General features: G+C 37.2%; 1 protein-coding gene, 1 long non-coding RNA gene and 1 pseudogene across 3 annotated transcripts; 2 read left to right on the top strand and 1 right to left on the bottom strand.

Annotated features, from left to right (window-relative positions):
• Window positions 1-19,298: 19,298 nt before the first annotated feature.
• Window positions 19,299-20,530, top strand: LOC149235122 (ricin B-like lectin R40G2; annotated as a pseudogene). Its single transcript, XR_016245871.1, has 4 exons — window positions 19,299-19,394; window positions 19,589-19,772; window positions 20,039-20,223; window positions 20,339-20,530. The product of XR_016245871.1 is annotated as a ricin B-like lectin R40G2 (transcript).
• Window positions 20,531-20,647: 117 nt separating this feature from the next.
• Window positions 20,648-21,824, top strand: LOC149235121 (uncharacterized). The gene is made up of 2 exons (XR_016268264.1): window positions 20,648-20,866; window positions 21,481-21,824. It is a non-coding gene; the product is annotated as an uncharacterized LOC149235121 (long non-coding RNA).
• A 3,164-nt stretch (window positions 21,825-24,988) lies between these two features.
• Window positions 24,989-26,961, bottom strand: LOC149235120 (putative disease resistance protein At4g33300). The gene is made up of 4 exons (XM_089368465.1): window positions 26,325-26,961; window positions 25,756-26,168; window positions 25,363-25,534; window positions 24,989-25,059 (listed from the first exon to the last, which is right to left on the bottom strand). Exons 1-4 carry the CDS (start codon window positions 26,959-26,961, stop codon window positions 24,989-24,991), a joined length of 1,293 nt encoding a protein of 430 aa, XP_089224591.1.
• Window positions 26,962-72,089: the final 45,128 nt, after the last annotated feature.

Genomic DNA, 72,089 nt, shown 5'->3' with positions numbered 1-72,089 from the left:
ACGAATGGACTTTTTTGAGTTTTTGTTGAAACGACTTGACCCCTTATTTTATTAGAAAGATATGTTGGATTATTCACGTGTCATATGTTTTAAAATAATCATATGTCCATGCCAATACATCACAGTACTGTCTGAGCAGGCAAACAAAGGCTTGTCACTCCTCTGGTGTGGAACATGTACTAAGATTTACAAACTTCGGATATTTTTCTGTTCCCAAGTTGATTTGTTCATGCATCAGTGTGGAACTATGGGTTTTGGTGTTCCTGGGCCCTTTGAAGTAGTTTTGCAAGTCATAGAGTTTCTCAAGTGAAACCACACCCTTGGGGATGGGGTTTCCTTTGCTATCATCAGGTGTGTCTTGTAGAGACTTCTCGTGCACGTCTTCATTTATGGCTGCGTCTTTGAAAATGTCATCATTGGCCATAAAATGTACTATATATTAATCATCATCAAAAACACACAAATTAGTTATCTTATCAGGAATAGATGGCTTACACAAAATTTCAACAGTAAATCTATCCCTAAGCAATGTCATCCTTGCAATTGTATTTTCTAGAGCATCTGTAGCTATTTTGTGCATTCTTGATACATATATGATATTAAAGGCTTGAAAATTAGAAATAAGAAATCATTCCTCTTTTTTGTAACCTTTAAGACGAGGCGAGACACAATGTATGGTGTTATATACCTTCCGAACCACAATCTCTGAATCACCTACCACTTTAAGTATAGCAACATTGAGGCTGAGGGCTTTCTGCAAACCTAAGATGAGTGCTTCATATTCAGTAGTGTTGTTTGTGCACTCGAACTCCAAGTGGCTTGAGGCTAAATTCTTTCTTTTGCTTGGGTAGATAAAAACACACTCAACTCTAGAGCCATCTTGTGTTTTGGATCCATCAAAATACAAGGTCCACAAGTCATTTGTACAAGGATTGCTTGCTATGCCAGTACTTCTAACACTACTACTACTATTGTTATAAAGTATTGCAAAAATTTCATTTTCACTAGTTGGGAAAGGAAGGAGACCCAACTATGTATTTGGTGGGGTGGGGCTCAGCTGTACAAGATAACACCCCAACTACATTTCCAAAAATAAATTTCCGAACAAAAGTTCTACGAAAGCAAATAGTTCATTCTGACCATCCAAGGGAGTAACGGTGTGCTTCATATACCTCTTGGACAACACTTGAACCTGGTTTTTTTTGCCTTGATACGGAAGCCATAAGTGTGACCACTTTGTAGCAAAATATCCTTGCAACTTGTTGGACCAGTTTCTACTAAGTAGTAAGCCATATGCTTTCAGGATGTCCACTATCACAATGTTGATGCACTAGTGAACTTGTCTATTGGACGATAACCATATGATCACATCCCGGAGTTCACCAACAACTGGTACACATGTTCGATCAAGTTGGATGATCTGTGCAGTTGTATTGCTCCATTATGCATTGATTTGTTTGGAAATGGATAGTGGCATGGTGTTGACTGATGTGCCATAGTCAACCAAATAGTTGTGGACATTGAAGTTCAATATTTCGAAAGATAACAAAAATGGTGGGCAGAGCGAGTTCGCTTCTTCTCTGTGAAGTACATTGAGTATAGATGTGAGTGATCCAGGAGACTTACTTGATCAATTCCTAGAAGAGGCAACATTGTCTGTGGAGGTTTCCCCCATTGCGCGCAACGCAATATCCTGTTGAACCATGAGTTTGGGGAGTTTGTACATAGAGATGTTTGCACGGGTTTTCTTCATGTATTCAACAATATTTTAGTCCAAAGCGGGAAGACTCACTGAGTTTTCCAGGGGAAGACTTGTGTTTGTATTGCCCAGTGGAGTGTTCTGAAGTGAGCTGCTCATGGACGTATCTTTCGTTGGAGCTGTCTTCTTGGACTTTCTTTGTGTTTTATTTGTTGAGCGTACCTTTGTTTCAAATTTTCTAAACAGTTTCTTGAATTTCTCTTTCGATATCTCAATTACAATAGGAGCCCCTTGACTTATTAAGTTGTATTGATCGTTCTGTTTTGGGGTTTCCTTCTCAGTGGTTGTTTTCTTCTGGGAAGTGTTTAGACATTGATACATGTTAATCACGTGCCCAGAACTCGGAGCTTCATTAGATCTACAATCCTCTTCATAATATTTGTCTTCTAGATCAACCTACTCATAGGCATTATAGTGTTCTTTCATCCTTGAAGCCATGGAGTCCATGACTCGATTCCAATCTGCACAGGTCTTCTCTGAGTTCCGTGCTTGGTGGAAATCACAGAAATTATCCTTACCAAGCAGCTTTGTTTGGAACACAACATCTGAACTTTGTGCATATTTAGCCAGGTGACTACTACTTCTACCTGATGTCGCGTTCTTTCTGCATGCAAAACTAGAAGGTCTGCTATGTCATTTGTCTATTGCTTGAGTTCTGCTACTTCAGTTGTCAATGAATTAAGGAGATGAGTAAGGGTATCAATTTCACTTGTTTATTTTTCCCTCACCTTACTCACAATAGCCAGGGACCTCTTCCCCATGGATTTTGTGTCCTACACTGATTCATCATCTACAATGAGTCAAATCATGCGCAGGTTCTTCTCCACATCAATTGCTTCTTAGCAATTTTTTGATAGTGTTGGTTTTGCAGCTCACTTGACTAACTGTGTAATGCTAGTCAGCAGTGCAAATGTGTAGTAGTTGAGTATGATTGAGTCATGAGGTTTAGTATCTCCAGTGAACTTGTTCAAGATATGGTTAAACCTATGATTAAATTCTTTCACTTTCTAATTTGCCTCCATCTTAAGACTACCCAATTCTTTCAACAACATGATGGGGGTTTTGTCATCACAAATTTTTCAAGAAAAATTCTCTTGAACATCCCCTAGTTCTGAATGGGGTTGACAACGAGGATGTGGTACCATACAGCTGCTCTACCATCCAAGGTACATGGAAATAGTCTACATGCAACATCTTCATAACGTGAGTGCGTAATGTAACTCTGTGTTCGAGTTCTCTTAGTGTCAAAAGGGCAAGGTAAAGTGAGCCTCTTGATGAGAGGCAATAGTCCCAAATCGGGAAGAAACACATGCAAACAATAAGAAGCATCTATTAAACGTCTAGTAGAATAGTCCACAATGGATGTGGCAGTCATGAAAACCAAAGTTCAAGGGAAAACACATACACCATCTAGCGGAATAGTCCAAACGGGGGTGACGGTCGTTAGAACCAAGAAAACACAAAGATGGTCTGTCTAATGTCCGGTGGATTAGTCCACACGGACATGACAATGGTGATAAATAATACAACACATATTCAACAATATGAGTACTAAAACAACCAAAGTAGTTCAATTATCTTAGTACAGGTTAAGCAAACATGCATTACAAACATTTAAAGAATAGTCTTACAAATGGATACATAACATGCGTGAAAACGTGCTTGCGACAGACAGGCTTTTGAATTAAGCAAAATATCGAAGACACATCTGTACATCATACATCACTAGTCCTAGTAGCGGGACATTGGAGCCACTGCTCACTCCTCAAAGAACACATTATAAACTCTCAAGGTTATGTGGGAGGAGCCAAGGTGAAAATTCCTTTGCTCATACAATGAGGGGGTATATATAGCCAAGGGGGTATAATTGAACCCTATGACTCTTCAACTTCCCTCATGACTGTTTGAATTCCTATGACTTTTCAACTTTACATGACTCTTCGACTTCCCTCATGACTGTTTGAATTCCTATTACTTTTCAACTTTACATTACTCTTCTACTTCCCTCATAAGTGTTTGACTTCCTATGACTTTTCAACTTTACATGACTCTTCGACTTTCCTCATGATTGTTTGACTTCCTATGACTTTTCAGCTTGACATGACTCTTCGACTTCATTTGTGGGTCGCTTGGACTCCACTTTACATCACATTGATTACAACAAGTATGGTCCATAGTAGTGATTTGGTTGAGACAACTCATGACACGACTTGACATGACATTGTTGACATGTACAAGTTGACTCTGGTGGCTGTGTCGAGCAGTTGTGCTACTGATTGATGATATGCTCTTGGTGTAACATGTCTTCATCTCCGCCTGGCAAGGTATGCGGGGTCTTTGATGGTCTTGGTCTTTGCTTCATGGTGCATGTGAATGTGTCCGTTTCGCTCGTTTGCTCGATGTGCTTCATGTATTCGTTCAACCGCAAGCAAGTCTTTTAACATGCAGCTATTTTCCATCCCCTTCGTCATCGCGCCATGTTTCATGGATGTACTTATTCCTACAATCACTCATGATGAGATACCATCAAATCCAAAAATGTCGTAGTCTATCATGATGCATTGTTTTCCATTTTGTTGCAGGTAACCAGGAGAGGGACAAGGCACTAAAACCGTTGAGAGCACAACACAGGCTCAGAAGTGAGGCTTAGGAGCACTGTCACGAAAAACTGCGTAGATGTCACTAGGAGACATATTTTTGTAATTTGAGATAGCAGTGACAGTTGCAGGGAAAAACCCAGCTGGGAGGTAGAATTGCGCAGTTTCTGGGAGGAAGGCCAGGTAGGATGTCAGAGAGCTACTAGGCCAATCTGCACAATTTTACAGGGGAGCACTGGGCAATGCATCCAAATAGGATCTGCTTAATTTCATTGGGGAATATAGTGTGGGCAGTGGTGGGCACTGGCAGAAAAGTTTAAATAGTCTTCTAGAGGAGCACAAGGTCAGGTTGCGGGAGCTCCTGGTCAAAATTTCACAATCCTAGGTGACAACCGAGACTAAAATAGTTTTGCACAATTTCTGAGCTAGTTGCAGAGCAGGGAAGACGGGTAGGGAATGACAACTCTGCGTAGTTCTTGAGCTAGTTATAGATCAGGGAAGAAGGGATGGTAGGACAGGACAACTCTGCGCAATTCCTGGCCTGGTTGCAGAGTGGGAAAGAAGGGTAGGGTTGGGAATCTCTGTGCAATTCCTGGGCTGGTTGCAGATCGGGAAAAAAAGGCCTGATAGGACAACTATGTGCATTTTTGGTGATCAGTGCAGCCCTAGGTCATAGCTCAAGTCATTTCTCTGATTGACCAGCGGGAGGATTGATGGGAGGTCTTGCGAGAAGCGTAGAATGGATTGGCTTCTGGGACAACTTCTGTGTAGTTCTGGGAGTCAGTTAGCTTGCTCATTTCCATAATTGCATAGAGCAGGCTGCCTGGAAGCTCTGTGCAATTCTAGACAATAGTGCAAGGTCACTGAGATCAGGTTCGGTTGATGAATGGTTGTTCGATAGACATATTTTTAGGAAAATTGACTAAGTGTGAAAGCAATTGTACTCGTGCATACATGAAAATGTGATCACATGCTTAGCATGACTCGACAACAAGACACCTCAAACCAACAAGACCACATGTGCTCCGTGATACTGACTCCAAGGTTAAGATCGACAAGTGTGACACTTGAAATATGTCTTCGAACGACCGTGACGACACTTGTGCGACAATGTTGACAACTTTGCATGTGAGTGTGATTGATGTCGACAAAGCGAAAAAAACTCATACACGTAAAGAAAAACCTTAAAAACTACCATAACAAACTCGTAAGCATGACATAGTAATCAACATGCCAAAAGACGGCTGGTGATCGATCAAGTGAAGAGGGTGTGAAAATTTTACAAAAGATCATGGGATGAGCTCGAGTGTTTGTAACCATCAAGGAAAAAACCAAGGAAGGCTCTGAAATTTGGATGCAGGCAAAAACTTTGGAGGGTGTTGTAGCTGCTACAACATAACCAAAGTGCGCCATGTCTACATAAATATATAGGTTGTATTATAACAATAGTACCAATGAAACTATGCACATGGAATACCATCCATGTATATTACATTAAAATTCATCCATATTCAAATGTACTCTAGTAATGGAATAAGAGGCATAACTAAAAAAATAAATAAATAAATTGATGTGTAAGTGCTTAAGAGTATTTGAGGGATGTGACACATAAGTATTATTCTAGCTAAAAAACAAGGTAGGTGACTCATCGACAATAAATTTCCAAGCCCAAAGATGATACAGAATTATAGATATGAAAAAGATTATCAAAGAAGAACTAATTCCAATTACTGGGAATATGAAAGGCCCATTAATCCATGGCTTTAAAAGGGAATTCTTCTAGCTAAAACAGTAGGGGTCAACTCATCAACTACAAATTTCCAATGCCAAATATTAAACAGATATGAAGAGAATAATTGCCTAAGACCTAATTCAAATTCCTGTCAATATGCAACAACCACCAACCCATTGTTTCAAATGGGCATTTTCCTGGCTTAAAAAACAAGTGGATGGTGCATCAATTGCATATTTCCAAAATATTTATATAGATATGAAGAGAATATTCACCGAAGACCCTATTCAAAATCTTTTGTATATGCAACAACCATCACTCCATGACTTCTTCTAGCTAAAGCAGGTGGGCGAATTATCAACTCTAAATTTCCAAGCCAGAATATTTTACAGATATGAACAGAATAATTAATTAATAACCAAGGACCCAATTCAAAATCCTATGACTGTCAAACAACCACCAATTAGTGACTTCAAAATTCAAATGGGTGTTCTTCTAGCTAAAGCACGTGGGCAGCTCATCAACTGTAAATTCCAATGCCTAAATATTATGGATAGGTTGAGAGATTAATTACCGAAATACACAATTCCAATCCCTATGAATATGCAATTCCCATCAATCCATGCTTCAAACAGGTATTCTTCTATTTATGAAATCAGGTGGTTGATTCATCAAACATCTAGAATTGGCCTCTAAATTCATCAAATATAATGTATACAAAGCTCCCTCCGTAATTTCATACAATAGATATCAAAACATTGATATAACAGAGAGAGCTGAAATGCCTACCCAAACGCATTTATTTGACTCATGATCAAATAGTATTCTAAACAATATTCTTCCAAAGATCTGAATGTCTCTGTACTCTAATTATAATTGAGTCTATGATAAAGGAAACCCCACCATGATCCAAGATGTACAGATCCAACTTCACATAATCCCATAATTTCAGAGACAAAAATATACAAAGTGAACAACTAATTACTCATCAAAGTTTCTTGAGAATCAATCAGATTAAACGAACCTCGATGGGCATCTTTAATGAAAGGCACCCAAATGCTAAACCTTGGGAATGATTATCTAGGAGCTCGAGAAAAGGATAATTGGGCATACTAATTTTAGGTATAAAAATAAAAAATATGGAGTGATTTTTTCATAGATATGGTCAAATCATTGCATAGTGAATCCATAATTGTCATCTACACCTAGCATTGTGAATAATATGGGCCAAAATTGTCGAAGACAATCAAAATGTCATCTTGGAATTCCTCTTTTAACATGTTTTCGACCCACTGATCTGTACAATCCCAAATAAACTCCACAATGAAAGAACACAATGAAAGAGCATCGTATTAATGATAAAATTACTTATTTATACATGTGAAATCTAGGTACAAGATAATTGTGTCTCGGTAACTTATTAACTCTAAAAACGGAATGTAAAACTAATTATATATTGTACAATAACAATCCCGAAGGATTAGTTAACATTCTCCCCCTAATCCGAAGGGGCCTCTGACATGCCTAGTAACATTCTGAACTTTTAAAACTTTTCACGTCCCAGTGGCTTTGTAAATGTGTCTGTAATCTGCTCTGAAGTAGGACAATGTGTCAAATGAGTAACTTTGGCCTCTACATAATGTTGAATCAAGTGATATTTTGTGTTAATATGCTTTCTTTGATCACGAAACTTGGGATTCTTGGCCAACTGAATTGCAGAAGAGTTGTCAATGAGTAGTGGAGTTGAAGCCTTTTGTTTCTCCCGCAAGTCTTGAAGTATGTTACGAAGCCAAATGATTTGTTGTTTAGCTTGAGCTACTATAACATATTCAGCTTCAGTGGTAGAATCAACAAGAACAGATTTCTTGTGTGATCTCCAACTGATGGATGTTGATCCAAGGCTCATCAAATAACCAGAAGTAAAGACTCCAATCTCCTTATCTCCATCAAAATTAGAATTTGAATAGCTGGTGAGATGGAAATCTACAACTTTGGAATATTTTATGCCATCTGTTCGAGTGCCTTTCAAATACTTGAGCACTCGCTTTGCTACATTCCAATGACCTTCACATGGCTTATGCATGAACCTGGAAAGTATCCCCACAACAAAGGCTATGCTAGGTCGAGTAGTAGTTAGAAAATTCAAACTTCCAACAAGTTGTTTGTACTTTGATGGATCTTCAAACATACTTCCTTTAGTGGAAGTAAGCTTCAAATTATGCTCCACGGGAGTAGAGATAGGATTAAAATCCTGCATCCCAAATTTGTCCAATATCTATCCAATATACTTTTTCTAAGGAATGAAAATATATTTGGGTTTTTGATCAACTTCAATCTCTAAATAATAATCTAATATACACAAATCTGTCATGTACAAAGCTTTCAATAATTCTCTTTTAACAAACGCTATATAGTGATCATTGTTTCACGTGATCATCAAATCATCTACATACACAACCAAATATACAACTAACTTTTCAATTTTCTTAACAAAAAGAATTGCATCATCCATATCAAATAACCTATAATTCAACTTAAGAAGGTGTTCAGTTAATTTTTCATACCATGCACGAGATGCTTGTTTCAGTCCATACAAATCCTTAACCAACTTACATACTGTTTTCTCTTTTCCTTTAACAACAAAAACTTTGGGTTAAAACATATAAACATCCTCTTTCAAATCGCCATTCAAAAAAGTTGTTTTAGCATCCATATAGTGTATCTTCCAGCTATTCTAGGTTGCAAGAGAAAACAAAGTTCTAATCGTGCCACATTTTTCTGTAGGAGCAAATGTCTCTGTGTAGTGAACACCTTCCTTCTGAGCATAGCCTTTTGCTACAAGCCTTGTCTTGTATTTATCAGGCAAACCATCTTCCTTGTATTTGATCTTATACACCCATTTGCAACCAATGGATTTGAAACCTGCAGGAGGATCGACTAACCTCCAAGTTCCATTCTTAATAAGTGCATCATATTCATTTTTCACTGCATCCTTCCTCTCATCCGAATTAACAGCGTCATCAAAATAATTAGGTTTGCTAATTATATAGTGATTTAATTCACAGTCATGAGAAACATTACCTCTATCACCTTTAGAATACATTCCTATTTCAAAATCATCATACTTGTTTGGAACTTTTCGAGCACGTGTAGATCTTTGTAAAGGTTGCTGAAGTGGTTGTGATAGTTGTTCATCTTGAAGTACAAGTTCTTCAGGAACTCTTTCTGACTTTGCTGAAACAACACTATCATCCAAATTTTCTTCAACAGTAACATCCTCATCATTCTCATGAGTCAAAGATGGAAAAACCATAGCCTGATCTAGAATGGGAACCCCCCTTTAGTATGTGGAACATCATTATCAGATTCAAAATAGAACATTTTAGATGAAAATTTCTCCAAATGAGCCAGTTGCCTATCAATAGTGGAGTTATTTTTATCTGATTCAAGGATAATAACATCTCTGGAAAGAATGCATCTTTTATTTTCTTCTTCATACAACTTGTATACTTTGGAAGTAGTAGAATATCCCAAGAAAATACATTTGCGACTCCTAGCACCCAACTTGTTACGCTGATGTTTGGGAATTAATGCATAGCGTAGAGAACCAAAGACTCTAAAATTTTGAACAACAGGAAGACAATTATAACACACTTTACAAGGATATTTATTATTGATGGTAGAAGAAGGACAATGATTGTGAATATAAGGTGCACAAAGCACTACTTCTCCCCAAATATCAACTTAACATGCTTAAATAACATCATAGATCTAACCGTATTAAGTAAAGTTCTATTCATAAGTTTTGCAAAGCCATTCTATTGTGGATTATAAGGTATGGTAGTTTGATGTTTGATTCCATTTTCCTTCAAATATTGTTCAAAAGCTTGAGAAGTATACTCGCCACCATTATCAGTTCTGAGAATTCCTATATTCTGTTGAGTTTCATTTTTAATCATCAAATGAAAAGTTTTAAAAACTTCAAACACTTGTGACTTATTCTTCAACAAATACACCCAACACATTCAAAAGTAATCATCAATAAATGCCAGGACATATTTATTTCCATTTACAGTTGCAATAGGAATAGGTCCACATAAATCTGAATGTATAAGACCTAATTTTCATGAAGCTCTAAAAGAAGAACTATGAAAAGGTTGTTTACAATGTTTTCCCAAAATACAAGCATCACAAGGTGTAATCTTTCTTGGAACTGTTGGAAGACCTTTAATACCTTTATTTTTCATAATTTTGATGCTGCCATAATTGATGTGACCAAATTGAGCATGGCACAACAATCTACGACACAGGATACCATTAGTAGATGAAATACCATTTAACCTTAAAAGTGTACCTTCTTCCACACCGTTCATAATAACTGCATGATCAGATGCTCTTCTTATCTCAATGATGTCATCAAATATATGAATATAATGCCCCTACTTCTGAATATGGATAAGAGACATCAAATTTCGTTGAAACTGTGGAATATAAAGTACATCATGTAGAACATAATATGCAAGATTCAGTATCTTCAAACGAATAGACCCAATGCTAGATGGTTTAATTTGAGACTTATCAACAAAGTAAATAAAACCATCAATATCATCATTGAATATTTCAAAAAAATCTTACCTAAATGTCACATGACAAGTGGCTCCTGAACCCAAAATCCAACTATCTCGCCATGATGAAAATGTAGTGTTGAAAACATCATTAATATTAAAATTATAGTGAGCAACAACGTAATGTGCAAACTCTCATGATTTTCCCTTATCTGGTGGTGGTTGATCTTTCTTTTCATTCAACTATTCTCTCCTTTCACTGACTTTCTCCCAAGGGATTTTACAGTTAGAAGTAGTATGACCAGTTTTACCACATCTAAAACATTTGATAGCTAGTCTATCATTGAAACTCCTTGGTAGTCTATCAGTTTGTTGTCTGTCTCCTTAATTATTTTTGCCCCCCCTGCCTCTACAATTTCTCCTACCACGACCTCTATTAATTTTACCAGCTCTAGAAGTTTAAGCATGAGACTTCTGATCCTTTTATGCAAGGCACAAAGTTTCTACATTAGAGTTAGGTGGAGCCTTTTTCTTCCCAAAGGTTTTTTCTCTCTCAACTATTTTTCTTACTAGTTTATCAAATGTAATGTCTTTTAACTATTGACTAGCTTGGAGAGATTCCAAATAGTTGAATAGACAGGGTGAAGGACTTTTACATAAGATGTAAGTTGTAAATCTACTTTAATTCCAGTGGCTTCTATATCATGAAAAATGGATTTTCTTTTAGAGGCACTCTTCAAAGTATCATTATCCTTCATCTCCAAATTAAACAACTTTAACAATAACTGAATAATTTCGAGTTCTAAGTGTGAATCATACAATTCTTTCAACTTCTTTAATGCTTCGAATGTAGTACCACAAGAAACAATATATCATCTTACCTCTTTTGTCACCAATATAGTTATTAATGCATATGCCTTGTGGTCTTCTGTCTCCCAAATTTCACGTTGATTTTCATTATCAGGGGGCTCTGGTGCAATTTCCTTCCCATCACTCTCCTTCTTGCCTTGACAAACTTCCCGCAAATCATTAAAAGCAAGGGCACTTTTAATATTTCTAAACTTCTTTTGATCATTTTCCTTTCCATTAAGAACAACTCCAACTATAGAAACTATTGAAGTCATAATTGTTATGGAACCAAATATTCTTCAAATCCTTTCAAATTCAAGATATACGTAATACCTCTGAAAAGATATAAATGTCTTTTCTCCTCTTGTTTCAAACAAAATTGGCTTTGTGTTTTAATGGTAAGCTTCAAAAATAGCCCAACAAAGAGCTAGATTCAAATCTTATTAGCCTCCAAATATATATCCTTCATTTTAAGTATCACTTTCAAATCTGGTCCTTAAGAAATTTTACTCTGATTAAACTCTGGTCCTTCAGAAAATTTACTATGATTAAACTCGTCCTCCAAAAAATTTACAGTGATTAAACTCTTGTTTGTTGTAGTAAATGAAAATACTATCTTTTATCAATTTCACTATAAGTAAGCTCCCATTTGATGCAGTAAATGCAAATAAAGCCTTCCAAAATTAAAACAACAAGCGGCCCTTGGATGCATGGAACATAGACTTTTAGCAAACAAATAGACTTTTAGCAAACAATCCAACAATTATTGGTATTCGACTTAGCATTGACAATTTTTATTGAGAACAAGAAGCACTCCAAACTCCAACATGTATTCTAATTTCCAAGGATATGTTAAAAAAAACTTTATACGAATTTCTCCAATCGTCTTTGATTATGATGGAAAAGATATAAAACTTACAAAGAGTCAATAGTTTGAGCATTCTAGTCAATAGTAGTTTGAGCGTCCCACTAGGCTAACCTTTTGCTGCACTCAACTATCCTCACATTCTTTATCTTCCGCATCTCCTTTACCCCATAGACTTCAAATACATGGAGTTTAGAAACAATTCAACTCGAGCTTTGGTACCACTCTAGAAGCCCAAATAAACTCCACAATGAAAAAGCATCATATTAATGATAAAATTACTTATTTATACATGTGCAACCTAGATAAGAGAAGGTTGCGTCTTGGTAACTTATTAACTGTAAAAACAGAAAGTAAAACTAATTACATATTATACAATAACAATCCTGAAGGATTAGTTACCATGATCTTCTTTGAAAGGGAAACGGAACAGGGTATCGTAGAAAACTCTTCTAGACTCACAGATTCTTGCTGCGGATTCCCAATTTTGAACACCACTCAGGTGCCATGTAGTTGGGTGTCCAGGTGACTCTCACCTTGATCACCATACGAATTTCCAAATCTCTATTCGAAGACCTCGCCATGCCGAAATCAAAGACTTTCGCCTTGAAATTCTCATCGGACATAATCTTATGAGGTCTTACATTGAGATGTAGAATACAATTCTGGACTCCTCGTGCAAGTACACAAGTCGCCGAGCCTTGCTATGAAAAGCTCAAAGGTTCCATTTCCATTCACTAGATTCCCGATTCTGAAGGCCACTCAGGTGCCATGTATCTGGGTGTCCCTGTCACCAGGCTCACCACACAGTTTTTCAAATCTCTGTTAAGAGACCTCGCAATGCCGAAATCAGAGATTTTCACCTTCAAATTGTCATCCCACAAAATGTTCATCCCACAAAATGTTTAGAGGTTTTACATCCAAATGCAGAATACGAAGTTTAGCCTCCTCGTGCAAGTACACAAGTCCTGAGGCAATTCTCAGAGTAATGGAATATCTGGTTTTCCAATCCATAAGCTTGTATGAGGTAAACAACCATCTATTAGGAGACATGTTGGCCATGAATTTGTACACCGAAATACGATGGTGGCCCTCCACACATATACCATGCAAACTCACGAGATTGGAATGATTAAGGGACGACATGGTGGCAATTTCTCAACAAAACTCCCTTTGTCCCTGCCTGACCCGATTGGCTAGACATTTAATGGCAACGAGAGTGCCATTCTTTAAAATTTCTTTGTATACCTTCCCAAATCCTCCCCTTCGGATCTCCTTTATGAAGCTTCCAGTGGCCATCTCCATTTCCTGATAACTAAATATAATTGGAATCCCTGTGCATCTGCCAAGGCATAGTTTTAAGGAGGAGCATCATGAGAGGACATGTTAACGAGCGCTTGTTCTAGAATGAGCATGAAGACGAAAACCTCGTTCCATGGAAAAAAAGAGCCAGAAAACAAGGTGACGCATACTTGGATTCTAATTATAAGGCCAACATACTAAACCTTCACATGATCGAGCGCTCGTCAGGCCTAAAATCAAAATCTAATTGTTGTGGTGGTAGAAAATCTTTCGACGAAAGAGGATGAAAATAAACTTTTGTGATTGGTTACATCTGCACATCCAAACCTGTTATGGGAACACCTTCAAGGTAATCATATCATGGTGACCCTCCACCAAAAAAAATTCCGAACTCATAGTGCGGCATGAGGGAGAGCATATAAGGGTACTATTTGCCATCGCGGATGATAGGTGCTGGAATTCAAATATAATAAATCTATGGGAATCCATTCCTTTTATCCTACGGGAGAGAGGAGCAATTTCATATTCCAAACTCAATAGTGCGGCTTGAGGGATAGCTTATAACGGTACTATTTGCCATCATGGATGATCGGCGGCGGAATTAAAACATAATAAACACTGAAATCTATTGGAATCCGTTCCTTTTATCGTATTTCGCGAGCTGGTAGACGAAATGGCAAAAGAGGATAGGAGCGGTGCGCTGCTACGAGATAGTGGTATTTTTGTTTTATTCTGTGATGGTTGTTGCTCGGAAGAAAGATTTGATTCTATTTCTTTTTCTTTTATGTTTTATTCTGTGATGATTGTTGCTCGCAAGAAAGATTTGATTCTATTTCTTTTTCTTTTGTTTTCCTCAGATTTAATTAAGCAGGGCATGGTTGATATGTTTGGGCTTTCCACCTTAATTTTTGTTTGATGGTTTGTACATTCTTGTAGTCTTTGGCGTTTTCAACTTGGCAGCCTGTTCTTTCCCGTTTCCCGATACATTTTGAATCCCTAGTTGGTGTCTGCAAAAGGGATGTTGAAGGTTTAATCAAATAAGAAGTTATCCCAAAGGAGTGGACGCCATTGGGACTGTTGGAACAAATAATCACTACAAGGGGAGGGTAAAATCTTCAAAGTTGATCTCTATGCAATTTTTGTATTATGGGGTTTTGAACAGAGCCCTACTCTGTTTCTTTTCATTGTGCAATGGCAGATGCACTTCACGATGACTTCGTGTATTCTTCCTTTTTTTCTAGGTTTTGTTCATGTTCAGTTTTGATTCATCTTGGTGTATTTTTTTCTCTCGACCTTTTTTATGGAGGAAAACTGGGAAAAGAGCTCTTTACCTTGGGTCTACGGTGATTATTTGGGTTCATAATGATTATACTTTCACTTTACACGTTGTGGTTGTTGAAGGGTTTTAGAAAATTACTTTAACGTATAAATACATTCTGTTTTTAATGATATTCTTCTAAATTAGTTTGATGATGTTATTTCCCGCTACAATCTCGTTTAGTTTTTCGTTGCTTGATTTCAGGCCTGCAAATTATTTTTCAAAGACTTTCAGCCGACAAAACCATGTAATGATCCCGTTGCAATTCCGTTGTAGACTCTACTTACTATCAACTTGCAATTGATGTCAATTCGATTTTACGTTGGCTGATTTGAGTCCTATCAATTATTTTTCACCGACAAAGCCATGTAATGATCCCGCTGTAATTCCGCTGTAGACTCTAGTTACTATCCACTTGCAATTGGGGTCAACTCATTTTCTCGTTGTCTGATTTCAGTCCTGGCATTTACTTTTCAAAGACTTTCAACCGAAAATAAAAAGAAACAATATTGTTAAATTAAAAAAATAAAAATAATATGATAATTTAATATAGTTTTTTATCTTGTATTTTTATCGATAATTTTTTTAATAAGAAATTTATAATTTAGATACTATATTATATAAAATATAGATAGTGATAATTAATATTCATAATCAAAATATTTTAAAATTTTATCTTAAATTAAATTAATAAATATATACAAATTTAATTTTTATTTAAAAAAATTCATATATAATTATGCATAACACATCAAAAATTAAATTAAAAAATATATTTATATGTGTAATTATATGTATGGAAAAATTTTAATCAATTGAGAAATAAGAATATTTAGATATATAAAACTATAAAATTTATATATAATATAAATAATATAGATCTATATAAAATTGAAATTTATGTAATTTTTTTATACTTAAACAAAATTTATGTCTTGCCATTTTTGATATTTTTAAAAACTTTATAAAAATAAAATTAAAATAATTTTATATTAATTAATATTTTAAAAAATTGTAAAAAAAATCAAATTAAATAATACAAAAATTAAATTAATGTTAAATTCACATTCAATAAACCAAAAAGTTAATGTTTGGAAATGAAATTTAAATTTATATCTTGTATTCATAGACACCTTACAGCTCAATATGATAACAATATTGTAATATAATGGTAGGTTTTCCAATTTAAATTATTTAAAATAAAATTTAAACAAATGGTTTAAAATAAAAATAAATTTTAAAAATAGTAACTATTGAAACCTATTTGATTTTGTCATTTGATGCTCCGCCAATATAATTTTTTTCGCATTAGAATAAAGTGAAATGTATTTTTGGTAACATAAAAGTAGTGAAGTGTAATGCGCAGCGTTCCTTGATTTCTGGTTGGACAACAGAAGCAAAAGTGGTCCTCGTTGTGGTTCTCCCGATATTTTGAAATCAAAGTTGGGATGTAGGCTTGATTTAACAACAATTTGAACATATGTGTCTCGCTATGTGGTCAAGCTTTTAGGTGGAAAAGAGAACCATTTAGTTAGGTCTACATGATGGTTTACTTTATCATTATTCAAAATAATTTGCGACGAATTAAAATTTAACAAAAAATACATATAATTAAAAAAACATATATGAATATTTAATTAAAAAATATTTTGAAAAATAACATATAAAAGAACATTTAATTAAAATGCCCAACCTATGGAAAAATTCAAAACTCAAAAGGGCGCATCACGGAGCCCATATAACGGTACTATTTGCCATATAACGGTACTATTTGCGCATCACGGAGCCCATATAACGGTACTATTCAAACATAATAAACATGTTGGAAATATATTGGAATTCGTTCTGGTTATTGCGCTTGTTAGATGGGAGATATGAGCGATTTGATTTCGCTGGCCGGGAGACGAAATGAGAAAAAACTAGAGGAGCGGCGACGTGACGCGAGATTGTAGGGTTTTTGTTTCATTCTGAGAGGATAGCACTGTCGATATTTCGTGGTTTGAGGATTTGATTCTAAACTTCTCATATTTTTTTTTTGTTCTTTTACTTAGATTTACCTTAATCAATGCATGGTTGGTCTGTTTGCGCTTCCCATTTTATTTTTTGTTTTTCTGGTTTGTGCATTCTTTTAATCTTTGGCTTTTTGGACTTTGATTTGATTCTTCCCGGTCTGTTCTTTTCCATTTCCTAAACGTTTGGGATTCCAGGTCGATCTCTGCAGAAGGGATGATGAAGGTTTAATCAATATCAAGCGAATTCAAATGAGTGGGCGTGACTGGGACTGATGGATCAAATAACCATTACAAGGAGATGGTAAAATCTAAAGGTTCGACTCTATGGAATTTAGTATTATGGGGTTTTGAACAGAGCCCTACTCTGTTTCTTTTCATTGTGCAATGGCAGATGCACTTCTCTAAAGCGACACCAGGATGACTTCGTGTATTCTTCCTTGCTTTCTAGGTGGATTTTGTTCATGTTTAGTTTTGATGCATCCTAGTTATTAATCATCTTGCTTCAAGCATTCATGTGTTTTTTACCTCAATGAAAAGAAAGCTCTGCAGTTTCCATGGGGTTTTACGCACCGTTCCCTCTTTTTTTAACCACAGCGGGTTCCTCTGGGTATGCAATTTTTTTTAAAATAATTGTACAGTAGTCTTCACGCATGTATGTACAATGGTCTTTGCCCTTGGTTTATTGTGATTATAATGGCTATAGTTTCACTTTACACATTGTGCTTAGTTGAAGGGTTTTAGAAAATTAATTTAAACTTTAAGGTATAATATGTTCTGTTTTTAATACTATTCTTCTAAATTAGTTTGATGATGTTAATTCCCCGCTACAATCTAATTTAGACTTTCGTCGGCTGATTTGAGTCCACGCAATTATTTTTCAAAAACTTTCAGCCGACAAAACAATGTAATGATCCCGTAGCAATTCCGTTACAGACTTTGGTTACTGTCCACTTGCAATGGACGTCAACTCTTTTATAGCTTTTCAGTGGAAGTCAGAATTGTATGTCATTTACGATGGTTAGGCCTACGAATTAATGCTCCATATGTTTGATGTTATTTTTAGAGAAGTCGCTTCACTTTTTATTGGTGACTTATGGTGTTTTTTTAGAGAAGTTTTATTGGTGATTTATAATTGATATTTTTAGATTGTATAATTTTAAATTAAATGGTTGGTAAATAAAAATAAATATTAATTTATAATAAGTTTATTTTAATATAAAAATTTAATAATTTTAATTAAATTATTAATAATTATTAAGTGGATGGTAAATATTTATAATGGAAATTTAATCTCTATAAAATATTGGAGAATATTTTTAGTAATATTTTCAAATTGAACATTAAAAATTATTTTCAAAGTAGACTTTTTTTTGTCTTTTTAATTAAATTAATTAATTAAAAATATAATATGGACAAATTCATTTTCAAAGAAATTATCATTGTTTTAACATGTGATATTGACAAACTATATTATTGTAATAAAATTATTTAAATTTTAAAAATATCAATAATAAAAAAAAAAAATATACACAATTAAACATACTTTTTTTTTTTTAAATTATAATAATAATAAAAAAACTATAATTTAATTAATTTTTATAATTTTTAATATTAACCACCTAACCTGCATGGTGAAGTGCTCTCATGTTTACTGCAAATTAGCTTCACATATCAATATTTCCCAACAATTTAATACATAACCACAGTAATTTAAACCTTTTGTTCAATAATTTTACACATGACCTTCTATCATTGGTTTACTGATTGGTCTCTGCGTCTTTTGGACTAGCATTATCACTAGAAAGTGCTTCCTTGAGCTAGACTCTTCCCTTTCCTTCGAGATTGGCGATGTAGTTTGATTTTTTTTATAATTGTTTTTTAATTCGCTGCTATGATTCTTCTTTGCTTAGAATTTTATGGGGATTTCCATCATTTTGTTACCCCGTATTCACCGATTTAACTACCCATTCCAGTTCATTTGACATATCTGTAAGTTCTCTGGACTTGAGTTTGATAAAAGTGCAATATGGAGGAAGATTGAGAAGGAGTAGTCTACCTAGGCGGAGGAATTGCCCAGTGTCTGCCACCGCCCGGAAAATTGTCTGACTCTGGCCGTCGGCAATCCCTCCACCCTCCGCCACCCTCCCCTAGCTCTGCCACCCTCCGTCCACCGCTCCGCATTCATTTCCTGACATTCCCTGATGGATCGGATCGGAGCTAGGAATCCAAATATTTCCTAACAGATCAGATCAGACCTGGAATTGTCGCAACAGAGAGTTAAAGCCATTTCCAATTCAAAATGGAGGAATTGCGAAACCACGTGCTGCTCACTCACCTTCCTCCTCGACTCGGCACCTCCTGCTCTACAATTCCTCCGCTCTGCAGCTCGGAGAAGGTAAAAAATAAACAGAGAAGAAGAGCATCCATAACGCAAATTTTAAACTAGGATTTCAATTCCCATCCATTGTTAGGTTCTGTAACTGGATTCTTTCAATTGACATTGGCTGACCCAAGTTTTCTGCTTTCAATTTTGCTCCTAAATTCAATCTCCACCTCGGATTATCTGTTTTAAACCGTTAAAATATCCTTTTCACCCAAAGTGCCGATGTGGGTAAGGGTTACCAATGTATCCGACCTGTCCACAACACCCATCTTAATCTAGATGCTAGCGCTGGAGATGATAAGCATCATGTAGCCCTGCGTGAGGGAGCAGAGATTGTTTTGTGTAAGTGGAACAAGAAGGAGAGTCGGAAGTGGAAGATCAGCCCAATATGTAAGTTATATGATCCATACTAATATGCTAACAAAACTATTACTATATTATTTTATCTAATTTGGGAAACTGTCAAGGATTAAAAAGAAATGTTGGGAAGGAGTTCTATTATGGGTGGTGTCTAGAAAGTAGTATGTATGGATTCATGCCTGTTATGTGATGTTGTGTACAATTTGAGACTCTTGATAACTGAAGCCATGACAGTTCTAAAATGGCTTTTGAATTTGTGAGTGCCGATTTTTAATATTTGTTAGTAAATTGAACAGTGGGTACTTCACAAGGAGTCCATCCACCATGACGTGAGCAGAGTTCATTCTATCCACCACAAGCTAATGTCGAGCCACAAGGACATACGGTTAGGATCCATTGTGAATCCAACCCAGAGTTTTTCTTGGCTGCTCATGGTGATGTTGCAGTGCTTGCGCTGGAAAACCCACATGATCCTCATCAGGTATGTTCATCGGTTTGAGCTACTTTATTTGAAGCTCGCTGAAAGCATTTGTTCATCTAATAATTGATGATTGATCACTATCCTTATTCCCCTATTTGATGGAACCTTTTGTCAGCAATGGATCAAAGTAGATTCATGGGGACTTCGAGTCAAGGATGAAGCTAGCTTCCCAGTGTTTGCCTTGGTGAACAAGGCCACCAGACATGCTCTGAAACATGGGGATAAAGAATGGGACCAGGTAAAACTTTCTATTTCCCTTTTCCTTGTAGTTTCATTGTTTAATATAACCTCTCCTCTGGATATGTAGAGAAGTCTTTCGGAATTCCAGGGTCTTGGGCATTATGGGCTGCAACAGAGCTATTTACAATGGTGGTCCCCTAATCCATAGTTTTTGTTGAATGTTGTTGAATAGATATACTTGTAGATTATAATCATGACAAGGCAAAGCAGTCTGTTCTGTGTACCTTAAGTGCAGATGTTGGAAATGGGTATCAATGTCTGAGGCCTGTGAAAAACATTAATTTGAATATGGATGCGAAAGCTGCAGATGGCCATGTTGGAGGAATACGTGATGGAAATGAACTCATCCTCTTTGAGTGGAAGAAACAGAGCAACCAAAAATGGAAGCTCCAGCCCATCCATTGTAAGCAATCTAACAATAACAAGTTGTCTTTCAAGCTCTTTATTGAAAGTAGCATCATTTCTGTAAGTTTATCAATAGAAAGGACAAGAAAATTAGTATTATGAGAACTTGTAGATTAGTATTATGAGAACCGGTTGGTTGTTATGTGCAAGTAGCTAAGCCAGCATAAATCCATCTTAGGCAAGGATATTGAGTAGTGTTGTTTAGTGTGTATGTTTGAATGTTGGAATAATGTATTTTGGAATATTTATTGTGCTTGTGTTACCTTCGAATTTGCAAACTAACCAGTATTAATAATTTCAATGGGATGTACAATGTCACCAATGCCATCGTCTGTATTAGCAAAAGAGGATGTACAATATTAGCTATGTCTTCATCTGTATAGAACATTAGTTATTCCTACGCCTGTATTACCAGAAAAGAATGTACAATGTTAGCAATGCCCTTGTTTGTATTACCAGAAAAAAGGATGTATAATCTTAGTAATGTACTTCGTTTGTTTTACATGCAATTTGCAATGATGGACAGTATTAGTAAAAGTTGCATATCCTCTGAGGATCTTGTTTTTTTACCTTAGCATTACCGATATGAGTTTCCATGATCGATGTATGCAGAGGAAGGTTGATATAAATAAAACAAGCTACAGTAGTGGAGGATCTATATTTTGTTCTGCAGCCTGTTCAGCTTTATAGTATATGGCAAATACGTGTTGTGTTTTTGTCTAAATGTTGATATAGAGAAAGCCTATGCTAAGTAATGCTGCAGGAGGATTCTGTACACAATATGTAGTGACCATGGACGTTGGATGTCGTTAAATTTGCGATATAGCCCTATTAACTTCCATATTTATATGGATTGGATATGACTTATTTCAAGAACTTTAACTCTTTTATGGAAGAAGCTTAATATGTGGTGGTTAAGTTATCTATTTTCAATATAATATGTTGTTATTATTTTAGATTGATCAGTGTACATATGATGATGGTATTTAAGATTTATCATTTACTATGTTATTTTTCGTTAATAGAAATATTGTTCTACCTTGATAAAGAAAACATAATTATATTGGTTAGGGTTTGTTCTATAATAAAAAAAACATGCAAATGAGATCTCAAAGGGTTAGGGTTTGTTCTATCCTATTTGGTTTATTCTTTTATATATATTGAAATTGTTATCCCCTCAAACTGTTTCTAGTTTTTGGATTCTGTGGATTTCCTACCTCAGATTTCCCCTTAATCATAAGTCATTTCAGTGCAATTTTGGAGTGAACTTCACTTGTGTTTGCGGTGTTGGTTTGTTTTTTTGCAAAAGTGAGCTCCTGTAACCCTCTACTTGACAATGTGGGGTCTGAGAGGCCTAGTGCAAAGGATTCAAGTTTTCAAGGGAAGCACAAAATCATTATTTCCCCATCCAACTCTGTAACTACAAAGTTGTTGTATAACTTTAGAATGGAGAATTACAATCCTGGTCACAAGGCAATGTAGGCTGAACTAAGATACATTAGCCATCATGTAATACACATTATTATATTCTATTCATGTTATATCATGTCATGGACATTATCAAACACTAAGACATCATGTAATATGTATTATTTTATTAATGTCATATAGGGTTAGATTCGAAAACTAGAACAATTGTTATAATTCCTAAATATTAACACACTAAAGAAGACAAAGGAAAAGCAGAGATTTTTCGATTTTAATCTGAACTACTCTGGCCTAATAAATTGACAAAAATTCAATGATCTTTCACCATTCACACACCTTTCCCCACGCCATTGAGACCTCAATGACTGAAATCGTAAACCCTGATGCACAAAACCATAGGTATGTCTGTCCACCTAATATGGGGTCCAAAAAAAATTCCTGAGCCGCTGCCTTAGATCCCATATAGGGGGTCGATACCCCAAAGGGGGGCTGCCACACTACCTACTGCACTCCTCGCAACAAAAGGGGGGTGCCAATAACACACACAAGGCAATCCACATGGAGTTGTTTTTGAGTTTGATAGAACCATGAATCCTCAAAAGAAAACTTAGTTACATGGTTAATACAACTTAGAGAAGAAAAAGCATAGCCAAATGGAATTTGCAAATCTTGGACCACTTGAAGCAGTTATGGCTGGAAAAACAGAGTAGTCTTTATTTGGTTATTGATTTCTTTAATAGAGATCCGATGGAACCCACATGGAGTTGTTTGTGAGTTTGATAGAACCATGAACCCTCAAAAGAAAACTTAGTTACATAGTTAACACAACTTAGAGAAGAAAAAGCATACCCAAATGGAATTTGCAGATCTTGGACCACTTGAAGTAGTTACGGTTGAGGCAACAAAGTAGACTTTATTTGATTATCGATTTATTTAATAGAGATCTGATGGAGAGGACTTAAGCTTTTTCTAAGGGATTTTATCACCTCTGATCTATTAATATGTTTTATATAAGTGATCTGTAGCATCTAATAATATGTTTTATATAAGTAATCTGTAGCATCAGTAGAAATTCAATCATAGTTAATAGTGGCCATGACCCTTTGCATTCATAAGATTATATCATCAGCTTTTTCAAATAAAGCATAGTTCTCCAACAAGTTACTGATTTGTTAAGACTAAGTACTTGTTTGCTATTATAAGACACCAAAATATTGAAGTTCAAATCAGTCACTACCAATTTATTCTCAAAAGACTTCATGCACTCAAAATGTATGAATATATACAGTAATGTACAAACAAGTAAATTGAGAAACCAGTAACTACCAATTTATTCTCAAAAGACTTCATGCACTCAAAATGTATGAATATATACAGTAATGTACAAACAAGTTAATTGAGAAAACATGGAACATCCTCAGCTACCTCAACAACACTAAATTCTAAGAACATAATACCTGTACATCAAATACAATCTTAGAAGCAATCCTCTGTTCTATTCAAATTTAGGCAATTCACTAGCATAAGTTACTGAATAAAAGGCGTTGAAGCAACCAAGATGAGGCATCATGAACTTTTTCAATCATCAAGCCAATCCAAATTAAAACGTTCCCTCAACTATGAGATTAGGCATGGTAGAGGCTTTGATAGCCAACCACTATCGTTCAGTGCTCTCATCATAGATTATAGATATGAGAGATCTTAGTTTGGCTAATGCTTTAGGCAGCTTCTTCAGTCCAGAGCACTCCCTCATATCCAGAATTTTTAAGTTTGATAGCTGATCAAATTCCATGGGAAGGTCCTTCAAAGACTTGCATAATGAAATATCAAGAAATTCGAGTTGCTAAAGTGCACAAATGGAAGGAGAAAGCATTGAAAAACTTGGGCATGTAGACAATCTCAGCACCCTAAGTGACCTTAACCTCCCAAAGTCATCGGTAACTTTTGGATAAGATGACAATTAGTGACAGATAATTTTTGGAGGTAAGTTGAATTGCATATGTTTCCAGGCAGTTCCTCCAAATCACTGCAGTCGTCAAAGTTAATTTCTTGAAATTTTGGAGACTTTGGAAAGTCATGTCCCTTATCCAATAAATTCATATTACCCAAACCCTCACATAGGCATACAGACAACTTTTCCAAGCTCTCTGAGGATCTACAATACTCATAAAGAGGAGACACAATCAACCTCCCTAGTAGTACAAACTTTATTTGAGGAAATGCAGGGAAGCTCGGCAGCCCATGAAGTGTTGAACACTTAGAACTGTAATTGTATATTATAGCAACCTTCAGTTTTGGCATGGTACGTAAAAGTGTTGGAAGACAGTAACAACTGGCAGTGAAAAACAAAGTTAATACTTCCACCCCAGGAAAGTTTATTTGACACTAATTTTGCTCTTCCATTGGACCTACAGTTCCCAGAAATGTAAAAGTTAGTATGCTATGCTGATAAAAAATGTTTATCTAACATCTTAATAAATTTGGAACATAAGTAGATTGATAAAAAAATGATTCAATGTGTAGGCAGTTAAAGAAAACAAGTTTCAGTAGTGACCTGTATGAATTGAAAGAAATTGAGCTTTAGATGCCTGATCTTTGAGTGTAAGCCATTTTGTGGGAATATTATCCTCCTTGCTAGGCATAAAAAGCCTCTTACAATGAATGGTACTATCCTGGTTGGCCAAACGGAATGCTAAATCTCGCATCGCATCATGTTGAGAAAAAGAGAGCTCAGAGGCACAACCAAATGAGATGGCCTGACACCTGACACATCAAAAAATTATATTAACTAAGAGGAGTGAACTCGAAAGCCTCTTATCTCCGTTGGTTAACACACTAATCCTACCTTCCTAATTTCTAATAAATCATGTAAAAAAAATTAAGCCTAAAATTGTTGCTATAGTTAATTTTTCTCATATTATGTTTTTGCCTCAAATTTTATGCAAAGTTCATGATATATCAAAGGATGCCACAAGCACAATAAATTAAGTATAGATACAAATATGAACAGAGCAAAACAATCAAACAAGTTTATGAAAGGTAGCAAATCTAAACAAGTTCCTTAACCTGGGTAGCTTGTGAGGTTTAGTAGATTACGACTTGCAAGTTCTAACAAGACCACAAAAGCATCTTGCCATTCCATCCCACGGGTGTAAACCCAAACGGGCCGGGGCTCACCGCACAAAGATCTTGCAATAACCTTGAGGGCAAGTGGTAAGCCCTTACACTCTGCTTCAACCTACAAATATAGTGCAGTTAAACATTGGGTTATTTTTTCTACATAAATCCATAGTATTAAAACTTTTCCTGCACTTCTATCACAGGAATTACAATTTTAAACTTACATAAAACAATTTATTTCCATCAAAAGGGCAAAAAATCAATCTGAATTCAACATGCTATCCTCGGATGCAAAGCGTGAAGAATGAGATAGAGAAACAATCAGGGTCTAATTCATACCATTTTAACAATATCCTCATCTTCTGTCATTAGAATCAAAGGTTGTCGAAAGGCCCAAAAGCATAAAAGTGACAGGGCATCAGCCTTCTGCAACATGGGTATGTTATGCGCACGGGTACTATTTGAAATCGGAATAGTGTAATCATGTCTTGTTGTGATAATTGTCTTGTCTCCCTCTACTTCAAACAACAACTGTTCCACATTTGATCTTGACCAAACATCATCCAAAACTACCAAATTTTTTGGATGGCCTTTTAAACTAAGATTATTCTTCAGTTTGTTGTGTGCATCCTCTATGCTCTGAAAATCAGGCCTTCTGCCACCAATTATCTTATCCCACATAGTCTCCAAGAGGCCCTTTACATTTGGAGAATGCACAACAGTAATGACAATTATATTGTTCTGAAATAAATCTGAAAATTGCAAACAAAAATCGCATTACAAACGAAAGTGAAGCAATAAAATGGAAGTTTGGAGTGAAAATTCAAAAAGGGAATTGCTCTAACATTTGACTTGGGGATCGTTGCAAAGGGCTAGCACAAGAGTGGTTTTGCCACTTCCTCCCATACCTTTTACCCCAACTACATTAACCCCATATTGAAATATTAGGCTTTGTTTGACATCATTCACAAGATTATTTAAACCAACTATGAAATTCGGCATATCCGGGACTTGGGAATTGAAGCTATTGCTAGGTTGTTTAGCCATTGCAGTATCATAGTACTCATCAATGGAGGTCTCAAATAACTGGCCTGTAATAATTTGATGAAGCATGAAGGAATTGAAACCGGAATCCTTAGTCATCTTGGCATTAACGCTATCTATTATATGCCGACCCATTTCTTCCATATGCTTCAATCGTTCCTCACAGGCCTTGGAATCCACGTTTAGCTTGTGGACATTGAGTACAAGGCCTGCCAGGCCTTGGGTGAGCAAAAAATCATTGACATTCTTTTCTACCTTTAGGATTTTCTTTCCATATCGATATCTTCTATATAAATTAAAATTGCTTATTCTCTCTAATTTCTTCACAAGGTGAAGGCCATGTTGCAGTTGGGCTTGCATGTCCTTCAACGACGAGCCTCTGTGAGATGAGGGTTCTGATTCAGAAGAATTCCTAGAGATTTCATCAATAGTAGGCTTGAGGCCTAAAAGCTTTTTCCTGAGTTCCTTGCTCGAAGATTTGCTGGAAATGATGCTATTCATGACGGTTCTAGTTACTATGAACAACTTGCTATTGTAATCCCGATATTCAACTCAGAAATGGAGACGACTACAGCTCCAATCCTATCTTTCAGGAAATGTCAGGATTGCCAGCTCTGATCTGATCTGTCAAGAAATGTTAGGAAGAGTGGTGGACAGAGGGTGGCAGAGCTAGGGGAGGGTGGTGGAGGGTGGAGGGATTGCCGACGTCGGAGCCGGAAAATTTTCTGGGCGACGACGGAAACCGGGTAATTCATCCGCCTAGGTAGACTACTCTGATTGAGAAGCGCACGGGCTATTTGTAACTTCTCCGGACTTGAGTTTGATCACATAAATGAATTTGAAAATCCCTTTAAGCATTTCCTTATATAATTTTAGTTGGTCGGGTTCCCTCCATAGGTATGGCGTCGATATCAATTCTCTTGTTTGAACACTATTTTGAGTATGTCCGAATGACCCCACACAGGCGGGAGTAAAAGTCAAAGCACAGATTTGAACAAATGGTCTACACCTTCAGCAAACAGCAAGGACTGAATGACAACTCACATAGGCTACATGGCAGAATTGAATGAGATCTGGATTCATCTCCCGGAGGCCACCAAATTGGCGTGGTCTTTTGAAATGAACATTAAAGGAGATCTGACATTCATCTGTAAGTTAAATTTATGAATAAAATGTTATCAATGATTCATTTACATGTTAAATAAATTAATTTTCACCAAGAACCTTTTTTTAGAGGGGTGGACCCCTAAGAGAAAGCTTGAATATATCAACATCCATCACATCTTAATTTGCACCAAGAACCTTTTTTTCAGAGAGGTGGACCCCTAAGAGAAAGCTCGAATATATCTGTGTAGTCTAACGAGGCGGAGGAGTTGCCCGAAAAGTTATATAAATTCTAGTTATATTTAGAGAAAATCCGGCAAGGATTTTGTAAATTTAAGGTATAGTTGCTAAACTTCAAAATTTTAAGTGTTCTAGACATTTTTGATAGTGTTGAATCCATTTCCACAGTCAAAAACATGATTCAAACACTGTGTCTACAAGATTTTTTGAAATTTTTTTGCCTGGATTCTGGCCACTTTTGGCAGTCCAAGCAATTCCTCCGCCTTGTTAGACGACTCCGAATATATCAACATCCATCACATCTTAATTTGCACCCAGAATCTTTTTTTTTTCAGAGGGGTGGACCCCTAAGAGAAAGCTCGAATATATCAACGTCCATCACATCTTAATTTGCACCAAGAATCTTCTTTTCAGAGGGGTGTAGCCCTAAGAGAAAGCCCGAATATATCAACATCCATCACATCATGATGCATCATTGTTGTGTCATCAAACAAAATTTTTTATTTTCGTGTCATTGGCTTTTTGAACCCAGATGGGGAGGTTAATAATGCACTCCCAACCACTCGAGCTAAGTCCGCGTACGATTTTTGCACCAAGAATCAGTAAGACTTTTTTTTTTTTTTTTTTCTTAATTTATGTTACTGGTATTGTAAGTTTTATAGCTTGCAATTGTTTTATGAATTATTGTCAAAAAGAGAGAGATAAATATTCATTTGTATTCCCTTCCGCAAAGGTTATAATTAAGATTTTTAACTCATTGTTTAATTGTTTAAAAAAATATTTTTTTTAATAAAATGAGAAAAAAATCAAATCTAATTAATAATGGTGTAAACATTTAATATTTACAATAATTTTTATATATTTAAATACAATCTTTGTTATGGATATCACATTATAAAGTTAAATTTAGCAAATTATATGTAACACCTCCACGATGTTTATTATGTTTGTTTCACAAAAAGGATATTTTAAAATTTTATTTAATTTGATAAGGAATATGAACTATTATTGGAAGGAACCAAGAAACGTATGTGACAATTACCTAGATTATAGGTGGTAATACTTTAAATATTTTTTTTATTCATTTAGAAGAACAGTTGCCAAGGGGTGGTTACCCTATAGAGCAAACGAGGAGGCTCCTGGAGCTGGGTGGAATAAACCAGTGGGAGAAACTTGCTCAAGACAGTCAACCAAGAGTAAAAATTGAAGGTTGGATAGTAGACCTAAGGCCATTAGTACTGACTGTAACTAGATAATTTACAGCATGGAAAGAAGAAAGTGCTCAGGGGAGTTTGGACGTGATGGCCAAACTATTGGCTGGGAGGAGAGACTTTCTGGAAAGTATTATTTTAACATTATTTCTTGCAAAGTAACAAGTAAGTAATATGGAAAGTCTCAGTTTTTGAGTTAGTCTATTTACAAGATTTTAGAAATATCATATATTAAATATGTAGTATGCGAGTATATTATGAATGTCAAATTGTAGTTATTATGACTTAAATGACCAATAGATGTATAAATCAAACCCTAGAAGACAATTGAGAATGATGAATTTTAGAAGTTATTTCTCTCTTACAGAATAAGTAAACAAATTAAACAAAGAAACAAAAACAGAGGGATCACCTCTATGCCGAGTTTCTGAGTTTTACCGTAATTCATTAGATAGGAAATATATAGATCTATAAAAATCCTTCTCAAAAGATTACGGAAATATATTTCAAATAACTGATTACATGTCAAACCATGTTCCTTTCGATGAAAGAAAGAAATAAAATATATCAATGTAATCATTAGCTAATTAATTGTAATATCTCAAAATATCACTTTTCCCATAAAATTCACAACGAAGATAAATGAAAATGTTTAGTATATAATAAAAACTTCCAAGAATTTCCGTTGAAGCCTCACATATAGTTCAGCATATCCATTTACATGAAAATGAACTCGAAAATACGGTGCAGGTGAAAATAAGATCACAACACCTGGAATTTCATAACCTAGAATATAACTGAAATGCACGAAACCCTTGCATCAAGAATAAAACATGTGCATTATACATCGAACTAAATAAACAAACAACAACCGCTAGCTAGCATAATTACAACAACCATTATAATGACCAATTAGAGAAAACTAATAGTTCAAATTTAACTTAGCAATACATGAATAATTGTCCAACGACGCTGTATAGCTTGTGAGGCACATAAAAGAGAATTTTGAGTCTCAAGAACAGTAACATTTCAATACCCTTACAATCGTTAAACCAAGGTTCATATTCAGTAATTGACAATCAAGCTTGTTGCAGAGATAGATGGACAGTAATGTCTGGCTTGCAAAATGTAAATTAAAAACCCTAGAGAGTAAAACCCACCAGCAAAACTCAGTATCGACAGGAATACATAGCCTATAAGTTTAGGATGCCAACCTATACAAGAATCAGGAGTGTATAAGCCCATACAACCTTGGAAATTGTAGACCAAAAGCTTTAGATTTCCATACCAGTGTTTACCTGCACAAGAGGGTCATAAGGCGTTAGTAATAGCTGATTCAGGTGAAACCTCCCGGCGAATAGCAAATAGACAATGAGTTTTAGTGCCCTTACCTATTATCACGACATTCCATGCCACAGAAAGGAATCTGCAGAGATCAAGGAGGGTTACTGTTAAATTAAGTATGGAGCGAATAAGAGGAAAAGAAACCAATAGTAAATCTGAAGTGAACAGGTTGTAAGGTTATGGTAAACCCTTATACCTCTTCTTTGGTGCGGTAGGGAGCTGGCTGTTGTCAGCTAACCCTGACTCCTCCGAGCCCATACCTGCAAAACAATGATAAAACTTAGCATAGCTTATAACAAGACAACCGTAGGGTTTCTATATTTCTTATTACCGAGCTTTTAAAATCAACCAGAACCCAAAATGCGAACCTTACCTGTAAGTCAATGGAGTCCCTTTCAACCTCTAGCAATCCAAGGCATACCTTCTGTCCGAGAAAGCACTGGAGGAAATCATAGCCGTAGCAAAACAATGAAACAGGGCCAAGTAGGAGCAACAATGAGCCATCCAGGGTCTGAGGGCACGAAGTCAAGGAGGGTATCAGTTTTTGAGATTGTGCATGTCGTTGGATTGAGGGAAGCAGATCAACGGTCTTGAGTTAAGACACCTTGCAAGATGGGACATCGGAGCCATGCCTTAGGCACATTTTCCACCACGCGTTGGTTCATGCAGAACCAATCACATATAACTAAATGTTAATTAAGTGTGATAGTAATAGAAGAGTAATCCATCGTCACCTATCCACATGCTTAATAAAGCTTGAAGTACAGATATTTTGACAGAGTAAACTTTTATCTTTGTATTGTATTCATTTCAATAATTAATATGTATATTTAGGTTGTGGATTTATACCTAGGTTGATAACAGTAATGTATATAAAAAAAATTATATAAGAAATTGTCGTTAGGATGTTACAAATGGTATCAGAGCCAAGTTTCGTACACTGAGGCCCTCTAGGAGTAGCTAAGTATAGGAACTGTGTGCTTAAATGTTAATTAAAACTATTCATGTGTGAAACAGATAATAGAAAAGGGATCATATCAACAAAAGAACAGTAAGTTCAACATGCAGAGGAACTCAAGACCACCTAAATCACCTGGAACAACCTATGTGAATGCTAACCTAGATATGTGGATTCAGCTGGGCGAAGAATCTCAGCAAGCCAATGAAGTATTACTCAAAAAGTTGCAGCAATTGCGTGCATAAATGACTAGTTTGAGAATAGATAATGAATGCCTATGTGTAAAGCAGGAAAGAATCTTGAGGAGTTTCTCCAACTGACAAAATTAGCATCACCCAGATCCCAGCGTGGAGGATCGGGAAAAGACCCCGAATGCTCAGTAGAGGGAAGAAAACATTGAATCCGTTGAAAGAAATAGGGAGGAAGATGAGGGGTGTTCAGACAACGTATTTGACCAGCGAAAAACTAAGAAGCAAAAGTCAGAGCCACAGGAAGAACTACAAGGAGAATTTAAGAAAATAAACCCTTCCCTTTATGAGGGAGATATGAAGAAGTTGCGGAAGCCAGGTTAATTGATATGGGAAAATATTTCCAAATTTATGAATATACTGATAAACTGAAGGCACGATTGGCAGTTTATCAGTTGAGGGGAATATCAACCGTCTGGTGGAAGGAAATCAAGACAATAAATAAAATTGATGAAGAAAAGATCACCTAGAACGAATTTCAAAAGCATTTAAAGGATAAATATCTAACTGAACGCTATTATGACGAGAAAGTGAAAGAATTTCACGAGTTAAGGTTGGGAACCTTAACCATGGATGAATACGTGACCAGATTCACAACATTACTTCGCTACGTACCTTACATGCAAGAAGAAAAGGCCAAAATTCAACATTTTATTAGTAGCTTACCAAATTATATGAAGGAGAAATTGGAATTTGACTATCCTAAGACAATGGATGATGCTGTCAGGAAGGCCTGCATTTTCTATCAGGAAATGAAACAAAGGAATGAAGGGTCAAAAGTAGGATCTAGTAAGAAGGGTAGAAGCTCGATCCCAAGCAGACACCCGAAATTTGTTAATCACAGGAATGCAAAGCCAAAGCCATTCAATAGGTTCCCAGTCGGAAATCCACCCAGATATCCATATTCTGATAATAGGCCAGCTGAAGGGGTTACACAATCTGCCAACGATCAACAATCAAAACCACCATTACAATGTTGGGGTTGCGAAGAACCCCATTACTACAAAAATTGTCCACAAAGAGCTAGAAGAGAATAGTTAGCACACATGCAAGAGGCATCCATAGTTGGCGAAGTGGCAAGAAGCATACCCAAGATTAATGTTGCCTTGGACAGTCATCAAGCTGAATTCCAACCCACAATGATCAAGTGTGAAGGTACAATTGCTAAGCAACCTTTTGCTATTTTATTTGATCCAGGTGCTAGCCTAAGCTATGTCAATCCTAAAGTAGTTGAAAAATGTCATTTAGTAAGCAGGAAATTTTCAAAACCTTGGCTGGTATAGCTAGCCACCGGCACAAAGAGGAAAGTTACTGCCAAGACAAAACGTTGTCCCATAACCATTTCTTGGCAGCCTACTTACGTTGATCTTAATGTATTACCTTTGTGCTCTTATGACATACTAATTGGGATGGACTAATTGGAAAAATGTTGGTCTCTAGTAGATTGTAAACAAAAAACTGTAAGTTTTGTCTCAGATTCACGTCAACGTAAGGAATTACAAGGAATAAAAACTAGCACCATGCTCTGCCCTATTACTGTTAGTAAATTGGGAAAATGCATTAGAAAAGGGTGTCAAATTTATGCAGTGCAGGTGGGGTTTACAAATTCTAAAAATAAAATGACCTCGCTAGAAAATATTCTTGTAATTCAAGATTTTATGGATGTCTTTCCCAAAAATATTCCTTGTTTGCCAACGAAGCGAGATATTGACTTGACCATTGTGCTAATCCTAGGTGCATCCCCTATATCTAGAGCTCCTTATCATATGAGCATTCCTGAATTGACAGAGCTCAAAATGCAGCTATAGGAACTTCTAGATACAAAATATATTCGCCCTAGTGTGTCTCTTTAGGGAGCTCCCATATTATTTGTATGGAAAAAGGATGGGACCCCCAGATTATGCATCAATTATTGACAATTGAACAAGCTAACCATTGAAAACAAGTATCTTTTACCACGTATTGATGACCTATTTGATCAGGTACAAGGAGCTAGAGTATTCTCGAAAATTGATTTAAGATCAGGTTACAACCAGATAAGAATAAAAGATGAAGACATTTACAAAATGGCCTTCTGTACTCGTTATGGTCATTACGAGTTTGTGGTATTGTCATTTGGTCTCACAAACGCTCCAGCCACCTTCATGAGTCTAATGCATGGGATTTTCCAGACTTACCTGGATAAGTTTGTGTTGATTTTTATAGATGATATCTTAATATATTCAAAAAACTAGGAGGGGCACAAAGAACACTTGAGAATAATGTTGCAAACGTTAAGGAAAACCAATTATATGCCAAGTTCAGCAAATGTGACTTCTTCAAAGTTCCAATTCAGTATTTGGGTAATGTTATATCCACAAAAGGCATTGCAGTAGACCTAGAAAAGATCAAAATGATCATGGAATGGACAACCCATAAGAATGTTGCTGATATTAGATCATTATTGGGACTAGCCAGATATTATTGAGGATTCAATGAGGGGTTTTCAAAGATCGCTTTTCCAATGACATCTTTGCAGAAAAAGATACGTACATTCCAATTGACAGCAGCCTGTCAGCAAAGCTTCCAAAAATTAAAACATCTGCTTACTACCACTCCAATGCTAAAAGTAGCAGATCCAGAGAAGTCCTTCGTAGTTTACACGGATGCAAGCAAGGAAGGTGTTGGAGGAGTGCTGACACAAGATGGAAAAGTGATTGCTTATGAATCTCGAAAATTGAAGGAATACGAGTAATGATATTCAACTTATGACCTTGAATTGACAGCAGTAGTGCATGCACTTAAAATGTGGAGGCATTACTTGCTGGCGAAGAAATTTTTGCTGCTAACTGATCATAGCAGCCTTACTAATTTCTTCAAACAATCTAGCGTAAATGCCCGACAAGCCTAATGGACAGCTTTCTTAAGTGAATTAGACTTTGAAATGAGACCTTTAAAGGGAAAAGAAAACCGTGTGGTTGACGCACTAAATCAGAAGTTGCATTGTATCTATGAGATCCAAATAAGCCAAGTGTCATCAAATATTCTGGAAATCATCAAGGAGTGTTATCGGGAAATCTAGCGTCCACTCGGAGCTGCTAGTCCCACTAAGACTGGTAGCTATCTAAGAAACAAACAAACTAAAACTACTTTCGCTTTCCTTTATCAGAAGTAGATAAGAGGGGAACAAAGGACACCAAACTCAGTCTTGTGCTTAGTTCCTTGTTTGGTTCCTCTCCCTTCTGATAGATCCTTGCCGCTTTTCCTTCGTCTACACAGCATCACAGAGCACCTATGGAATCAAAGCAGCATAACACTATCGAAGAACAGAGATCTACAATCATAAAGAATATAGGACCAAATATATATTGACCACACAAATGCATATATCATCAAACATACAAGAATGTGGAGGAAAACTTGAATAGCTTTATTAATATCAAGAATAGCAAAGAGGATTACAACCAATTGTTCTGACCCAATATCATCCTCCCAGCATGAAAGCCCTTCTTCTCCTCATGAAAAGCTTAGATCACCCAACACTATGATATTCCACCAAGAAACCAACAACACTTCCTTACAGGATACAAAGTTCCAGCCTCTGGATCTCTGGGATGAGGGATCCATATATAGATGATTGCAGGGGGGTGAGTCAGCTTCTGGGATTTTGGTTAGTGTCCTCTCTCTGATAGTTCTTGATTTCACTTGGAGATTGATGATCTCTTACTCATCCCTGGGTGAATTGAGAGAGGCAAGTGTCATAGGAGAAGTTTCTGGAAGATTCTATGATCATCCACCTTGCAAACTGTCTCTACCATTTGTCCAATCTTTCCCATCGCACCCTACAGAAGGGCTTTCTAGTATGCATCGCACCCTTTTCAGTGGGCAGGTGAGATGCATCGCACCCTCTGCACTGGGTAGTCTGTATGGTCCAGCTTTGACCAGTTCTAAGCAGTTTTCTGTGGAGAACTTCTGGGAGATGATGTAATAAACTAACCTTGTTCTTTTAGGGTGTGAAGCAACACTTTTAGGGACTTAGGAGCCCTTGGTTTATGGACATGTTTGATTGGGGTTGCAGTGCCCAAAAATGTCTATAACAGTTGCCCCCTAAAGCATGAGGTCGTTAATCTTTTGATGTCGGGTGAAATGCTTTATCATGAGGATCCGAAGTTTTTTCGAGCTGGAAGGCGACCTATAATAAGATACAATACAATACATTATCTTCATAATATTTTTCATGATCTAGCTGAGGCGGGCATTCCCATGCTCAGCTTTATAAATTCATTTTCATGTACATAAGACAGACAACCGTCTGTTTAGTATACTGATGATTCTGATAGAGTCATCATCCTTTGATTCAGAATATCATCTATGCAGAAATGATGTACATTTGATGTCTTTATTTTCCTGAATATATCGCAGCCCGGATGGATGAAACTAGATCTGGGGTCTTCAAACTCGTCCAATCTTCACTCGGGGTACAAGTCAATCCATGTGAAAGATATTTTGGAGTCGAACATGGAAAGACATCGCTTGATTACCAGCCAATGATGTAAGCTGTTAACAGGCGTGAGATGAATCACCGATAATGATGATGACCCTCAAGGTACTACAGTACAATTCATGTGGTGTGAAAGAGGGACTTGGCGTCGAACACCACGCAAAATCTTTCTGTCGAAGGCCATTGATGTAAACCTATCACCGGAAGTGAGAAACTTGCCATTGAGGCATGCAAGCTTCAAAGTACTGAAAGGGTTGTTCCTAAGTCGACTTCTTGGATAAGGAGCTGATGTCGACAAGAAGCGACCCGTCGTAGGATGGCCTTAATGAATCCCACATCTGTGACACAGAATGGAGTAAATGATTTTGGAGGTGAAAATGATCTAATGATACAGGGTTTAGGGTGGCAGTCATGAAAGAATGGAGTGTGAATGTATTGCAACGGATGAGACAACAGGTGAATTCTCTGAGCGACTTCTCTTGAACATACCAGTGACACTAACATGGATTGGTAGCGTTAACCCCAAATATGGATGGTGCGAGGGACCAACGGTGATATGACCGATGAATGGAATAACCCAACCTGACTCGGATGTGGAGTGAAAGTGTCATGTTCAAGAGCGACTTGCTACCAATAAATTTTCTTCAAGTTTTCTTCCCAATTTTTCCCCAGCCATTGCTGACCAATACCTCTTTATTTTTGTCAAGCTTGAGGAGGATAACATATGCTTGTTCTATAATTTTCCCTTCGGGCAAACCCGTCGCTATGTTTTAACAAGCCTAGCGACAGTGAAACTCGTTCTTGTCTGTATGGACAAGTTTGTCACTATTCGGTTTTAACGAGTTTAATGACAAAGATAACTCATTCCTTTTCAATTTTAGAGAGTATGAAAGGGACGTAAAGGAAACTCCAATGATCCTTTTTCATCATATAATCCCTTAAGTCCGAAAAAGTATAAAATAATATGAAAGGGATGAATTTTCGGTAATTTTAACGAGCCGAACAAAACAAGCGCTCGATCTTTTTGTGTAATAATCCCTCAGGTCCAAAAAGATTAAAATCTAGAGGAGGGATAGCACTTCTGGTAGCTTTAACGAGCTGGAGAGGCCAATTTCTTAGCAATATTTTCATATTTTACGAGTCAGATGAAAAGAGCTTAAAGGAGACTCGTCTTTCGAGGAACGAGTGATAATTTCAGGTAGCAGCTGATTCCAGGTAAGGTTTGGAATTTTCCAATCATGACAGTGTCACAAGGATGGCTAATAGGATCACTCTTCGCAGCTGTTCCTCAAAAGGGGTAAACAATCAAATGGAGGTGAATGATCGGCTAAAACAGAGTGGAGGTGATGGTAAGAACACGACCAGGGCTCAAAAAGCTGATGATAATGCATTCACAATGGTTATTTACCGGGGATTGGTTCATTTTTTAATGAGCTTAAACTCTGGGGGAACGTTTGCTCATTGCTAAGGTTTAATTTTTAACGAGCTTGAACTTCGCATAAAAACTGCTCATGCCAGTCGTATAATAAGGATGTCTCATCGATAGGTTCAATTTTTAGGGAGCTTGCACCATTCAAAAATTTGCTCCGGATCCTTTCATTATGCAAGCTAGGAACGACCAATCTTATGAGTTTAAAGGGTTGAGAAACTACAAACAAAGAAAATAAATGGTCACTCTTTGCTTTCAGGAAAAAAGGTTTGCATGCCCCTAGGCATAATGAAGTAGAGTTTCCAGGTTACCATATGAAAGCTTTCCATCCGCGTTGCAGACAAAATGCTTCCTTGGCGATGTCTACCGAAATAAACAAAGGTGAGTGGCGCAGTCGCCTCCACTCACATAACTTTGACGAGGGAATCTCATTCTAGTCTAATCCCATTTTTCTAAACGGATGGGTGTGTCAAACTAGTCATATATCCTCCGTGTAAACCTACCCTATACTCAAAGTTTTCCTACCGAAACAGACTAGGATGCATGCCCCCTGGGTTTCAGTCATGTCCTCCCGAATCACTCGCGCTCTTCAGGTGGACGGACTGGAGATTGATGAGACATTCCTTGCGTGAAAAGACCATTTAGGGATGGCATTTGACTATTAGCTATGTGTGAGCCGGGGAATGAAAGCTGGTCTATGAGCTTGACCACTCGGCCTTCATGCAGAAAACACATTACTCTAAAGAGTGAGGAGACAATGGCTCCCATGCTATAAATATAGTCGCGCCCAAGGAGTAGATTATAATCTAGAGGTCCTTGGACTACCATTACGTTCATATAAATTGTTTTCCTTCTCAACATTATGGGCACATTGGGAAGGATCCCTAACGGTCGACTGGTTCCTTTGTCGAAGCCTATCAGATTTCTCATTTCAGGCAGAAGCGATGGCTAACCAAGCGCTTCCCAAGAAGTTGAGGAAAGGATACTCACATAAGCCCCTTCATCTATGATGATACTGACCATGATCATTTTCTAAGCTTGTACAATGATTCGGAATGGTACATTAGCCGGTACACGGGGTCTGCCTAGTAGATTCCAATCGAAGGAAACGACTAGGTTGCTTGGAGGTGGGACCGAATAGATGGTCGAATATGACTCTGACGAACTTCCTTCCTGTGGTAAAGGAACGGGTAGATTGCCCCCATGTTCATCGGAGTCTGTGTTTACGAAAAGAATTTGAACGGTGTCATTCTCATTCTCTTCGATGATTGTGTCATCTGAAGATGGACCTTCCGAAGACAAGACCGGGTCGACTGCTGCCTCAACCTTTTGAATTTCATCTGGTATGGATTCAACGGGTTTATCTTCAATGACAGATGCTTCGACCGACCATAATTGCGTGTCGGTCGGATTTCAACTAGTGACGGACTCGACAATAGTTTCTTATATCTAGGAGGAAGCCGTAGTGGTGAAGCCAGACTGTTATCTAAAACTCTTTTAGCTTCATCTAGGAAGGGACAACGGTGGACGACGTGATTGCCTTCACACAGTTTACAAGGAAATTTACATTTCCTTTTCTGTCCAAATGCTTCACTTTCACTAGTTGATGGTGTACTTTCAACATGATCTTCAGAGGTTGATGACACCGGATTGTGCAAATGAGGAGACCAGTCCCTTAAGATCCGAGGGATGCAAGGACAATCTCGATGATAGTGGTCTCCTTTGCAAATGACACATGGAGATTTAGGCTTGGGTAGTGCAGTGTGCAGATTTCCACTAGACGATGCCCGGTTACCCCTTTTTGCCTTTGGCTCCTTCTTCTTCTTGTCTTTCTTCTCCTTCTTAGTTACTTGACTTTTGGCTTTACCAGCTTTATCAAGCGAAGAAGAAGGAGGAGAGGGAGAATCGGACGAAGTAGAAGGCTGGGGGGTAACTTTAGTATCATTCAGTTGTTGACTCGATTGTTCAGGAATCACAGTGTTCTGAATGACAGAGGTCGAGAAGAGCCATATTGACAAGCCAATTGTCAATCCTGGAAGTGACAATGTGGCCATATGAGGTGCACCAACATCTCCCCAAGAGGAGAAAGGACTAGGATTTCCTCCAAGGGGAAATCCTTGGTTGGTGGACTCCATTTTTCTCAACCTAAGACCAATATGGGAAAGGTGATATTATTCTGATTAAAATAAATTTTAGGCGCTTTGACACAACTTGTTTTTTCAATTTTTAAGAGTCGAGAAAAAACAAAAGATGACTCTAGTCGCCTTCGATTTTTAATGAGCCTAAAGTGACAAGTGCTTAGATGGACCTTTTCCTTTAAGGAGTCTGAAAAGGAATGAAAGAGACTACTTTGGAAATCTAGACAGAGGGATTACCAAACCAATCGCAAAACTGCAGAATACTTTTTACGGTACGGCACTCAATCTTCCCGAATGCTGTGTTCAGTGCATTGCGATCGATAGGGCGGTAGACAAGGCTTCCTATGGATAAAGGATATAGCTTATTGTGGTCTCCCACTATATACTTGCCGGTACGTGGGAGCACAAGTCCGTACTGGCACTTGTCGTCTCAAAGAAGAGGAATCACCCAACCAACAGTGAAAGAGACAGTTACCAGGCTTTATGACGTCGGAATACGTCTCTAGCCTAGACTTCTAGATGTTGTGCGTTAGGTTCCAAAGTGTTTTTATGTTCATTGAATTTATTTTACAGTTGATATTTCTTAAGAAATTTTCCTTTCAGGTTCACTGCATGATGTAGATATACAATTCCTAAAATGCTATCTAAGATGATAAACAATCGTTTAATCTTCTTTTTGCAATGAAAATCCTAGCTACTAAAGAAAGAGAGATGATATTCTTTCAACATAGAGCAGAGAGCACACACTAGATGCACTGTCCTAAATCAAACCAACAAGTAGTCTAAATGCAAATGCACATGCATGTATTTGTTTTCAGCTTTCTTAATGTGTGAATGACAAGAAGAATGCTAAGTACAAATCTGAATTATCTTTTCAAAGCGACGGTACTAACAAATTTCTCTTCAAAAAACAAAAGGAAGATAATGATGACACTTTGCTATTTTGAATTGAAAACTGCTTTCGACACTTGAAAAACTACTAATTCAAATCAAATACAAGAGTAACTGTATAATCGACCATCAAGAACAATAGAATTCTTTTCTTTGACTGAAAACGAAACTTGCAACACTTTCAAATCAAAAGACAATAGTTTGATTATGCTACTTTTTTGTAAAAGAGAACTGTAAATAGCGCACAATACATAAAAACATTCACAATTCTTTGTACTATGGAGGTGGAATCATGCAAAAGAAGGGAGTTTCTACAGTGGTATACTAATCACAGACAGCAAAACTCCTGAATAAAGTTGAAGAGAGTGAACACAGAAACCAAAATCTGAGGGCAGAAGAGGTCTTGTCTGATCAGCGCACCTGCAACACAGGGAAAGTGCGATGCAGTGCACCTACTACACACGAGAGGTGCAATGCATCCAAATTCCCAAGAGGAGAAAGTGCGATGGTCCAGGGACGAGACTTCAACTGGGTTCTGGGTCACAGTTTGCAGCTCAGTTCAGGGATTTAGGCTGAGCTAATGATGTTTAGTAAATATAAATCACAGGGGTTGATCTAATGAGGTTACTAGAGCCACCACTAGGGCAATTAAAAAGTTTGCAAATCGATTTTTCAGTTTATAAACAAAACCGAGAGATAGACTGAAGCAGCATTGATCTACTTTGCACTTGCATAGAAAATTCAGTTCGAAGGCTAGCTGGCTTAACTTCAGGCTCCGTCTGTAAGTTTATAAAACAAACAAATATAGACAAGCAAACAATCTATTCGCTCCCCAGTGGAATCGCCATTTTGTTATCAGGAAATCTAGTGTCCACTCGGAGCTACTAGTCCCACTAAGACTGGTAGCTATCTTAGAAACAGACAAACTAAAACTACTTTCGCTTTCCTTTATCAGAAGTAGATAAGAGGGGAACAAAGGACACCAACCTCTGTCTTGCGCTTAGTTCCTTGTTTGGTTCCTCTCCCTTCTGACAGATCCTTGCCGCTTTTCCTACGTCTACACAGCTTCAAAGAGCATATGTGGAATCAAAGCAGCATAATACTATCAAAGAAGAGATATCTACAATCATAAACAATATAGGACCAAATATATATTGACCACACAAATACATATATCATCTAACATACAAGAATGTAGAGGAAAACTTGAATAGATTTATTAATATCAAGAATAGCAAAGAGGATTACAACCAATTGTTCTGACCCAGCGTCATCCTCCTAGCATGAAAGCCCTTCTTCACCTCATGAAAAGCTTAGATCACCCAACACTATGATATTCCACCAAGAAACCAACAACACTTCCTTACAAGATACAAAATTCCAGCCTCTGGATCTCTGGGATGAGGGATCCATATATAGATGATTGCAGGGGGGTGAGTCAGCTTCTGGGATTTTGATTAGTGTCCTCTCTCTGATAGTTCTTGATTCCACTTGGAGATTGATGATCTCTTACTCATCCTTGGGCGAATTGAGAGAGGCAAGTGTCATAGGAGAAGTTTCTGGAAGATTCTATGATCATCCACCTCGCAAACTGTCTCTGCCATTTGTCCACTCTCACCCATCACACCCTACAGAAGGGCTTTCCAGTATGCATCACACCCTTTTCACTGGGCAGGTGAGATGCATCGCACGCTCTGCACTGGGCAGTCTGTATGGTCCAGCTTTGACCATTTCTGAGCAGTTTTCTCTAGAGAACTTCTGGGAGATGATGTAATCAGCTGACCTTGTTCTTTTAGGGTGTGAAGCAACACTTTTAGGGACATGGGATCCCTTGGTTTATGGACATGTTTGATTGGGGTTGCAATGCCCAAAAATGTCTATAACAAGGAGGCAGCTAATAAGGACCTGAAATACACCTTTCTGTGGCAACAAACAAAATAAGCCCTACGAAAAGAGGAAAAATCAGAATTTGGAATAAATTCTGATAATCTTCTCACTTTTAAAAACATAATTTATATCCCAAATCATACCTCGATCAAACTATTGATATTATATGAGTTTCATAAAAATCCTTGTGCTGGTCACCCAGGTTACCGAAAAAATGTTTTCAGCTATTAAGAGAGGGTATTATTGGCCCAGATTGAGAAAATATATTGAAGAATACTTGTGAAAATGTTTGGAGTGTCAACTGGTTAAAACGGAACACCAGCATCTCGCTAGATTGTTACAACCATTACCCATTCCAGAATGGAAATGGGAGACTATATCCTTAGATTTCATTACTGGTTTACCCCGCACAAGGAAGCATCATGATTCTATTATGGTTGTGGTAGAAAATTTGAGAAAAATAGCCCACTTCATACCTATGAAATCCGCTTTCAAAACAGTAGAAATCGCAGAAATATTTATGAAGGAAATATTTCGTTTGCATGGGATACCAAAGGTAGTAATTTTGGATAGAGATGTAAAATTCATGTCCACCTTTTGGAAGACTCTTTTTGCAGGACTAGGTACTCATGTCCAGTTTAGTACTATCTACCATCCTCAAATGAATGGACAGATTGAACGAGTAAATCAGGTATTAGAATACATGCTACACATGTTCGTGATGTAGCAACCACATAAGTGGGAGGACTACCTACATCTGATGGAATTTTCATATAATAACAGACATCATGAATCACTAGGCATGAGCCCTTTCAAGGTGTTGTACGGAAGAAATTGCAGAGTATCCCTAGACTGGAATAACCCAGTAAATAAGCTAGCACTAGGTCCTGACATGCTAGCAGAAATGGAAGAGGTTGTTAAGAAGGTCCAACAAAATCTAAGGGCAACTCAAGATAGACAGAAGATGTATGCGAATAAAAAAAGGACTTACAGGGAATTTCAACTAGGAGACCATGTCTACTTGAGGGTGAAACCTCAGAAAAGTTCCCTGCAGTGGCGGGGTTGTGCCAAATTAGCACCCCGATACTACGGACCATTTCAGATCTTAGAAAGAGTTGGACCGATGGCCTATAAGCTAACGCTACCAAGCCACATTTGGGTCCACAATGTGTTTCATGTATCCTTACTAAAGAAATATTTGTATAACCCTCAGCACATTATTTATTTGGGAAGTATTCAGGTAAAGTGGTTAAGGGGTAAAGACTGGACATACTTATGTATGTAGATACATATACCTTTATGTGTGTTTGTGTGTGTGTGTAATTGGGAATTATTTTATGGTGCAGGTTGACCTGGAAGGAGAGTTCCTGGCCGAACCTCTTTGTATTCTCAATCAACAGGAAACTAACTTGCAGAAGTGAGCCATCAACCAAGCTAAAGTGAAATGGAAGCACTTCAGCCCAGAAGAGGCTACTTAGGAGGAGGAGGAATTCATGCGAAAGGCGTATCTCACATTATTTTTTGAAGAGGAAGAGAACCCTAGGGAGGGTGTTCAACACGGGGCAGGGGGGGGGATGTAACACACCCAAGTCGCATAAAATTCCATGAGGCTTATTATGTTTGTTTTCACAAAAAGTATATTTTAAAATGTTATTTAATTTGATAAGGAATATGAAGTGTTATTGCAAGGAACCAAGAAACGCATGTGAAAATAACCTAAATTATAGGTGGTAATACTTTAAATAAAACTATTCATTCATTTAAAAGAACAATTTCCAAGAAGTGGTTACCCTCTGTCTGAGAGAGGTAATATAGTGAGGGGCATAGAGAAAAAGAGGCTCCTGGAGCTGGGTGGAATAAACCAGTGGGAGAAACTTGCTCAGGACAGTCAACCAAGAGTACAGATTGAAGGCTGGACAATAGTCCTGAGGCCATTAGTACTGACTGTAACTGGATAAATTCTAGCATGGAAAGAAGAAAGTGCTCGGGGGGAGTCTGGACGTGATGGCCAGACTCGTGGCTGGGAGGAGAGACTTTCTGGAAAGTATTATTTTATCATTATTTCTTGAAGGGTAATAGGTAAGTAATATGGAGAGTCTCAGTTTTTTAGTTAGTCTATTTACATGATTTTAGAAATATCATATATTAAATATGTAGTATGCGAGTATATTATGAATGTCAAACTGTAGTTATTATGACTTAAATGACCAATAGATGTATAAATCAAACCCTAGAATACTATTGAGAATGATGAATTTTAGAAGTTATTTCTCGCTTACAGAATAAGTAAACAAATTAAACAAAGAAACAAAAACAGAGGGATCACCTCTGTGCCGAGTTTCTGAGTTTTACCCTAATGCATTGGATAGGAAATATACAGATCTATAAAAATCCTTCTCAACAGATTACGGAAATATATTTCAAATAACTGATTACATGTCAAACCCTGTTCCTTTCAATGAAAGAAATAAATAAAATATATCAATGTAATCATATACCTAATTAACTGTAATATCTCGGAATAACACTTTTCCCATAAAATTCGCAATGAAGATAAATGAAAATGTTCAATATACAATAAGAAATTCAAGGCATTTCCGTTGAAGCGTCACATCTACTTCAGCATATCCATTTACAAAAAAATGAACTCAAAAATACAGTGTAGGTGAAAATAAGATCACAACACCTAGAATTTGATAACACAAAATATAATCTAAATGCACGGAACCCTTGCATCAATACTAAAACACGTGCATTATACATCAAACTAAATGAACGAACAACAACCGCTAGCTAGCATAATTACAACAACCATTATAGTGACCAATCAGAGAAAACTAATAGTTCGAATTTAACTTAACAATACATGAATAATTTCCCAACGGCGTTGTATAGCCTGTGAGGCCATTAAAAGAGAATTTCGAGTCTCAAGAACAGTAACATTTCAATACCCTTATAGTCATTAAACCAAGGTTCATATTCAGTAATTGACAATCAAGCTTTTCACTGAGATAGCTGGACAATAATGTCTAGCTTTCAAAATGTAAATTAAAAACCCTAAAGATTAAAACCCACTAGAAAAACTTGGTATCGACAGGAATACATAGCCTATAAGTTTAGGATGCCAACCTGTACAAGAATTGGGAGTGTATAAGCCCATACAACTTTGGAAATTGTAGACCAAAAGCTTTAGATTTCCATACCAAGGTTTACCCACACAAGAGGGCTGTAAGGTGTTAGTAATAGCTGATTCAGGTGAAACCTCCCACCGAATAGCAAATAGACAGTGAGTTTTAGTGCCGTTACCTCTTATTGCGGCGTTCCATGCAACAAAAAGGAATCTGCAGAGATCAAGGAGGGTTACTGTTAAATTAAGTATGGAGCGAATAAGAGGAAAAGAAACCAATAGTGAATATGAAGTGAACAGGTTGTAAGGTTATGGTAAAACCTTAGATCTCTTCTTTGGTGCGGCAAGGAGCTGGCTGTTATCGGCTAACCCTAAATCCTCCGAGCCCATACCTGTAAAACAATGATAAAACTTAGCATAGCTTATAACAAGAAAACCGCAGTGTTTCTATATTTCTTATTACTGAGCTTTTAAAATCAACCAGACCCCCAAATGCGAATGTTACTTGTAAGTCAATGGATTCCCTTTCAACCTTTGGTGATCCAGGGCATGCCTTCTGTTTAAGAAAGTGCTGGAGGAAATCATAGCCATAGCAGAATAGCGAAACAGGGCCAAGTAGGAGCAACAATGAGCCATCCGGGGTCCGAGAGCGCGAAACCAAGGAGGGTATCAGTTTTCGAGATTGTGCACGCCGTCTGATTGAGGGTAGGAGATCAACGGTCCTGAGCTAAGATGACTAGAAGGATGGAACATCAGAGCCACGCCTTAGGCAGGCTGTCCGCCACATGTTGGTTCATGCAGAACCAATCACATATAACTAAATGTTAATTAAGTGTGGTAGTAATAACAGAGTACTCCATGGTCACCTATCCACATGCTTAATAAAGCCTAAAGTACAGATATTTTGACAGAGTAAACCTTTACCTTTATATTGTATTCATTTCAATAATTAATATGTATATTTGGGTTATGGATTTATACCTAGGTTGATAACAGTAATGTATAAAAAAAAATTATATAAGAAATTGTTGTTAGGATGTTACAAATGGTATCAGAGCCAAGTTTTGTACACTGAGGCCCTCTAAGAGTAGCTATTTACAGGAACTATGTGCTTAAATGGTAATTAAAACTATTCATGCATGAAACAAATAACAGAAAAGGGATCATATCAACAAAATAATAGTAAGTTCAACATGTAAAGCAACTCAGGACCACCTGAATCACCCAAAACAACCTATGTGAATGCTAACCCATATATGTGGATTCAGTTGGGCGAAGAATCCCGGCAAGCTAATGCGGTATTACTCAAAATGGAAAAGCAGTTGCGTGCGGAAATGACTAGTTTAAGAACAAATAATGAACGATTGTGTGTAGAGTAGGAAATAATCTTAAGGAGTTTGTCCAACCGACAAAGTTAGCATCACCCAGATCCCAGTGTGGAGGATTGGGAAAAGGCCCCGACATCTCAGCAGAGGGAAGAAAACGCTGAATCCGCTGAAAGAAATAAAGAGGAAGATGAGGGCGTTCAAACAACATAATTGACCAATGAAAAACTAAGAAGCAAAAGTTAGAGCCATGGGCAGAACTACAAGGAGAATTTAAGAAAATTTATCCTTCCCTTTTTGAGGGAGAATTTAAAGAAACTGTGGAAGCCTGGTTAATTGATATGGGCAAATATTTCCAGATTTATGAATATACTTATAAACTAAAGGCACGATTGGCAGTTTATCAGTTGAGGGGAAAAGCAACCCTCTAGTGGGAGGAAATCAAGACAGTAAGGAAAATTGATGAAGAACAGGTCACCTGGAATGAATTTCAAAAACATTTAAAGGATAAATATCTAACTGAATGTTATTATGATGAGAAAGTGAAAGAATTTCACGAGTTAAGGTTGGGAACCTTAACCATGGATGAATACGTGACCAGATTCACATCATTACTTCGCTACATACCTTACATGCAAGAAGAAAAGGCCAAAATTCAGCGTTTTATTAGCACCTTACCAAATTTTATGAAGGAGAAACTGGAATTTGACTATCCTAAGACAATGGATGATGCTGTCAGGAAGGCCCGCATTTGCTATCAGCAAATGAAACAAAGGAATGAAGGGTCAAAAGTAGGATCTAGTAAGAAGGGTAGAAGCTCGATCCCAAGCAGACACCCAAAATTTGTTAATCACAGGAATGCACAGCCAAAGGCATTCAGCAGGTTCCCAGCCAGAAATCCACCCAGATCTGCATATTCTGAGAATAGGCCGGCTGAAGGGGTCACAAAATCTGCCAACGATCAACAATCAAAACCGCCATTACAATGTTGGGGTTGTGAAGAACCCCATTACTACAAAAATTGTCCACAAAGAGCTAGAACAGAACAGTTAGCACACATGCAAGAGGCGTCCACAGTTGGCGAAGTGGAAAGAAGCATACCAAAGATTAATGTTGCCTTGGACGATCATCAGGCCGAATTCCAACCCATAATGATCGAGTGTGAAGGTACGATTGCTAAGCAACTTGTCTCTATTTTATTTGATCCAGGTGCTAGCCTAAGCTATGTCAATCCTAAAGTAGTTGAAAAATGTCAGTTAGTAAGTAGGAAATTTTCAAAACCTTGGTTGGTACAGCCAGCCACGGGCACAAAGAGGAAAGTTACTACCAAGACATAACGCTATCCCATAACCATTTTTGGGAAGCCTATTTATGTTGATCTTAATGTATTACCTTTGGGCTCTTATGACATACTAATCGAGATGGACTGGTTGGAAAAATGTTGGTCTCTGGTAGACTGTAAACAGAAAATTGTAAGTTTTGTCTCAGAATTAGGTCAACATAAGGAATTACAAGGAATAAAAACCAGCACCAAGCTCCACCCTATTACTACTAGTCAACTGGGAAAATGAATTAGAAAAGGGTTTCAAATTTAAGCAGTGTAAGCGGAGTTTACAAATTCTAAAAATAAAATGACCTCACTAGAAAATATTGCTGTAATTCAGGATTTTATGGATGTCTTTCCTGAAAATATTCCTAGTTTGTCACCCAAGCAAGATATTGACTTCACCATTGAGCTGATTCTAGGTGCATCCCCTATATCTAGAGCTCCTTATCATATGGGCATTCTTGAATTGACAGAGCTCAAAATGAAGTTATATGAACTTCTAGATAAAAAATATATTTGCCCGAGCATGTCTCCTTGGGGAACTCCCGTATTATTTGTACGGAAAAACAATGGGACCCTCAGATTGTTCATCGATTATCGACAATTGAGCAACCTAGCCATCAAAAACATGTATCCTTTACAACGTATTGATGACATATTTGATCAGGTACAAGGAGCTATGGTATTCTCGAAAATCAATCTAAGATCGGGTTACCACTAGATATGAATAATAGATGAAGACATTTACAAAACGGTCTTTCATACTCATTATGGTTAGTACGAATTTGTGGTATTGTCATTTGGTCTCACAAATGCTCCAGCCAAATTCATGAGTCTAATGCATCGGATTTTCCAGCCTTACATGGATAAGTTTGTGTTGATTTTTATAAGAGATATCTTAATATATTGAAATAACCAGGAGGGGCACAAAGAACACTTGAGACTAGTGTTGCAGAAATTAAGGGAAAACCATTTGTATGCCAAGTTCAGCAAGTGTGACTTCTTCAAAGATTAAATTAAGTATTTGGGTTACATTATATCCGTGGAAGGCATTGCAGTAGACCTAGAAAAATATCAAAACGATCATGGAATGGACAACCCCTAAGAATGTTGCTGATATTAGATCATTCTTGGGACTGAACAAATATTATCGAAGATTCATTGAGGGGTTTTCAGAGATCGCTTTTCCAATGACATCTTTGCAGAAAAAGGGATGTACGTTCCAACGAATAGTAACTTGTCAGCAAAGCTTTGAAAGATTAAAACATCTTCTTACTACCGCTCTAGTACTAAAAGTAGAATATCTAGAGAAGTCCTTCGTAGTTTGCATGGATGAAAGCAAGGAAGGTGTTGGACGAGTGCTAACACAAGATGGAAAAGTGATTGCTTATGAATCTCGAAAATGAAGGAATACGAGCAATGATATTCATCTTATGACCTTGAATTGACAGCAGTTGTGCATGCACTTAAAATGTCGAGGCATTACCTGTTGGGGAAGAAATTTCTGTTGCTAACTGATCATAGCAGCCTTACCAATTTCTTCAACCAATCTAACTTAAATGCCTGAAAAGCTCGATGGACGACTTTCTTAAGTAAAATTGACTTTGAAATGAAACATTTAAAGGGAATAGAAAACCGTGTGGTTGACGCACTAAGCGAAAGTTGCATTGTATCTATGAGATCCGAATAAGCCAAGCGACATCAAATATTCCAGAAATCATCAAGGAGGTAGCTAATAAGGACCTAGAATATACCTTTCTATGGCAACAAACAAAAGAAGCCCTACGGAAAGAGGAAAAATCAGAATTTGGAATAAATTCCGATAATCTTCTCACTTTTAAAAACATAATTTATATCCTAAATCAGACCTCGATTAAACTATTGATATTATATGAGTTTCATAAAAATACTTGTGTTGGTCACCCAGGTTACCAAAAAACTGTTTTCAGCTATTAAGAGGGGGTATTATTGGCCTGGATTGAGAAAGGATATTGCAGAATACTTGTCCCAATGTTTGGAGTGTCAACTGGTTAAAACGGAACACCAACATCCCGTTGGATTGTTATAGCCATTACCCATTCTGGAATGGAAATGGGAGACTATATCATTAGATTTCATTACTGGTTTACCTCACACAAGGAAGCAACATGATTCTATTATGGTTGTGGTAGAAAAATTGAGTAAAACAAACCACTTCATACCTTTGAAATCCACTTTCAAAACAGTAGAAATTGCAGAAATATTTATGAAGGAAATATTTCGTTTGCATCGGATACCAAAGGTAGTGATTTTGGATAGAGATCTAAAATTCACGTCCACCTTCTAGAAGACTCTTTTTGCGGGACTAGGTCCTGAAGTACAGTTTAGTACTACCTACCATCCTCAAACAGATGGATAGAATGAACAAGTAAATCAAGTATTAGAAGACATGCTACGCATCTTCGTGATGCAACCACCCCATAAGTGGGAGGACTACCTAAATCTGGTGGAATTTTCGTATAATAACGAACATCACGGATCACTAGGCCTGAGCCCTTTCGAGGTGTTGTATGAAAGAAAGTGCAAAGTACCCATAGACTGGAATAACCCAGTAAATAAGCTAGAACTAGGTCCTGACATACTAGCAGAAATGGAAGAGGTTGTTAAGAAGGTCTCACAAAATCTAAGGATAGCTCAAGATAGATAGAAGATGTATGTGGATAAAAAAAGGACTTATAGGGAATTTCAACCATGAGATCGTGTCTACCTAAGGGTGAAACCTCAGAAAAGTTCCCTGCAGTGGCGGGGTTGTGCCAACTTAGCACCTTGATACTGTGGACCATTTCAGATATTAGAAAGAGTTGGACTGGTGGCCTATAAGCTAGCGTTACCAAGCCACATTCGGGTCCACAATGTGTTTCATGTATCCTTACTAAAGAAATATGTGTATAACCCTCATCACATTATTGATTGGGGAAATATTTTGCATAAAGCAGTTAAGGGGTAAACACTGGACATATTTATGTATGTAGATGCATATACATATTATATATATATATATATATATATATATATATATATATATATATATATATATATATATAGATAGATAGATAGATATCTATATATATGTATATATATATATACATACATAGATATAGATATATCTGTGTGTGTGTGTGTAATTGAGAATTGTTTTATGGTGCAGGTCGAACTGGAAGGAGAGTTCTTGGCCGAACCTCTTTGTATTCTCGATCAACGGGAAACCAACTTGCGGAAGCGAGCCATCACCCAGGTTAAAGTGCAATGGAAGCACTTCAGCCCAGAAGAGGCTACTTGGGAGGAGGAGGAATTCATGTGAAAGGCTTATCCCGCATTATTTTCCGAAGAGGAAGAGAACCCCAGGGATGGTGTTCAGCACACGGGGGGGGGAGATGTAACACCCCCAAGTCGCATAAAATTCCATGAGGTTTATTATGTTTGTTTTCACAAAAAAGATATTTTAAAATGTTATTTAATTTGATAAGGAATATGAACTATAATCAGAAGGAAAAAAAACGCATGTTACTATTACCTATTAAATAAAAAATTTTATTCATTTAAAAGAATAGTTGCCAAGAAGTGGTTACCCTCTACCTAAGAGAGGTAATATAGTGAGGGGCATAGAGCAAAAGAGGCTCCCGGAGCTGGGTGGAATAAACTAGTGCGAGAAACTTGCTCAGGACAGTCAACCGAGAGTACAAATTGAAGGCTCGATAGTAGTATTAAGGCCATTAGTACTGACTGTAATTGGATAAATTGCAGCATGGAAGGAAGAAAGTGCTCAGGGGGAGTCTGGACGTGATGGCCAAAATCGTGGCTAGGAGGAGACACTTTCTGGAAAGTATTATTTTATCGTTATTTCTTGCAGGGTAACAAGTAAGTAATATGGATAGTCTCATTTTTTGAGTTAGTCTATTTACATGATTTTAGAAATATCAGATATTAAATATGTAGTACGCAAGTATATTATGAATGCCAAACTGTATTTATTATGACTTAAATTACCAATAGATGTATAAATCAAACCCTAGAATACTATTGAGAATGATGAATTTTAGAATTTATTTCTCACTTATAGAATAAGTAAACAAATTAAACAAAGAAACAAAAACAGAGGGATCACCTCTATGCGAGTTTCTGAGTTTTGCCCTAATGCATTGGATAGGAAACATACAGATCTATAAAAAACCTTCTCAACAGATAATGGAAATATATTTCGAATAACTGATTACATGTTAAACCCTGTTCCTTTCAATGAAATAAATAATAAAATCTATCAATGTAATCATATACCTAATTGACTGTAATATCTTGGAATAACACTTTTCCCATAAAATTCACAATGAAGATAAATGAAAATGTTCAGTATACAATAAGAACTTCCAGGCATTTCCGTCGAAGCCTCACATCTAGTTCAACATATCCATTTACATCAAAATGAACTCAAAAATATGGTGCAGGTGAAAATAAGATCATAACACATGGAATTTGATAACCCAGAATATAACTGAAATGCACGAAACCCTTGCATCAAGACTAAAACATGTGCATTATACATCGAACTAAATGAACGAACAACAACCGCTAGCTAGCATAATTACAACAACCATTATAGTGACCAATCAGAGAAAACTAATAGTTTGAATTTAACTTTGCAGTACATGAATAATTTCCCAACGGCGCTATATAGCCTATGAGGCCATTAAATGAGAATTTCTAGTCTCAAGAACAATAACATTTCAATACCCTTACAATCGTTAAACCAAGGTTCATATTCAGTAATTGACAATCAAGCTTGTCGCAAAGATAGCTGGACAGTAATATCTGGCTTGGAAAATGTAAATTGAAAACCCTAGAGAGTAAAACCCGCTAACAAAACCCAAAATCGATAGGAATACATAGCCTATAAGTTTTGGACGCCAACCTGTACAAGAATCGGGAGTTTATAAGCCCATACAACCATGGAAATTGTAGACCAAAATCTTTAGATTTCCATACCAGGGTTTACCTGCATGAGAGGGTCATAAGGTGTTAGTAATAGTTGATTCAGGTGAAACCTCTCGGCAAATAGCAAATAGACAGTGTGTTTATTTCCCTTACCTCTTATCGCAACGTTCCATGCCACAGAAAGGAATCTAAAGAGATCAAGGAGGGTTATTGTTAAATTAAGTATGGAGCGAATAAGAGGAACATAAACCAATAGTAAATATGAAGTGAACAGGTTGTAAGGTTATGGTAAACCCTTATAGCTCTTCTTTGGTGTGGGAGGGAGCTAGTTTTTGTTGGCTAGCCCTAACTCCTCCGAGCCCATACCTGCAAATCAATGATAAAACTTAGCATAGATTATAAAAAGCAACTGTGGGGTTTCTATATTTTTTATTACCTAGCTTTTAAAATCAACCAGAACCCAAAATGCAAACCTTACCTGTAAGTCAATGGATTCCCTTTCAACCTCTCACGATCCAGGGCATACCTTCTGTCTGAGAAAGCACTGGAGGAAATCATAGCCATAGTAGAACAACGAAACAGGGCCAAACAGGAGCAACAATGAGCCATCTAGTGTCCGAGGGTGCAAAGTCAAGGAGGGTATCAGTTTTCAAGACTATGCATGTCGTCAAATTGAGGGCAGGAGATCAACGGTCTTGAGCTAAGACACCTGGCAAGATGGGACATCGGAGCCATGCCTTAGGTAGGCTGTCTACCACGCGTTGATTCATGCGGAACCAATCACATATAACTAAATGTGAATTAAGTGTGATAGTAATAGCAGAGTACTCCACAGTCACCTATCCACATGCTTAATAAAGCCTGAAGTACAGATATTTCAATAGAGTAAACCTTTACCTTTATATTGTATTCATTTCAATAATTAATATGTATATTTGGGTTGTGGATTTATACCTAGTTTGATAACAATGATGTATATATATATAAAAAATTATATAAGAAATTGTCGTTAGGATGTTAGATTATAACTATTGTATTTGGACTTTTAATAAAAAATTGAGGATTATAATTTATTTTTCCTTTTTGTTCCCTATTGTACTTATTGATCTAACATTTCACATAGTGGTTTTATGGGGACTTTAGAATTGGCTATAGCTCACATTATTATAAATTGGTTGTGAGATGAAGACAACTCTTTTACTTTAATTTAGCTAATTCAGACAAAGCAAAAAGTACTAGATACTATGAAGCAAATGAAAGAAATGAATGAATTTTGTGAATATTTGTGAGTTACTTGCATTTACTTTTACCGTTTAAGACTAAAGAACTCCTAATGGGGATTTTGGATAGTTAAATTTTGTTGTTATGTTTATTATAAAACAAATAATAACCGAAGGAAATCTTGGAATTCACAAAAGAGAAACTTAAGATAAAACTATTTTTACCAAACAATCATTTATCTTTTTTTCCTTTAAAATAAAAGATAATCTCATAAAGGAAGGAGCCAAGGAAAGAAACCAAGGAGGAAGCGACAACCAGTTATCTTTCTTTCTTTTGAGCTAAAAGATAGTCTCATAAAGAAAAGAGCCAAGGAAGACAACCAAAGAGGAACCTATGGGGGTTTTGATGCCTGAGAAGTAACCCTGATAGGGTTACTAATGAAAAGAAAAGTGTTCTGATATAAAGATGTTGGGAGAGAGAAAATGAAGTAATTGTCTGGTGTGGTTACCCTGTGAATTCCTAGACGACCCAACATAACAAATAAGTACTCACACTAAATACTAGTGATAATGTATAAGCTCTATGCACGATTAAAATCTTTGGCGTGAAGTCAATTTCAAATAGTTTGGTTATGAAATTTGTTTATGATCTAGACAGTGACATACATTGGACTAGAATATGTTCATGCAATTATATTTTGTAACTAAGTAGCTACATAATGTGTATGTAATCTAAACAGTAATAATATGTGGTTTATATGTATTGGACTAGAATATGTTCATGCAATTATATTTTGTAACTAAGTAGCTACATAACATGTATGTAATCTAAACAGTAATAATCTGTGGTTTATATGTGGTGTGCAAATTGGGGTTTCTGAGAATAAACATAGTCAGCACAAGCATTAATTATATGGTCAAGTTAAGATTTCAAGGTATTTTCATTCTAATATGTCAACGCAAAATGGGAAACTAAAATGTACCTTGTAGGGTTCTCTATGTGTTCAAGTAATTGTAAATTAAAAAGATAAATACTAAAAACATTATATGAATGATCATGTATTAACTGAAGGGAAGAAAAAGAAAAATAACAGTGACTGAGGGTTACTGCTCAAGTTGGTTCCCTGGCCAGGCCAGACCCAAACTACCACCTCAGAACAATCCTAAAGCAAAGCCGATGTATAAATAAGCCGAGACACTAAAACTCAATTCCACAACGAAATTCATGTAATTGTTGTGCACTAAAAGAGAGGCCAAAACTATGCTTTAAACATTAAAAATGCTAGAATGGAGACTCAAATATCACTTAAAGTGTACGTTAGATTAAGATTTTTCTGTGACTAAAACAAATTTCTATTAACTAGTAACTCAGAAATATTCCATGCAGAAGAACAAAACAACTCGACTATTCTCCAAAGTGAACTATTAATCAAAGAAAGAAAAACAATAATTGCATACCCATATTATGTAAAGAATTGAGTTCAAAAAACATGGAACCTAAATTCAACATGTTTCATCGCCGAAGTGCATATAGCAAAAAGAAATAAGAATTTATACCAAGCACATCCTTTAATATAGGAGAAAATTAAATATAACATAACAAAATTTCCCTCAGGTATTTTAAGTCTGGCAAAAGGTTTTCAATCCTGAACAAAAATATGAACAAGGTTTACACATATGATAACCATTATAGTATTATAAACCCCACAACTTATTTCATGGACTATAATTTATCCGATGTATTTAGACGTGGAATTTCAGAAAGATAAGCATATAACAAAACTCTAATAGAAACGCTCTGGAAGGGAGCAAGGTCAAGTTTAAGAACCTGTAAATGAAAACCCTTTGTTAGGAGGTCATGCCGAGAAACCTTCATGCATGGAAATTCATGAAGAGGCATTGCATTGGTGAATTTGATACCTTACCTATGCAAGAAGCCTACAATCAAGGGGTCATAGTAAGATAATTTTTATTGAAAGAAGATTAATGTAAGGAAGAGACAGAAACTAATTGAAATCAACATGTACCATACTTAAGAGAAGAAAGACATTGAACCCATACCGAGAGCCCTACAAAAATAATCAGTAAACCCTAAATAATTTAGGGAAACCATAGAGTTTATTGAATTCAAGATTTATTTGATTATACATAAATTTGGAAATTTTAATACATCGATACCTTACCTGAAGGTCTTGGTAAGTCTAGACAGAAATTGGAGAAAACGTAACCATTGGTTAAGCAAACTTGTAGGATTATAGAACCACCGTCAAACTTGCCCTGTTGGCAGGTCGGAGAGATTACCCTCATAGAAACTACTGAAATTAAGGTCTACAAGTGAAGAGAAGGAAGGTCGACCTACCAAGGATGTAGCAGAGCGCTCATGACGCACTTCCTTCACGAAAGAATGGCATAACCTGTGGAAAATCGAGTAGTTTTCCTTATCTCCTCGCAATAAGACATAGTAGTAGGATTGAAACCCTAACTGATCGAAGGCATGTCTCTCTCCAAGTATGATCCTTAGAGTTCTCGAGAAAGTTCACCTTATTAAATGTGCCACTAGATAATTGGTGCCCACTTAACACCAGGGAACATGATTAGCTATATAATAATCATCTCCATAATATCAAACATAAAATCAATAACCTTGTTGTATAAAGGGTATACACTTCAGATGAATGCAATGATAAGAACTTAGTTATCAAATATTATGTTATGTTCATTCGAGCACGCGTGCGCACACACACACACATATATTCGCTTACTAAGCTTCATTAATTTTTCTTACACCTTAATAGAATTTTGTGATATGACTTAATGCCTAAGAGGATCCCTTTATTATAATATTACAGGTAAGGATTTAATGCAAACATTTTTTTTATGTAGAGTTGATGAGTGTTATAGGTGGTATCAGAGTGATGTTTCAACGTTGCACAGAAGGGAGAAGAAGGATTAGGATGGAAGCTAGAAGTTTACTGCCAATGATGCCAACTATTGAATCTGGTCCCATATCAATCACATAAGAGAATCCGTAAATGTGGGTGCATTTGGGTGAAGAACGACAAAACCCGACTGCTATGCTGTTAGAAATCATCCAACAACTGAAATATGAAATGGCTCGCTTGAGAACGGAAAATGAAATATTAATGCAAGATTAAGAACGAATCCCGAAGAGTATTTCGAACAAGTAAAATCAAAGGACTTCTATACCCAGCCACAAAAATGGAGCGAGGGATGAAGAACCTACACAGAGGAATGATAATATGTTAGAAAGAGGTCATACCCATAGAACTAAAGGAGATATGAATGATAAAAGAGAGAAGTATGGAAACATTTCTGATAAAAGGAGAACAAAGAAACAGAAAACCTAATTGCAGGGGGAATTTAAAAAAAATTAAAGCCCCCACATTTGATGGTGAAGTGGAGGAAGCCACAAAAGTATGGATTATTAATATGAATAAATATTTCCAAATCTATGAGTAAGATAATAACCTTAAGTCGAGGTTGCCTATTTACCAACTTCAACAAATCTACTTTATGGTGGGAAGAGGTAAAGACAATGCAAGGAATTGAAGAGAAAGAGGTGAATTGGGATGAACTCGAGAATAATTTTAAAAACAAATATCTAACAGAACGGTTTTATGACAAGAAAGGAAAGGAGTTTCACGATTTAAAGCAGGGGAAACTAACTATGGATGAACTTGTGACCAAGTTTACATCCATGTTAAGATATGTTCCGTATATTTGTGTGGAAAAAGCTAAAGTTCAATGTTTTATTAGTAGTTTGCCTGCATATATGAAGGAGAAGCTATAATTTGACAACCCCAAGACATTTGATGAGGCAATTTGGAAGGCCTGAATTTGCTATCAGCAAATAAGGAAAAAGAGGGATGGTGGTAAAGGATGGTAACATAAGAAAGGGATAAATAATTTCCAAAATACTGGAAACATAAAGACTGCAATTTTTAAAGTGCACAAAAAAGCCAACCAAATAAACAGTTTGGGAGAAATAAATAAAAAACTAAATGGAAAATTGAATGAAACCAAATGGAAGCATCAACCAAGTTGGAGCCCAGTCAATTGCAAAAATCCCCTCTACGGTGTTGAGGTTGTAAGGAACCCCATTATTATAAAAATCCCCCCATCGTTCTAGGCTTTAGAAAGCTACTAATGTACAGGAATCTTCTAAAGTCAATGAGGTGAGGAGGAGTATGCCAAGGATCAACATTACGTTAGAAGAACATTAAGACGATTATAAACCTACCATGATAGAGCTGGAAGGTAATTTATTTAACCAGATTGTGTCTATTTTAGTAGATCTTGGAGCAATTTTAAGTTATGTTAACCGCAAAGTAGTGGAAAATTTTCATTTATAAATTCATAAATTTAAAAATATCTGGTTGGTACAACTATCTAGTGGAACAAAGCGAAGAGTGACGACTAAGATACCAAATTGTTCTCCTGAAATAGGAAGACAATGACGTAAGGATAATTTGAATATATTTCCATTAGTATCATTTGACATGTTGATTGAAATGGACTGGTTAGAATGGCATTGGTCCTTAGTGAATTGCAAAGAAAATTCTATTAGTTACCTTGTTGAAGATGGCTCCAAGCAAGAAATCCAAGGCGTTAAAAATCCAATAAAAATATGTCGTGTTATTGCCTATCAATTAGGAAAATATGTTAGAAAGGGGTATGTGGTATATGTTTTTCAAGTTGGGTATTCTAATATTAAGGAGAAGACAACTTCCTTAGAGAACATATAGATAATCCAATATTTTGTTGATGTGTTTCCTGAGAGCATACTAGGACTGCCCCCAAAGCCGTATTTTGAATTTACAATTGCGTTAGTCCCTGGATCATTCCCAGTGTCAAAATCTCCATACTATATGAGTATACCCAAGTTAACAGAGCTCAATATGTAGTTACTGGAACTCCTCGACGAAGGGTACATATGTCCAAGTGTGTCACCATGGGGAGCTCTATTGTTGTTCGTAAGGAAAAATGATGGAACTTTAAGACTTTGCATTGATTATAGGAAACTTAATAAACTAACTATCAAGAATAAGTGCCCATTGCTGTGAATTGATGATCTATTTTACCAAGTTAAAGATGCTACAATTTTCTATAAGATCGATTTACAATTGGGTTACCATCAAATTAGATTGAAGGAGGAGGACATTTATAAGATAGCGTTTAGAACCCATTATGGAAATTATGAGTTTATGGTCTTACCTTTTGGACTGACCAATGCACCAACAACGTTCATGAGTCCAATGCATGGTATCTTCCACTCATTTTTGGATAAATTTGTCTTGATATTCATAAATGATATTCTAGTTTATTCCCAAAATTTAGAGGAACACAAAGAACATTTTCGTAGAGTGTTGAAATGCTTATTAAATTTAGCAAGTGTGATTTTTACAAGGACTAAATCCAATATTTGGGACATGTCATTTCTGTTGAGGGTATAGTTGTTGATCCTGAAAAGATCAGTACCATTATGGAATGGCCTATACCAAAAAATGTGACAGATATACGATCCTTCATGGTTCTAGTAGGGTACTACCACCATTTTATTGAGAGGTTTCCATAATTTCTTACCCTATTACTTCTTTGCAAAAGTAACGAAGAACTTTCATGTGGACAACGGATTTCCATTGAAGTTTCGCACAGCTAAAGAAAGTAATAACCATTTCCCCCATGTTAAAGATTCCTGACCTGAACAAGGAATTTGTGGTCTACATGGATGTCTGTCAAGAAGGGATAGGGGAAATGTTGAAGCAATATGGGAAAGTGATAACATATGAGTCCCGAAATTTCAAGGAAAATGAGCAGAGATATTCTACATATGACTTGGAATTAACTGTTGTAGTCCATGCACTAAAAATTTGGAGACATTGTCTACTGGGAAGAAGACTTCTACTAATGACAGGTCATAATAGTCTAACGTGTTATTTTAAGCAGCCTAATTTGAATGCCCATTAAGTGAGGTGGTATGAATTTCTTAGTGAATTCAAATTCGACATTAATCATCTAAAGGGAAAATAAAATCGTGTAGAGGATGCATTAAGCAAGAGGTTGCATTTTGTATATGAACTTCACTATAACCAAATAGAATTAATATTTTTGGAATAGATTAAGGAGGCTACCCAAAAAGATTCAGAATATAATTTTTTATGGCATGAAGCCCATCAGACCAACAACTCTACAAAACAGTAGGAATATGGCGTTAATGAGGATTAGTTGTTAACTTTTAAGGGGGGATAATATGTCCCTAACCAGATTTCAGTTAGACAACTGATTCTGGATGAATTTCATAGAAGTCCTTATACTTCTCACCCTGGTTACCAAAAAATGTTTTCAACAATAAAAATATGATTACTTTTGGCCACGAATGAGAAGAGATATTGCAGAATATTTAGCAAAATGTCTAGAGTATGAACAAGTAAAAGCTAAACACCAGCACCCCACCGAACTTCTCCATCCACTACCCATTCCTGAGTGGAAATGGGAAGTCATTACACTTGATTTTATAATACGACTACCCAGATCCAAGAGACATAATTATTCAATCATGGTGGTAGTAGAAAAACTCAATAAAACTACTTATTTTATTCTGGTGCAATCTACTTATAAGGCTATTCGAATTGCTGATATTTTTTATGAAAGAAGTGTTTCGATTGCATGGTGTACCTAAAGTAGTTATATCAAATAGAGATGTAAAATTCACCTCTACATTTTAGAAGGCTATTTTCACGAGATTGGGAACCCAGGTATAGTTCAACACTGCGTACCATCCAGAAACAAGTGGGCAGACCCCACAAGTGAACCAAGTACTAGAAGATATGCTAAGAATGTACGTTATGTAGAAACCTAGCACATGTGAATATTTACATTTGTTTGAATTTGCATATAATAATAGTTAACATGAATATTTAAATATGAGCCCATTTTGAGGTGTTATATGGGAGAAGGTGTAAAACACCTACTAATTGGAATAGTCTTGAAGATAGAATAATGCTAGGGCCAGACATGTTAGCGGAAATGGAGCAAACAATGAAGAATGTCTGACAAAACTTAAAATCTGCCCAAGATAGACAGAAGGCTTATGCTGATAAGAAAAGAACCTATCAATAATTGAAAGATGGGATCATGTATATGAACGGATCAAACCAAAGAAAAGTACCTTGAGATGGAGTGGTTGCGCAAAACCTTCCCCTTGATTTTGTAGTCCTTTCCAAATATTGGAAAGAATTGGACGAGTAGCATATCAATTGGCATTACCCAGTCATATAATAGTTCATAATGTATTTCATGTTTCATTATTGAAGCGATATATATGACCCTAGACATGTTATTCATTGGCAAGATATTCAGGTAAAATTTAAAAAGGAAAATTTAATTTTGTATAAGTAATATTGATGTAATGATAAGCATGAGTTAATTACAGTGTATGTTTCTATAATAGGGCGAGTAGGGTGCAAAGTTCCTGGTAGAGCCTCAACGTATTCTTGAGTAGAGAGAAATAATGTTACAGAGGCGAGCCATCACTGAGGTTAAAGTGCAGTGGAGACACTTTAGCCCAGAAGAGCCTAGTTTGGAGGATGAGAACTTTATGCAAGAAGCTTATGCTGACTTATTCAAAGGACAAGATAAGACTAGGGACAATTCTATGCTCCAGGGGCGAAGATGTAACACCCCTCCAGACATTGTGAATATTTGTGACTTATTTCCATTTACTTTTACCATTTAAGACTAAAGAATTTATAGGTTGAGTGGAAGCCTAATGAGAATAGTTTTTTGTTATGTTTATTCTAAAACAAATAACAACTAAGGGGAATATTGGAATTCACTGGAGGGAACCTTAAGATAAAAAAAAATTTACCAGATAGTGAAGAATTAGTTACTTTTCTTTCCTTTGAGATAAAATATAATCTTAAAAGAAGATAGCCAAAGAAGGCAGTCGAGGAGGAAGCAAGAGGCATAAGGAGGAAAGGAATTAGATTCAGAAACCTATATAGGACACTCTGAGGATGAGGCGGGACGTTGCTGCCATAAGGTATTCTTGAGCTGGACAAAGCAAGAGGCATAAGGAGGAAAGGAATTAGATTCAGAAACCTATATAGGACACTCTGAGGATGAGGCAAGACGCTGCTGCCATAAGGTATTCTTGAGCTAGACAGAGAGAAGGTGGAAAGCTCAAGACTAATATTAATTTTAGTTTGAACCTAGGGGTTCTGATGCGTACAAATAATCCCGATGAAGTTACTAATGAAAAGAAAATAGTTCTGATATAAAGATGATCGAGGAGAGAAAAGAACGTAATTGCAATTCTCAATCATAGTTAAGTGGTGTGGTTACCTTGTGAATATATATATGTATATATATATATATATATATATATATAGATAGATAGATAGATGATAAGACTTAAATGTCTTGGAGGGTCCCTTTATTATAATATTCCTAATAAGGATTTAATGCAAACAATTCTTTTTTATATAGCGCTAATGAGTGTTACAATTTCCCGAATTGAAGATTTGGTTAATATGCATCGCCACGTCTAAAAGATTTTTCAATTTATTAATTAATTAATTTCTATAGGATTTAGAATTTCCCGAATTGAAGATTTCGTTAATATGCATTGCCACGTCTAAAATATTTTTTTATTCACTTAATTAATTAATTTCTTTAGGATTTTGTTTTATAATAGGAATTTTTTTGATGTAAAATAGAAAGAAAAAAGAGTTAGTGGTAGAATACTCAAATGTATCAGTAGTTGCGTAAATATATATATATATATATATATATATATATATATATATATATATATATATATATATATAGATATATATATATATATATAATGTTATTGGCAAATCATTTTAAACAATGCATTTTTTAAATAATAATAAATTATTTAGTAAAAATAAAAGTCAATTGTTTATATATATAGGAACCAATAATAATGATATTCTTTTTTATTAATATTTAAATTATAATAGATTTAGAAAATAAACATTACTTAAATTAGCAAATTATATATATTTTTAAATGTATACAATTTTTTTTATTGGTGTTTTCTATAATCAACTAATCAATTTATTTTCTTTGAATCTTATTTTCTTATCGTAATATCTTATTGCAATTTTTTTTTTATCATTGAATTTTGTTAAACACACATATGGCAACAACAGAATATGAATGATAAACAAGAGAGTATATTTATTATTAACAAATGATATACATTTATAGTACATGGTGTGACCCTTGGATTCATATTCCAAGTGGTCTCTTGGAATCCTTTTGGCTGCTCAGCTTCCACACCAACCCTTGGAGGATTAGGTGTCCAACATTGCCCCCTTAATCCGAAGGGTTATGTATGAGTCCAAGAAGAGAGTTGTAATATAAAACGTGCAAAAATGCATGGCAACGCTAGGCTGAATGTGCTCTCTGAAATGTTGGTATAAAGGGCCGTGGTTTAAGGATGACCACCAACACTGGAACGCTTAGTGCAGTTCCCAGAACTCTTCCAAGTCTAGCATCAAGCTCAAGTCTTCTGCTAGAGGAAGTGCTTCTGATGTTTTAAAGAGGGAAACCTTCAACCATGAAATGTAGGTCTCACCCCGCATAAAAGGGAGAATCTCAACCTGAAAAGGGAGATCTCAAACTGTGATGGTTTAAGGATTACCAATAACTCTCGAATGATTAATGCAATTCCTTGAACTCTTCCAAAACTGGCAAGAAGTTGAAGTCTTCTGCTAGAGGAAGTGTCCCCAATTCTTTGAAGAGGTGTCATAAACTGAAGGGGCATCTTTGTCTATGGCTACAACTCTGAATCTGGTATGACAAGTTGTGGCTCAAGCTCGCTTGATGTGGCTTTGAAGCTTGTAGATGATCATCATTTCCCCCTTGTCAAATACAAGGTGAGATGATGGAGAAAACCTGACTACAAGGTTCTTCAATACCCTAGAACAAGTTCCGACATGTGACTGGAATATCTTCTTGGCTGTTGATGCCCATTTCCAAGAAGCGATCCATCCAAGATGAATCTTTGTTCTTGTAGGAGGTTTGTTACTGAAGCATCTGTGTGAAGAATGATTGATTTTATGACAATGCTTACATGGATGAAGATCAGAACAATGATCTTTCAGATGGCCAACTCGGTCACAATGTTGGCATTTCACAATTTGTTGTTGTGGAAGAGGGGCAGAATCTGGAACAGCTGAAGGTGAACTATCATGAAGTGATCCAGCACTCTGAAATTGGATTGGCTTTGAGTAATCTGGAATATGAAAGGACACGTCCTTGTCATATCCAAGACCAGTTCTGTGCTTGTTGTGGACAAGCTCTTCCCAAGCTCTGATGATGGGCTTGGGAAGTGGAAAGTGAGCTTCTGCATCTACATGTTGTTGGCATTATGGCTAAAGTGTTGTCCTTGATGGCAACCCATTCAGGTGATAGATCACAGTACTTCAAGTCAGCAGCAGAGATTGATGATCAACTATCAAATATTGAAGAAAATAAGGGGTACGCAGGTACACCTTACATAAGGTACGTACACGCAGGTCAGTGTTACATAAAGTGCGTACATACCCTCAGTTATCCCGTTCAGGAGGTGCCTACCCCCAGTGCACACATTTCAAGGAAAAGAAATTCACATGTGGGGTTTTCTTATGTTTTACTCTTGGTATTTAGCCGACGGTATTGTGTTATTATGGTGTCGGCCCGTGGTATTGATCCATGATTTAAGGAAGAGCTTTCCTATATAAAGCAAAGGAGATCATTTGGCTTGAGCATGTTTTGGGTTGAATATCTTATGAGGGCTAGATCTGGTCTAGATCTAAATAAGGCGAATCTACTGATGAACCGAGATCTCTTCGGCGCATGTTCAGATCTGTAGATCTGACTATCTAGGTTATTTCTGAAGTCTTGAAATCATCTATGCCCGAAGGTACGCAGGTACAGTGAGAGAAAAGTGCGTACATACGCAGGAACGAAGCATTTCAGGTGAGCCGGTACGCAGGCACAGAAGGGTTTCAGGTGCGCTGGTACGCAGGCACAGAAGGGTTTCAGGTGCGAGGTACGCAGGCACAGAAGGGTTGCAGGTGCGCCGGTACGCAGGCACAGAAGGGTTGCAGGTGTGCCGGTACGCAGGCACAGAAAGGTTGCAGGTGCGGAGGTCCGCAGGCAGTTCAATGGACTTAGAGCGAGGTACGCAGGCTAGCAGTTGAGCAAGGTGCGTACGTAAGCAGGCGAGCAGTTGAGCAGGGTGCGTACTGTAAGCAGGCAAGCAGTTAAGCAGGGTGAGTACTGTAAGCAGGCAAGCAGTTGAGCAGGGTGCTTACGTAAGCAGGCGAGCAGTTGAGCAGGGTGCTTACTTCTCTTGAAATCTTTGTCTATCATTGCTGTGTTCTGGGTTTGGTCCTATTATTGTTGATCTGGTTACTACAGTTGATTGGGTGATTCTCTTATACTTGATGATCATTTGATGCTTATGGATCCAGTTTGAAAATTTATGAAAAGTGCTCCTTGTAAGAAAAGAAGTAGGGGGTTGTAGCTCCCTTCCAGGAGAGACTGGAAAACGAGAGAGAGAGTTGTAGCTCTCTGCAGGTTGCAGCCTGTGTACTGGTAAAGGACTGCACTAGTACAAAACCATTGTAAAAGGAGTTTCTAATTTGAAAGAAGATAGAGACATATTGCAGCAGGTGGTTTTCACCCACATTGGGTTTCCACCTTACATATTGTGTTCCTTGGTGTGACTATCTATTTTCTTTTGTTCATGCTCATTATTTTATGGTACTGACATGCAAAAATAATTCAAAGAACAAATAAAGAAGATTTATTAAAAGAATTAGATAATACTGATTCACCCCCCCCTCAGTATTATTTCCAACAATTGGTATCAGAGCAGGTCCTTCAGAGAAGCTTGATCGCTTGAAGGTAGATCGTTCATCATGAGCAATTACGAGAGAGAAGCATCAATCAGGCCACCGGTTTTTGATGGGACAAACTTCAATTATTGGAAGGTAAGAGTTACTGCCTATCTTCAATCTTTTGGTACAGAAGTTTGGGACATCGTAGAGACAGGCTACGCTTTTCCTTCAGCCACTCCTACAGATGCAGCCGAGAAAAAGAAGTATGAAACAAATGCGAAAGCAGTCAGTACTCTATTAGGATGTATATCCCAATCAGAATTCATGAAGGTAATGCACTATAAATCCGCAAAAGAGATATGGGACAAAATTGTCACGAGCTATGAAGGAGATGAACAGGTAAAACATGCTAAACTTCAAACTCTCAGAATTCAGTATGAGACTCTCAAGATGTATAATGATGAAAGTGTGGCTAACTATTTTCTTCGGGTAGATGAGGTTGTTAATTGTATGAAAAATTTGGGTGAAGAAATAAAAGAGGCTATTGTGGTTGAAAAGGTTCTAAGATCATTGTCTCCCAAGTTTGAATCTAAAGTATCTGCAATAGAAGAAAAGGAAAATCTACGAATCCTTACTATGTCTCAGCTACATGGAATTCTAACTGCTTATGAAATGAGAAAGGGAGGTCCATCAGACAGAAGAGAAGCTGCTTTCAAGGCATCAGGTAAAGGAGATTATTATGAAGCAAGCCACGTCCCAGAAGAAGAAGAAGAAGAATCAAATTTTGTCAGAAATCTTCAAAAGGGTTCTGGAAGGTTCAGAGGTAAGTTACCTTTTAAATGCTTTGCTTGTGGAAGAGTAGGTCATTATGCTGCAAAATGTCCTTATAAGGATAAAGGAAAGGAACCTGCTAGATGGAACAAGAAACAGAATGCAAATAAGAAAAGCTACTACACTCATGAAGATAGTGATGGTCTATCAAACAGTGATGAAGATGAACAAGGTAATGAATATAAGTTTTTAATGGCATTTGAAGATGATGATTATATGGATGCTATAGATGTGAATAACCTTTATGATGAAATTACTAGACTCAAGAGATGTATAGAAGAAAAGAACATGATCATTGATACTCTACAATTTCAAATTGATGAAAAGGAAAAACATCTTGAAAAATTAGAAGGTGAAATTGTTGGTCTTAGAAAAGAGATTGAGAAAACAAAAGCTATTAATCTCAAGTTTGTCAAAGGATCTGAAACTTTGGATGAGATTATCAATGTGCAGCGGTCTCCACTAAACAAGACAGGTCTGGGCTCTAATGGAGAAACTTCTCAAGCATTGTTATGTACCTAGGGGGGATAATATGGGGTACCAAGGGAGGTACCCAAGGTAATAATGTAATAATGGGATGGGCCATAGTAATAAATAAGGTGGTTAACCCATGTCATGTAAGGGACCACAAGTAGTTAATAATAATGTAAGGGGCCCATGGTATTAGTTGATGGTATAAGGAAACCATGGTAATGGTACATGGTATTGTATGTATGAGGCCTATATAAAGGCTAGAGACTCCACATGGAGGATAGGAAGATGAAGAGAAGTATTCTTGTATGAACAGGCATATGGCTTGTGGAGTGTTCTCCTTCCTTAAGGAGTGAATGTATGGTGTTGCCCTACCATAAGGGTTTTGATAATAAAGAAGCATTTCATATTATTTCTGGGTTTCTTATTGTTTCTCGGTATATTTGCATTATCTTGTATTCTTATATCAGATCTATAATATCTTGGATTAGATCTACAACAATTGGTATCAGAGCACTTTCCAGGGCTCGGTGGGATCTCCAAATTTTAGCAAAAATTTTTTAGGCTAGAGACGTGTTCCGGCGTCTTTAAACCACGGGATCTGTCGTTAAGCGCATAAACCTGTGGATTTGGGGAGGCATGAACGCAGGAAATACAAGAGGTGGTCACGTCTGTTGGACTCCCTTGTAACCCCTGTGGGTACCCCTTCGAGTAGTAGCGCATTAGACAGAACCGCGCATGGACTGTCTTCCACGTACCCTCTGGGTATATAGGAAGCCCCCTAGCTCCCCTGAAACCGCGCCATAGATAAAACTTCGGCCGTCTTGTGGCTACAGTACACCGAGAACAGCACTCGGAGAGATTACTTGCCCGTACGATAGGGTAGTCGGGTTGTACGGCTAAGGGTACGGTCGATCCTCCTTAGTTAGAGCCCTGAAACATTGGGCCGAGTACTACTGTCAGACCCTTATGTATATTGCGATCTGTAGCACCTAACACTCCCCAAGACCATAGTTCCCTTTCTTTCGAGGGATCACACATCACCTATTCCAGATCAGCGGCAGCAGTTGTTCCACCATTCAGATCTCTCAGATCCACCAGATCGGACATTCCAGATCAGCAGCAGCAGTTGTTCCACCATTCAGATCTCTCAGATCCACCAGATTGGACATTCCAGATCAGCAGCAGCAGTTGTTCCACCATTCAGATCTCCCAGATTCGCCAGATCGGAGTAGTGGGAAAGGGTTCCTGTACCTGGATATAATTTTCGCAGGACTTTTGGTGGCATTGACATTTTGAGGATTTGGCGACTGCAGTATTGATCAGAAAGGAGTAAAACTCCGTTAGGAGTTTTCAAAAAAAAAAAAAAAAAAAGTCTGAGATCTTCCAGGGCGCTTATTGGTGACCTAGCCCATCAGAATCAGGACGACGAGCTGAGCAAGGTGGTACCATTCAATTCTTAGTAAAAAAAAATTTCAGCGGTCCCAAATTTCGTCAGACGGGTGTATGGTAGAAACTCGCGCTCAAGCAATGGCCAATGAAAGGGTAGAAAAAATAGAAGAAGAAGTACACTCCCTCCACTCTACGGTGGAAAGGATCGAAAATCATCTTAAAGGATTAGAATGCCTACTACAGGACAAGGGCAAGGAGCCAGCCCACGAGGAGGCGTATAAGGGTCATGAATACCATGAGGGGGAGTCTAGCCACTCTCCTCACGTCTGGCACACCCATCCACCACCCAATCAGAGACCTCCCAAGTTGGATATGCATAAATTTGACGGTTCTCACACGTCCGCATGGCTAGCACAAATGGAGCAGTATTTTCAATTGAATCATATCATAGATGAGGGGACTAAGCTTATGGTGGGCACCATGTACTTGGACAGTGAACGATGGCAATGGAAGGAATGGTATCAGCGTTGCAATGGACAATTTAAGAGTTGGGGCCAATTTACCAAAGCTCTTCGAAATCGCTTTGAACAGGAAGACTCTTTTTTGGGGCGTCTCACTAAGCTCCGACAGACGGGTACAGTGGATGAATATATTACCGCTTTTGAAGCCTTAGCCTTCCGCACTAAGGGTCTCACAGATGAATTCTACATGGAATGCTTTATTAGCGGTCTTAAAGAAGCCATCAAAGCTCAAGTTCTACTCCACCACCCCCCCACATGGAACGAGGCTTGCCAGGTAGCCCGTAAGGTGGAACGGGCATTAGCAGCTCAATCCAACCGCCCCAACTTTCCCGCTAAAGGTCGTCCCTCACAGGCTCCCAATATGACCCAAACACTTAAGATTCAAAAGGTGTCACCTGCAGAAATGGCCGAAAGAAGAAAGCAAGGACTATGTTACTACTGTGATGAAAAATATTCCCCGGGTCATAAATGCAAAGAGCACAAGTTTTTTCAAATAGATGCCACTGACTACAAATCCACCGAGGAAGATCCACCACTTGAGGAACCAGAGGCGACCGAAGAAGATAACCAACAGGAGATGGTATCTGATGAACCAATGATTTCGCTACATGCATTGGCAGGAATTTCTTCACCTCAAACTCTCAAAATCAGGGGTTTTCTTAAACATCGGCCAGTAATAGTTTTGATTGGTAGTGGAAGTACCCATAATTTCATCCACCAAAAGATCGCCGAAGCAGCACATTGTTATGTCCGAGCAGTTTCTAAATTCCAAGTCCAGATTGCAGATGGAGGCACAATGAAATGTGAAGGTCGATGTGAAAATGTCAAAATTCAAATGGGGGATTATCAATTGAAAACCCACATGTTTGCAATACACATGGGGGGTTGCGACATTGTCCTAGGTGCGGAATGGCTCTGCACTCTTGGGCCAATCACAATGGATTTCCAGGAGTTATATATGAGTTTTAAGCAGAACGACTACACACATACCCTCCGTGGGCTACAAGCGGGAGCCCCTTCTATCATAAGCTCGCATCGTATGGAAAAATTGTTAAAAAAGGGCCATCATGGAGTAGTAGCTCAATTTAATGCCATCCAGGTAGTAGATACCATGTCTTCGCCAATTCATCCTGAGATGCAACAGATTTTGAATAAACATCGGACGGTCTTTGACAAACCTCATGAACTTCCACCCTCACAAGGGGAACATGATCATAGCATCACATTGGTCCCAGGGGCCCAACCCCCAAATGTGCGGCCATACAGACATCCGTTCACCCAAAAGAATGAAATAGAAAAAATCATCAAGGAATTGTTGGAAGCAGGTGTCATTCGTCCTAGTATTAGTCCTTACTCATCTCCAGTCGTCATGGTCCTCAAGAAAGATGGGGAGTGGCGGATGTGTCCAGACTTCAGGGCCCTCAATAACTTAACAGTCAAAGATAAATTTCCCATCCCAGTGGTTGACGATTTGCTGGACGAACTCAATGGGGCTCAATTCTTCACTAAATTGGATCTTCGCTCAGGCTACCACCAAATTCGCATGAAGGAAGTTGACATTCCCATGACAGCTTTCAGAACTCATGAAGGCCATTATGAGTTCTTGGTCATGCCATTTGGCCTCTGTAATGCCCCCTCTACTTTTCAGAGCCTTATGAATCACCTCCTCAGACCATATCTCAGAAAATTTGTCCTGGTCTTCTTCGATGACATCCTCATCTATAGTGGCACTTGGGCGGCACATCTTAAGCATGTAGATATCCTCTTACAACTGCTCAGCAAGCATAAACTATTTGTCAAAATGTCTAAGTGTGCGTTTGGCATGGAAGAAGTTGAGTATTTAGGCCACATTGTGGGCCGTGAAGGTGTCAAGGTTGATCCCAAAAAGATCCAGGCAATGCAAGAATGGCCTCAACCTAAGACCTTGAAAAGCTTGAGAGGATTTTTGGGTCTCACAGGCTATTATCGTAAATTTGTCCGAAACTATGGCCGCATAGCGAAGCCCCTGACGCAACTTCTCAAGAAAAATTCCTTCTTCTGGAACGAAGAAGCACGACAGGCATTTACCGCTCTCAAAACCGCCATGTGTTCCACTCCGATCTTAGCCCTACCGGACTTCACCAAAACATTTGTCATTGAATCTGATGCTTCGGGAACAGGTATTGGAGCAGTCTTAATGCAGGAAGGGCGACCATTGGCCTTCACTAGCCAACAACTAAGTGGGAAGAACTTGGGCCAATCTACCTATGAGAAGGAAATGATGGCCATCTTACATGCAGTTGAGACCTGGCGACCCTACTTGTTGGGGCGACGTTTCCAAATCCGCACAGATCATCACAGTCTTAAATATTTTTTGGAGCAACGCCTATCTTCCCCCCAACAAAATAAATGGTTAGCCAAAATGTTGGGTTATGATTATGAGATCATTTACAAGAAAGGGAAAGACAACAGGGTAGCAGATGCATTGTCACGCCAATTTGAGGAGGAAAGTACTCTACTCGCAATATCCCTTCCCATTCCCGACTGGATTGAAGAGGCTCGCGGGGAATGGTTTTCACATCCTGAGCTCTCCCAACTCATTTCTCAATTACAGGCAGATCCTAATTCCAGCAAGGGCTACTCGTGGCAGAATGATATT

This window comes from Pinus tabuliformis, chromosome 8, assembly GCF_031772625.1.
Source record: "Pinus tabuliformis cultivar Carrire ecotype Pingquan chromosome 8, CPIR1, whole genome shotgun sequence".
NCBI lineage: Eukaryota > Viridiplantae > Streptophyta > Pinopsida > Pinales > Pinaceae > Pinus > Pinus tabuliformis.
This window is presented reverse-complemented; position numbering and strand designations above follow the sequence as displayed.

Bases quoted from the DNA above. Each gene is read 5' to 3' on its own strand.
- LOC149235120 (XM_089368465.1), bottom strand. From the start codon at position 26,961: ATGAATAGCATCATTTCCAGCAAATCTTCGAGCAAGGAACTCAGGAAA. The intron at 26,169-26,324 runs GTATGGGAGGAA...TGCAATTTTCAG, and splicing joins TAATGTAGTTGGGGTAAAAG to ATTTATTTCAGAACAATATA. The intron at 25,535-25,755 runs GTATGAATTAGA...CTATATTTGTAG, and splicing joins ATGAGGATATTGTTAAAATG to GTTGAAGCAGAGTGTAAGGG.